The sequence below is a fragment of the Oreochromis aureus genome, linkage group 3 (genome assembly GCF_013358895.1).
Source record: "Oreochromis aureus strain Israel breed Guangdong linkage group 3, ZZ_aureus, whole genome shotgun sequence".
NCBI classification, from domain to species: domain Eukaryota; kingdom Metazoa; phylum Chordata; class Actinopteri; order Cichliformes; family Cichlidae; genus Oreochromis; species Oreochromis aureus.
This window is the reverse complement of record NC_052944.1, coordinates 127,410,694-127,482,782: the sequence shown is the minus strand read 5'-3', so window position 1 is coordinate 127,482,782 and position 72,089 is coordinate 127,410,694. Positions and strand designations below refer to the sequence as shown.

General features: G+C 42.8%; 1 protein-coding gene and 1 long non-coding RNA gene across 2 annotated transcripts; both read left to right on the top strand.

Annotated features, from left to right (window-relative positions):
- The first annotated feature begins 31,041 nt into the window (after positions 1-31,041).
- Positions 31,042-31,661, top strand: LOC120438060. Its single transcript, XR_005611638.1, has 3 exons — positions 31,042-31,084; positions 31,285-31,345; positions 31,522-31,661. It is a non-coding gene; the product is annotated as an uncharacterized LOC120438060 (long non-coding RNA).
- Positions 31,662-42,056: 10,395 nt separating this feature from the next.
- On the top strand, positions 42,057-62,048 carry LOC120435289 (NACHT, LRR and PYD domains-containing protein 5-like). Its single transcript, XM_039604582.1, has 11 exons — positions 42,057-43,044; positions 49,554-49,611; positions 49,696-49,812; positions 50,569-50,670; positions 51,658-51,736; positions 51,893-52,079; positions 53,002-54,799; positions 56,702-56,875; positions 58,468-58,623; positions 60,250-60,296; positions 61,400-62,048. Exons 1-11 carry the CDS (start codon positions 42,057-42,059, stop codon positions 61,954-61,956), a joined length of 4,263 nt encoding a protein of 1,420 aa, XP_039460516.1. The 3' UTR covers positions 61,957-62,048.
- The last annotated feature ends 10,041 nt before the right edge of the window (positions 62,049-72,089 follow it).

Here is a 72,089-nt window from a genome sequence, read left to right as displayed (position 1 = left end):
GAGATTTTCCGTTTTCGTTTTAAAAAATAATCCCGTCCACATGTAAATGCAGAAATGAAGGAAAACGCTGCTAGGAGCATGCCAAAGCAACAGGTGCCGATATATTCCTAAACGTGTAGAAATGTTGGCCAATCAGAAGTCTAGAAGCCTCGGCGGGAAATAGTAAACAAAGATGGAGCATAGAAGCAGAACCGAGTCGTATGTGTGGAGGGACAGTAACTGTGTGTATATGTAAGCATTTAAACACTGCAGAGAGTACAATTAACAGTAACAGTATTGTAGAAATTCGTTTTCTCCGTTTTCCTCATCCACGCGTAAATGCAAAAACAGAGTTTTAGAAAATATCCACCCTGACAGGCATTTTTTAGAAATCTCCGTTTTCAAAAATACCCGGGTACGTGTGGATGTAGCCTGAGTTTTTATGTGTTTTGGAGTTTTTACGTGATTCTGAGTTTTTACGTGTTTTGGAGTATGTACGTGCTTCAGGGTTTGTACGTGTTTTGAAGTTTGTACGTGCTGCTTTGTCTCTAGGGGCCACCGTAAATATACTTTTATTTAGTCACTCCACATAAAATGTAATAAATAAATCATATAATACAAAAACCAACTAGTCACTGTTCAACTTTTAACTATTTAAATTTTCAGCTTTTTCCTTTTAAACAAATTTAAAATGAAACAACACAAAACACTGCAAACCACAGCACAATTAAATAAAAATTAAGATATGAAAAAGAAGATGCATATTCTCTGTCATATGGGCCTGCATGAATAAACTTTCTGAATCCTTTATCATCTTCAACTGAAAATAGTTGTGGATGATTACTGTCCCTGGTTCTCTTTCTCTGTCTCTCCCTCCCGCTCTGTTCCTCTGCTACTGCGACTGTAACTACCGCCCCTCCCCCGTCTGCCTAGCGCAAAGCACAAGGCTCACGTGAGGAGTGAAGCGGAAAAAAAAGTGCGAGAGAGAGAGAGAGAGGGTGAGAGAAAGAAAAAAAAACCCACGGCTCGCGATAAGGAGCCGGCTCGCGTCGTTCACTTCATAGATCCGGCTCTAAGAGCCATTTCGTTCGCGAACGACCCCTCACTAGTGTTATGGAGGAACAAGAAGTTCAGCCTCTAAACTCTCAGCGTGAGGACTGAGTGAAGAGTTTCAGAGCAGAGAGTTTTGGCTCACAACTTTTAGTGTCTACACAAAGAGCTGATGACGCACTCGTTCTGAGAACATCTCCACCTCCTACCAACAAACTCTCCTACTAGCAGCTGTCACAACCACAACAGGCAGAAGACTGGATTTCTTCAGGCTCAGATTTCATGCAGTTTGCAGTAAATTGTGTGTCACAGACTTTGTGGTTCACATTTGTGTGACTCGTTTAAATCTTCTTCTCCTGAAAGTGAAACTCTTACAAACACATCAGGCCACAAAAATCCTCCTGTCCAGTCACTAACTGACTCTGAGCCTTGTCAGTAAATCCAGCAGCTTTTTACAATCTAAAGAAGTCTTTGTGCTGCTGCAGACATTAGTAAAACTGACCCTAAATGTTAATTTTTCTTTAAACTCAAACCTGATGTTTCACTGGCTGTTCTCCTTTAAATGAGCTGCAGAAATCAGCGGGTCAGAACATGTGTGTGTGGCACATGTTCGGTGTGGCAGAGTCTGAGCAGAAACCTGCTCCAGGTTCATTGATTGATCAAACTAAAGTCATATTAAGGAGCTACAGGCACGGATTCAAAGCAGAGCTCAGAAATATAAAATATATTTGAGTTATAAATGGAGTTTAGAGAACAGCTCCTGAAGAAGCTGTTTGCCTTTAATTGTCTAAGCACAGCTAAATGAACACCATTGGACTTTATCAGAAATGAATGAAATATCACTGGGATCAGGTGTAAAGTGACACGTGGAAGACTGGGTTTGTTTGTTAATACTTAAACACGGTTATCAAATGGAAACAACAGAAGCCCAAATGTTGCACTTGAATACAGAGAGAACAGAAATGATAAGGAATAATTTACTTCCCACTCAGAAATATGAACATCAGGTTAATCAGACGATGGACTGAAGATGAATCAGAAACTGTTTCCATATAGAAACACTCTGTTTGTTCTTCTTAATCATTCAGTCAAAGAAGAGAAACTGGATGCGTATTACATTTAGAAGAGTTTGAACAAAACATGTTTCTGAAATGAAGATAATTAAATCATATACGATCTGCATGAAACTTAACTACTTAACATGTCTCAGTTCTTGTTGAGATGATGTGATATAATCTAGTAACAGTGGTTTGCTGCCTTAAAGGCAGATGACTCACATAACACAAGATCAGGTGAGATTTCAGACCAAGGGAAAATCACTGGGGTGATTGTAGGAAGAGGCAGAAAAGCATAGACGTGGTGGATGTTATAGTCATTTTGAAAATGTAAGAATGAATCTGTTTTCATTCATCTACATGGAAATATAGAACCAACAAACAAACCAATAATACAACCAAATCACTCCCAGTTCAAGACTTTGGTTAAACAACATTTGAAACATACAGTGTAGCTCAGTCAAAACACCCCAAGGCCAAGTGAAAGTGCTGAGAGGGAGAAGATAATGATTAATGATTTATTTAAACTCATAACTGGGTGCAGCAGCTGAGCTTTGACCTGTGAGCTGCAGCTTAAGACTCTTTTATGGTTCAGTGTTTAATGTTTAAACTGTTTATGGCTACAGTCAGGCTATCTACTGTTTAATTGTTATATACAGTGTGGCAGCTGACCTCTGACCTGCGTGCTTCAGACTCTTTGCTGGTGTGAAGTGTTTAATGCTCATCTATTGAAGCCTGCAGGCACACCCACATTATCTGATTTGTTCTCGGGGTTGTTCAGTGTGTTGGAGTTGGAGCAGAAACCTGCTGCAGGTTAATTATTGATCAAATTAATATCACATAAGGTGCAGCAGCTGACCTTTGACCTGTGAGCTTCAGACTCTTCGCTGTGAAGTCTTTAATGTGACTTCAGCCTGCAGACACAGAGGACTGTTGACGGAGAAGAAGCAGAGGATTTTCTCAGTTTCTACACAGACCTGGTCCAGACAGCAGAGCTGCAGAGTGAAGAAGTTTATGGGAAGAAGCTGAGTAAGTGCAACTTCCTCTTTGAATCCTGGATCAGGAAGTGAAGCCGGTGAATATTTGGTGTTTAAATAAGGTTTCTGTCTTTGACTCAGTCTGCTGTCACTGTGTTTCAGAGAGAAAAACAGATTCAGCAGAGCAGCTAGCAGAACAACCACCATCTTTGCTGTCTGTCATGTGACCAAGTCGAGTATGTGTAGGCAGTATACTTGTTAGCGTAGCTAGCAGGCTGAAAGAAGTGTGTGAACACTTTGTCAGAGGTGAGCACTAAAGAGAAGGATAAGACACTCCTCCAAATGCTGATTATGTACTTAACCTGATTTTAGTGCTTGTTACATTGTTTTTGACTGAACATCACATAAAATCACTTAAATTGACATCATCATCATCATCATCATCATTATTATTATTATTATTATTGTTGTTGTTGTTGTTGTCATTATTATTATTATTTTTTTATTATTCATAACATGGCTCTATACTGTTTGCACCTTTGGTCTGAGGTTATTGTTTCCCTGTTAACTCAACAATGGGACTCAATACGATTAATCACTGTAGCTCTGACAGTAATGCACACTCATTTGTATTGGTAGTCACGGTGTAAGTGCTTTTAACTCTCATTGATGAGCTTCAGTAGAAACATCTGGGAGAAGTGAGTGAATAAAAGGTCTGACAGCAGGAGCAGAGACGATGCTGTCATGGTTTAATGTGGAGTCTGTCTGCTGTTCACACAGTGAAGAGCAAAGAAAAGAACTGTGATGGTTCTGGGTCCTTTTGATCCAGCACTTTGGGTTTCTTGTGTTTTGGTGATATTTTGTATTATGGTTTATGTTCTGGGGGCAGCATGGTGGCACGGTGGTTAGCACTGTTGCCGCACAGCAAGAAGGTCCTGAGTTCAATTCCACCATCAGGCCGGGGTCTTTCTGTGTGGAGTTTGCATGTTCTCCCCGTGTTTGCGTGGGTTCTCTCCGGGTACTCCGGCTTCCTCCCACCGTCCAAAGACATGCAGCTTGTGGGGATAGGTTAATTGGAAAATCCAAATTGCCCATAGGTGTGAATGTGAGTGCAAATGCTTGTTTGTCCCTGTGTGTTGGCCCTGCGACAGACTGGCGACCTGTCCAGGGTGTACCCTGCCTCTCGCCCTATGACAGCTGGGATAGGCTCCAGCGCCCCCCGCGACCCTGAAAAGGATAAGCGGAAGCGAATGGATGGATGGTTTATGTTCTGGTTCATTTACAGTCTTAGTTATGGAGGCTGAACTCGGCTCTGTGACACTTTTTTGTAGTGAAGTGATGAAAGCTGTGTCTCAGATGGATGTTAGTCCAACACATCAGACACGACCTCTGCAGCTCTCAGCTGATGTGCACATGAATGATTTGTGTTTCCTCTGCAGGTGAAGGTAGAAAGTGTGTGTGAGCTGAATTGAGCAGCATGGATCAGTGTGAGGACAGAGAGGAGGGAGTCCCTCCCTCTAAAAGCACTCTGTGTGGGGAACATGAGAGCCAGACCAAAGCTCAGAGGTGAGATGACCATCTCTAACTGTCCATGACTCTTCTCCATGTCACAGCTCAGCACTCACATCACTGCTCCATCATTATTCACAGGAACCCACCTGGACCTCCACCCAGCTCTGTGTCCTTACAGAGTGACGGGTCTAGAGATGACTACATTGATTTTAAAGTCTCTGCTGCAGAGAGGTGAGCTGTCAGTAACAAGAACTCTCTGATTTAAATGATTTTGATGTTTCCTGGTCTCTAAAATGCATCTCTGTAGGAGAGCAGTGTCTCCAAGGACACACATGCTCAGCTGTCATTTTATCTGGTTTAAGACACATTTGGACAGAATTGGCTGTTTTTAACTATTTATTTTAATCACAGGTGTAAATTTAGACCTCACACATCTGGATCCTAAACTATGATAGAAACAGCTGCTAGCAGTGGGTAGTTTGACTTTAGCCTGGTGGCTAAGCTAACAGAAACAAGCGTGCCAGCTTTGCTCTGTGAGGATGATACGCTGCTCTAGAAAGCAAACAAAGGTTTGTGCAGCTCCTCTTCAGAAAAGTGTTCAGAGAGCAGCTGCTTTATTAGACAAAGGCTCGTCGGTTGAGCTCAGATGTGTGAAACAGCTGGATGAAGGAGAACCATCACAGTCACATCTTCATCCCACCTTTATTAATGAACTTCCTGTTGCTTGTAGATGACAGGAACACAAAGTGTTTGTGCCACGTGATGCCGCAGGATTTGTTAACATCTCCATGATTGTAACATCTCCTCGTCTAACTGCAAACACATGAACGTTCCTAACGGCAGCTATCACAGCCACAGAGGCAGACTGTTTCTCACTGTTGCATTCAGGGACATTTGTTTTCCTGTAAAAAGCTGAACTCTAATCTAAGAGGATGTTACTGACAGGAAACAGCTGCATTATCTGCAGTCTGTGTGATCACAGCTGCTTCAATCATGTTTGTGTCTGCAGAGGTCAGAGGTCACAGTCTGCAGGGTCCAGCTGTCCGTCTGTGAGGAGTGACCGGTCCAAAAATGTACCTCCAGACTTCAGTGGTGAACCTGGACCAACGAGGTCAGAGAGCTGTGATGACTCCTTTACATGTTTGTGTTTCCTGGATAAATCTGACCTGAAACATCCTCAGATTGTTACAAAGATTCATTAAAAAGAAAACAATGAAAGAGAAAAGATCCAAATGTTAGACTTGGTCATTTGCTGTTTGAGGACAGTGATGCTCATATCTGTGGGGAACGTGTGACCTGAGTGGGTTCATGTTTGTCTTTAAAGAGCTGCTCTGATTCTCTTTGTGTCTGATCTGTTAAACAGTCTGAGAGGTCACACAGAGACCCAGCAGCTAAAGCCTGGATCATACTGGCTGCTGTTACTCCATCAGGACAACACTGGACCACAGTGGTGTGGATGTAGTGGATAAATCCCACCATACTGATGCTCAGAGTTAATCACAGGGAACAAAACCAGATGTTACCTTCAGATTGTGACCTTTGGAGTGGACGATGCAGATTTCAATAGAGAATAAATGTTGTTGTTTTTCAGCTGTGAAAAAAGAATCTAATTTTCTGAGCTTAAGAATTTATGATGCTGGAAAAAACATGGAGACTATAACACAACATTTCACTGTATTCATAGAATGAATGTAAAACTGTCAGACATTCATTAAATATGCAAAATGTCCACAGAAACATCAGAGGGTCAGATGTGAAGCACTCAGTGATTTTGATCAAATGACTCATCAGTTATTGATCTGTACTACACTGATCTACCACGTTAGTAAAGCTGGTGTTCTGGTGGTGGAGGGAGACCTCGGATCATGATCTGGTGTTGGAGCAGTGATCTGCTGATGGTTCAGTTTAATGAGCTTCTTCAAAATCATCCCTGACATCACCACTGAAAGGACGTCCATAAAAACAGACTGAAGATTACTGATATGTTCACAATCTGAGAGTTTAAAACTTGACAAACTTGATTCAGATGAAGTTATTTGAGCAGAAACTACTGGATCTTTATCCTGTGCTTGATCTAATTCTTCATGGTTCCTCCACAGAGTGGACCAGCAGAGCTCAGAGGTTCCCAGTGGTCAGTCTGCCCAGCAGCATCAAACACAGCTGGACTCCATCTTTATGGTCTGTACATGTACAACAACTACTGTTACATCTATTCTGTTCACAGTCATCTCCATGCTGCTCTTTGTAGACCAGTGTCAGTGTGTCCAACATGGATCTGATGTTTGGCTCCATGATTTCAGTCTGATTGGCTCATTCATAAATATTCTGTTCCAGCTGCTGGAGGACAACATCATCACTTTTGTGAAGAACGAGCTAAAGAAGATCCAGAAGGTTCTGAGTCCAGATTACCCAGAAAGCTTTGAGAGTCAGAGGAGCAGCAGCAGAGAGGCATTTGTGAAGATCACAGTGGACTTCCTGAGGAGAATGAAGCAGGAGGAGCTGGCTGACCGTCTGCAGAGCAGTAAGAGGATTTATATAAAGATTTAAAATGTTGGTAATAAGTGGAACACTTACTAATCTGTGAAGAAATGTATCAACATGTATTCAAAAAAGGTTTTGTATGGCGTTTATGAAAAATAAAATGATATTCCTTTTTCATTCAGAACTTCCAGCTGCTGTTTGTCATCATAACCTTAAATCCACCCTGAAGAAGAAGTTCCAGTGTGTGTTTGAGGGCATCGCTAAAGCAGGAAACCCAACCCTTCTGAATCAGATCTACACAGAGCTCTACATCACAGAGGGAGGGACTGCAGAGGTCAATGATGAACATGAGGTCAGACAGATTGAAACAGCATCCAGGAAACCAGACAGACCAGAAACAACAATCAGACAAGAAGACATCTTTAAAGCCTCACCTGGAAGAGACGAACCAATCAGAACAGTGCTGACAAAGGGAGTGGCTGGCATTGGGAAAACAGTCCTAACACAGAAATACACCCTGGACTGGGCTGAAGACAAAGCCAACCAGGACATCCAGTTCATATTTCCATTCACTTTCAGAGAGCTGAATGTGCTGAAAGAGGAAAAGTTCAGCTTGGTGGGACTTGTTCATCACTTCTTTACTGAAACCAAAGAAGCAGGAATCTGCAGCTTTGAAGACTTCCAGGTTGTGTTCATCTTTGATGGTCTGGATGAGTGTCGACTTCCTCTGGACTTCCACAAAACTACAATCCTAACTGACCCTAGAAAGTCCACCTCAGTGGATGTGCTGCTGATAAACCTCATCAGGGGAAACTGCTTCCCTCTGCTCGCCTCTGGATAACCACACGACCTGCAGCAGCCAATCAGATCCCTCCTGACTGTGTTGGCATGGTGACAGAGGTCAGAGGGTTCACTGACCCACAGAAGGAGGAGTACTTCAGGAAGGATTCAGAGATGAGGAGCAGGCCAGCAGGATCATCTCCCACATCAAGACATCACGAAGCCTCCACATCATGTGCCACATCCCAGTCTTCTGCTGGATCACTGCTACAGTTCTGGAGGATGTGCTGGAAACCAGAGAGGGAGGACAGCTGCCCAAGACCCTGACTGAGATGTACATCCACTTCCTGGTGGTTCAGGCCAAAGTGAAGAAGGTCAAGTATGATGGAGGAGCTGAGACAGATCCACACTGGAGTCCAGAGAGCAGGAAGATGATTGAGTCTCTGGGAAAACTGGCTTTTGATCAGCTGCAGAAAGGAAACCTGATCTTCTATGAATCAGACCTGACAGAGTGTGGCATCGATATCAGAGCAGCCTCAGTGTACTCAGGAGTGTTCACACAGATCTTTAAAGAGGAGAGAGGACTGTACCAGGACAAGGTGTTCTGCTTCATCCATCTGAGTGTTCAGGAGTTTCTGGCTGCTCTTCATGCCCATCTGACCTTCATCAACTCTGGAAAAAATCTGCTGGAAGAACAACAAACAAGGTCCAAGATTTTTAAATTATTTAAAAAGAAAAATAGTTTAAACTCTCTCCACCAGAGTGCTGTGAACAAGGCCTTACAGAGTCCAAATGGACACCTGGACTTGTTCCTCCGTTTCCTCCTGGGTCTTTCACTGGAGACCAATCAGACTCTCCTACAAGGTCTGCTGACACAGACAGGAAGATGCTCACAGACCAATCAGGAAACAGTCCAGTACATCAAGAAGAAGCTCAGTGAGAATCTGTCTGCAGAGAAAAGCATCAATATGTTCCACTGTTTGAATGAACTGAATGATCGTTCTCTACTGGAGGAGATCCAACAGTCCCTGAGATCAGGAAGTCTCTCCACAGATAAACTGTCTCCTGCTCAGTGGTCAGCTCTGGTCTTTATCTTACTGTCATCAGAAAAAGATCTGGATGTGTTTGACCTGAAGAAATACTCTGCTTCAGAGGAGGCTCTTCTGAGGCTGCTGCCAGTGGTCAAAGCCTCCAACAAAGCTCTGTGAGTAAATGTGTGATCATACCTTTATTTTTAAAATGTTGATTTAAAGTGGTCATAGATTTCTTCCATGACAAATCCATGTCCTAAAACCATCAGCCTACGTAGCTGTATAGAGTCATAGAAAAAAGGAGAATTTTTGACCACATCATTTTAACTTTAATGAACTTTTGACTCAGCCTTTAAACACTTAAGGAGCTTAAAATGTTTTGATCTATCAACCCACATTAAACACTCTAATTACACTCTAAAAACAGAACATTAAAATCTGTATGTCTGCAAATGAATGTGCATTGATGTGTGTATGCGTGGAGATCTGAGGTTGATTGGTAGGATGGACCCCTGTGCAGAATCACATGTCTTTGGATTTTTGAGAATTTGGTTCTTTTGTCGTTTCTCTTGGTATGTAGCCATGGGCTGGTTCACCTGAATCAGGGGTGTCCAGGTGTGTTGATTGTTACTTATTGATATGGCCTGGTAAATGGTAAATGGCCTGTATTTATACAGCACTTTTTTTAGTCCCTAAGGACCTCAAAGCGCTTTACATATCCAGTCATCCACCCATTCACACACACATTCACACACTGGTGATGGCAAGCTACATTGTAGCCACAGCCACCCTGGGGCGCACTGACAGAGGCGAGGCTGCCGGACACTGGCGCCACCGGGCCCTCTGGCCACCACCAGTAGGCAACAGGTGAAGTGTCTTGCCCAAGGACACAACGACCGAGACTGTCCGAGCTGGGGCTCGAACCTGTAACCTTCCGATTACAAGGCGAACTCCCAACTCTTGAGCCACGATCGATATATATTATTTCTGTTCTAGAATTTTTTAAAATATCAATATTCTAGTAATTTGGGGCATTTTTTTGTTTATTATTAACAGGAACACAGACGAAAGTAACTGCATTGTTGGGATTGTCTAAATGATTAGTAGGAACTACTTCTTCCACCTGTCACAGTAATTTGTGAAATACAGTTGTAAAAATGCTTCACAGCTCACGTGTGCTCGCTCACTCAGGAGATATAATCTCTCCAGCGTGTCCTGGGTCTGCCCCGGGGCCTCCTCCCGGTGGGACATGCCCGGAAAACCTCGCCAGGAGGCATCCTTGTCAGATGCCTGAACCACCTTAACTGGCTCCTTTCAATGTGGAGGAGCAGCGGCTCTACTCTGAGCCCCTCCCTGATGGCTGAACTCCTCAACCTATCTCTAAGGGAGAGGCCATCCACCCTTCGGAGGAAGCTAATTTCCGCTGCTTGTATTCGCGATCTCGTTCTTTCGGTCACTACCCACAGCTCGTGACCATAGGTGAGGGTAGGGGCGTAGATCAACCGGTAAATCCAATCCAATCCAATCCACCTATTGTTCTCCCGCCTCCTTCTCCTGTCACTCGTGAACAAGACCCCGAGATACTCCTCCACTTGGGGCAGGAATTCTTCCCTGACCTGGAGTGGGCACTCCACCCTTTTCAGGCTAAGGACTATGGCCTCAGATTTGGAGGTGCTGATCCTCATTCCCGCTGCCTCACACTTGGCTGCAAACCGTTCCATCACCCGATGAAGCCAACAGAACTGCATCATCCTCGAAAAGCAGAGATGAGACTCTGAGACCCCCCAGGTGAAAGCCCTCCGCCACTTGGCTGTGCCTAGAAATCCTGTCCATAAAAATTATGAACAGAATCGGTGACAAAGGGCAGCCCTGGCAGAGCCCATCACCCACCGGGAACAAGTCTGACTTATTGCCGGCTATACGGACCAAGCTCTTGCAATGGTTGTATAAGGATCAAATGGCCCATAGCAATGGGCATAAAATGTTTCTCAGCTTTATTATTTTCAGTCACATCTGTTTTTGATTATTGATTGAATATTTTAAAATTCAGGCTTTTTATGTCATGCAAAACATCATATTTTCTTATGTCTTGTATTGATTCTGAAGGAATAGTTTTCATCAGTATCGCAGATACCAGCCCGAATTTTACTTTGTATTGGATCAGAAAGGAAACCAGTGGCATCACACATCACTTACAGCAACTTCAGTACCACTTCATTTTAATAAACTGGGGGGAGGTGCACCAAGATTCAGTATGAGATAAAGAATTATTTTTAACTGTAAGGTTGGAGAAATCTGTTGTTGGAAATTGGAAGAACAGGTCATCTAAAAGTCACTGCATTGTAGTTTTATTCAGGCCCCTTCAGTCTGTGATCGCTGGTGTTTTTCATTGTAAATGCTACTATTACAAATGTCACAAATATTAGTGTATGTGTGTGTTATTGGGTAATAAACTAAAAGAACAGAATCTACCAGCACCTCACTGATTTCTGCTTAGAATAACAAAAAAGCAATAAAGCTCTGATTCGTTTTGTTGATCTTGTCTCCCTTACGCTTGATTTCAGACTGAGTGGCTGTAAGCTGTCAGACAGAAGCTGTGAAGCTCTGTCCTCAGTCCTGAGCTCCCAATCCTCCCGTCTGACAGAGCTGGATCTGAGTAACAACAACCTGCAGGATTCAGGAGTAAAGCTTCTGTCTGCTGGGATGAAGAGTCAATACTGCAAACTGGAAACGCTGAGGTCAGATCAAGCGGTATCAATTTTTTTCATCAATTAACGTCATTTAATCAATTTCATTTGGAAAAAATTAACGTTGAGCCTGTGTGTATGTATTTTTTTAATGAATCCATCCAAGTCACAGTAAACTGTCACATTTGTCTTTTGTAACATAAGGCAATAAGGATTCCAGCATGTCCTGAAACAGTGTTGAAATATTGTAAATGTAGTAGCTCCTCATGGCACCATGAATATACTTTAACACAAGTGTTTCATGTCTTCTTGTCATCATTATTTCAGACTGAGTGGCTGTGACCTGTCAGACAGAAGCTGTGAAACACTGTCCTTAGTGCTGAGCTCCAAGTCCTCTAGTCTGAGAGAGTTGGACCTGGGTAACAACAACCTGCAGGATTCAGGACTGAAGCTTCTATTTTCTGCAGTGGAAAGTCCAAAGTGTACACTTGGAATTCTCAGGTCAGGATTCTGATTCTTTTCTGATGATGATTTAAAACCTGAGTCACATCGATAAATGGCTCACTCATTTACAACAGACATGATTTGTCAAATCACTTTATATCTAACCCAAAGGTCCTGTATTTTACTACTTTGACACCTCCCAAAATTTATCTAAGAGAACGTATATTTTCAAGTTTCAGCGCAAAAATACTAATCTGATTTTTTTTCCCTGAATCATGTGTGTACGCTCCTGCTTGAAGCTCTAGCAGCCTGTATCAGTGAATGAAATTGCTGCCCCTGTCAGGAAGAGGTCTGAGTGACACACAAAACAGCAAATATGAGCACTGCATGTGTCTGAGACTACACAGATACAGACCTGAATGAGACACTAACTTTATCTGTGAGAGATAACTTTTATTATTAAATATACTTAATTTCTCATCTGTGTAGAGAATGTAGAGTTTGACATGCTAATATTACAAAATGCAAAATCACACTGAGTCACAAAGAAATTGTTCTGGAGTATTTATGGTTCAGCTGATGAACTTGTTCAAATAAACCAGTAATTTACACAGAAACAGCACAAGTGAAACTTTTTCAGGGGACTTACCACTAAGCTACACCTCACTGCAGCATTAAAAACTGTTGATCACAGTGAACACATTGTTAATATTCTCTCACATTAACATTATTCATGTAGTTCCACAGGGTCCACTGCTGGGACCAATCCTTTTGATGTTATAATGTCTGCAGACTACATTTAGATAGTGACATTAAAATGTATTCAGTTGAATGACTGTCCACAGAGTCTGAGTCAGATAGATGGAGACTATAGATTTAGTCTGGATGGATAATCAGTGTAAGTATACTAGGAGTTAAAGGACATCTTTACACAGCACACATCTGGTGTGGTAGACCGCAGCTTCTATGGACAATGTGTTGCTATGATTAGTGCCCGTGCTGTCTTTCAGTTCAGGTTTGTCGAGCCTCTGGTAGGATTTTTGAATGTCAGACACTTTTTAATATGACCTGTGTAAAAACAAATCAGTAAACCCATGAAGCTGAAGTAAGATGCACAATTTGAAAAGTGGGGCATAAAAAATGTTGCTGCTTTCTGGAAAGTGCGTCTAAGAAGACCCAATGGAGAAAGTGAAGAGAAAAATCAAAGATTAAGAAGAAGAAAATGGCAGAGGCAGTTTCTCTTGGACTGCCTGCAGATGGGGCAAGACTGTAGAAGCAGGGATGATTGGAGCAAATGTAAAGAGGCCATATGATAAATCAGGAGATGAATACTCTGGTATTCTGGGGATAGTGGGAGTGAGAGGGAGAGATGCCAGTAAGTGATTTCAAGGATAAATTTCAGAGAATCAAAAGTAAGTGGGGAAGTAAAAACATGTGGGCAGACCCATAATTAGGCCAAAGACACATTAAAGGAATTATTACAGGTTTAGAAACAGGGATGGATATGAAGGAGCTCAGCATGAATTTCCATTGAGGAAAAAATAGCAACGAGCATCAGAGGTGAGGAAGCAGTTAGGAAAACTAAAAGGATGCACGGGCAGGAATACTGCAGTACTTTAGGAAGAACTACACCAATTCAGAATGTGTGGAGCACAGTTAAGAACATGAATGCAGACAGGAAACAACAGCAGCTCTCATAAAGTAAATTCAGACTCCTCCATTAAATGCAGCTGGTTGAGTTGAAAACAATGGAGAATGATTCTGTTAAGTTGTTTATTCTCTATAGAAATGGAGCAGAAGGAGCACGTGCAGAGCTGGACGTGGGCTGTATATACATGCGTGTATCTGTGCTGTCTGTGAGCAGAGAAAACAAAGCGCTTTTGATTCTCCCACAGTGAGTGAAATATAAATGTAGTTTACATAATACCTATTAAACAGTTACAATAATAATGATACTGTTAGCTTCAACAACAACTCCTCTCGACACACATTAACAGGCCGTGCAATAAACTAATAACCATGAAGGTCCTGACAGGTAATAAACCTGTTATTACTGACAGTGGCTTCATAAACGCACTGATGGAAATGTCCAGTGCATCATAAGCCAGCCAGTCCTGTTACTGCTGTTAACTTCTTCACCAGAAAGTGTCACCATCAGGCTTCAACAGCAGTTCACAGTATTAATAGTATTAATGAGCTACAGGTAGTGTGGATGGGAAAATGTAGAGATGCTGGGCAAACAATTTGATCAAATCCACAGTGGGAATAATTGAAGTGATGACGTCAGAGAGAACAAAAGTGAATCATATTGAAATGTTAAATCAGGAAAATCCTGGAGAGGAGGATGGTTCTAATGTTCAGTTTGTAATGTTTGAATTCAAAGCAGCTCTTAAATGCATAAAAATGACTCCACCTGGGAAGGATCAGGTGTGTTACATCATGATGAAGCAGTTAGAGGATGCTCTGCTGCTCTTCTATAATAGAATATATCAGGAAGCTGGAAAGAACTGTGAAAGCAGGGAAAGACCCACTAAGACCACAGGTTATAGGCCTACAGCTCTAACATCTCATCCAGGGAAAGTCATGGAAAGAAGGACAGTGGACAGACTGATGTATGTGACTGAAAGAAGGCAGCTGTTTGCACCTTCTCAGCAGGGGGAGGAACACCATGGACCCAGCAGTCAGTTAGAGTCAGAGATGAGGAAAGCTCAGTGCATCAGGAGATGAGGTGTGGTTTGTATCAGCCAACTTAAATGATGGAAATGAATGAGCTGTTCCTGGTTAATATTCTGTGTTTGCTCACAGTATCACAGACCCAGGCCTAATCTGTCATCTGTTAACACGTCCAACATCTCCTCATTTATTGGTGGATAATCCACTAACATGTTTTAATGCACAAGTTCATGTGATTTCTGTGTGCTGATAACATCCAGTCTGTTCTGTGTGGAAATAAAATAAATGAAACCAGACGAGGTCATTTCTGGAGAAGTTGTGGTGGGATTGTTGCTCCTGCAGGACTCTGTCTGTGGCTCGCTGCTGCTGATACAAAGTTGGAGGTAAACAGGTCGCTAAAAAAGCTGAAGGGAGACGGCTAATAAACAAGTGACTCGCCACTTTATTAGGTCATAGGTGTACTGTACCTGAGACAGTGGCCACTGTGTACCTAATAAAGTGTCAGCCATGGTAAATGTGTTTCCAAGAGGAGAAAAGCAGCTGGCAGCAAAGGCAGGGAGGTGTCCTTTCCACCTAAACAGGAGAGGAATATAAAGATAATGAAGGTCACAGTTTGAATCAGTCATGTTTCATTCAACACAGTGATGTACTGATCTAGGATCAGTCCAATCATCAGCAGTTTGATCCACGGATGGATTGAAGTGTATCTGTGAAAATGTTGGACTGTTCCTTTCTCAGTGTGTAACAGTGTGTGTATGAGAGCCATGTAATGTCCATGTGTGCATGCTGACTGTGCTGCTCTGACCCCTCCTCCTTTCAGGGTGGAGCCTGCTGGAGTCCGATGGTTGAGACCAGGTCTGAGGAAGTGTAAGTGTGTTTTTAATGGGATTCATGAAAACAAAGCAGCACACATTCAACCATCTTCATCATGTCAGGAGTCATCATCAAAGTGTCAATCAATGAACAGATGATGGATCAATAACTGCAGCTGGATTGTGTTTGTTCTCTCCATCAGATTCCTGTCAACTCACAATCGACACAAACACAGTGAACACAAAGCTCCAACTGTCTGACAACAACAGGAAGGTGACACATGTGTGGGAGGTTCAGTCATATCCTGATCATCCAGACAGATTTGATGTTCATCAGCTGCTGTGTAGAAATGGTCTGACTGGTTGCTGTTACTGGGAGGTCGAGTGGAGAGGAGACGTTTATATATCAGTGAGTTACAGAAGAATCAGAAGGAAAGGACGCAGTAAAGACTGTGTGTTTGGGCGCAATGATCAGTCCTGGAGACTGTACTGCTCTGATGATGGTCCAAATTCTGTCTGTCACAATAAGACCTACACATCCATCTCCTCCTCCTCCTCCTCCTCCTCCTCCTCTGTCTCTAACAGAGCAGCAGTGTATGTGGACTGTCCTGCTGGCACTCTGTCCTTCTACAGAGTCTCCTCTGACACTCTGATCCACCTCCACACCTTCAACACCACATTCACTCAAACTCTTTATCCTGCGTTTACAGTCGGTCGTGGTGCCTCAGTGTCCCTGTGCTGAGTGTAAAGAGTGTCTCCTGTTAGAGAAACACTCTGACTGTTGAACAGATAGTTCAGTCTGTACATGTCTGTCTCTTTCACTCAGAAACACGTTTTCACATTCATGGATTCAATCAGTTGATGTTTGAAACTCTTCTAAATGATTCCTTGTAAACTTCTTCCTCTTCAGTCACAAACAAACAGGAAGTGATGTCACATGTGTTCCTGTCCACACAGCAGAATGAGTCTATTGCTGACAGTGATGTACAAACAGAGTGAGCATTTCTGAGGCCCAAAATAAACTGAGTAGTTCACTGAATGAACACTGTGAGCTCAGTTCCTTCATCATTAGTATGGATTATATATGTATATGTATTATATTAGTATCATATATATCAGGTGCTGCTGGTTTCAGTCATTGTGCAAATGTGCTGTTTGTAAGGTTGTAAAGCTGCAGTCAGCTGAGACTGAAGAAGTCACCTGATCAGTGAGCAAACGTTTCTGAAAACGTCCAGATGAACAGAATCAACCTTTTGGGATCAGCCAGCAATGCAGCATCATTGTTGTTCAGGTTCAGAGGTTTGCAGGAATGAACTGATGACCAGAAACAGCTGCAAAGTCCAATCAAATACCAGCTGTGATGTGAGCGTGCCTGGCTCTGAGGCACTTGGGTCAGCCTCTGTTGTTTAGAAGTGTTACAGACTGTGAATGACACAGACCTGTCAGTTTCATGTTTGTCTGTAACACAGCTCAGGGGCTCCATGCTGAACGCATCCATCCAGTGTTATTGATCCAGGACTAATACCAGCATTGGGATCAATACTACACAATCACATGTGTCCACGTGATGGATTTGACCAGCTTTATTCATTAATGATCAATCAACTTATTTACTGCATCTGAGTCCAGCTTCATTTAAGTGATCCAACCATGAAAATGACATCAGTCCTACAGAAGCACTTAATGCTAACAGGAAGTCATTTATTAAGGTGGAATAACACAGAGAGACACAACCACTCACAGTTAACCTGACCCCACTAACTGCATGTGTTTGGACTGTGGGAGGAAGCCGGAGTACCGGAGAGGACGCACACAAACATATAATTTCATCATTCCAGTTTATAAAATTATGAATTATCTTGATTTTCTTTAATCGTTTCAATTATTATCAGCAAAATAGTTCCATGTTTAATCATCTAGTAATGTAACCCCGCCTCCTCCGCTGCATACTTGGTGTTACCCAACCAGCTTTCTCTACCAAACCTTCACTGTTTGCTGTATGTTTGTTAGCGCAGTCGCTGGTGCCAGAGGCTGCCAGTGACTTCAGTCTGAGGGTTTGAAGTTTCCATGTCTGTGTGATGTGTGGTGTGAAGGCTGCTGGTTAAACTGGGACTCACTGTTTAAAGCACTGAGTGCTCATAGAGAGATGCTCCATGAGTCCCAGTACAGACTACAAACATGGTGGAAACTTAGCTTTGATATCCACACACTCTGCACGTCTGTGAGTAACTGTGATGAAGATGTGCAGAGATCTGTGTACAAACAGGAGGAAGACTGTAAAGACTCTGTGCTTCTAACAGCCTCTGTTAACATATGTGAGGCTGTTTGTTGTTGTTGCCATGGAGCTTTTCACTGTTTGGGTCAGCAGGTCATGTGATCAGGTTTGTTCTGTGAAAGCTGGACGATGGTTCAGTGTCAGGGTTTGTTTGCATTCATCAATAAATATCTAAATATATCAAAGACTCCATGTTTGTTCTTTCATCATGTGACCTCTGCTCATCCATCTCTGTGTGTATCAGGATACATTTAGTTCATAATACACAGAAAAATCAGAGTTATTACCTGTAATAAATGTGAAAGTAAAGATTCCTGCAGTGATAACAGAGAGGTGAAACATGAGGTTGGAGTCCTCGTCAGCATTCAGAAGAGCTGCTGTGAAACCCTGAGTACTCATGACAGACTCTGATGGCACAAACACATCATGATTCAAACAGAAAGACAAACATGGAGCTCCTGATCCTCCTGCATGAGAACAAGCTGACATGAGCGCTGTGTCTGAGAGTGTCTCCCTGTCACAGTGACAAGAACACAGCTGCTGCTCACAGTCATTAAACTGACCTGAGGTCAGCTGCTAGGACGTCTCTGTGCTCCTTACATATGAACCATGTGACCTCACATCAGTGCTGTGGATGACTGTAGTCATAGAAGAGTAGAGCTGTAGCAGTTGGTGTGAGGAGGAGGAGGAGGTGGTGTATTCTAGTTAACGCAGTACTGAAACACTCCAGCAGAGGGCGCTGTTAAGTCCTTATTGTAACACAGTTACTGTGTGCAGTTATACTTCATACATAATCTGCACTTATTTCCATCAGACATGCTGTCAGTAAATGATTGGTTTCTATTGATTCTACTTCCTGTTGACTAGTTTGATGACAGTGAAACAATCACAGCTGATTGTGTGATGATGTAAACTGTCACTGTTACATTCAGTGTGTGTGACATCATGTTAGTGCAGGCTGATAACAGCCTGGTTATGATGCTGTTAGAAACACATGAACGTGTCCATAGATCAGTGTGTGTTTAACATGAGAGCTTCAGCCCTGCTGATGTGTTCAATAAAGACATGCAGGAAAACTGATGAGACTCTGAAATAACTCTTTATATTTATAATGTAACTCTGCATCAAAAGAACAACAAAGGATCCCAGACAGGTTTATGTCAACAAAGACGATTCTGATGTTTCTGTGTTTCTAACAGTTTGACATTATTAGTAAACAGACTGCAGTGAACAGGATTTATAAAGAGCTTATATATAAAGATATGACAGCTGTTTGTTGATCACTCTGTGTTTGGACCTGATCAGTCCAGCTGTTTACTTGAAATATGTTCATTTACCTGTGACGTTATATTTATGTTCTTGTCTCTGTTGAAAAACACATTTTAATGTCCCTCAGATTTTTCTCCCAGATGAATAAATATAAAATGACACAAACTGACTGCAGCTACTTTTTGTCCTTTCTGTCAGAAACCTTCATGTGACTCATGAGAGACACGTTTCAGCTGTTTGTGACAGATCAGAGGCCAACAAGTCATTTATAACACTTTCCATCATTGTTTAGCACAAACACATGTTGACACAGCAGCGGGGCCGCAGTGAGAGTCAGAGCCAGGAGATACAAACTCCTGTTTGACCACAGCCTCAGTTTGTTCCTGCACTTCAAACACTTCCTGTTGTTGACTGGGTGGAGTCAGGAAGCCAGCGAGGCCCTGCAGGACTGAGACTGCAGACTGGGACGTGCTCTGTGATGGAGATCAACAGCATCACTGACTGTTTCTGTGAGGACACCATCATCCCAGCAGGGCTGTTTCCCAACAACAAGCCCTGGACCATCAGAGACCTGAAGCTGCTGCTGAATGAAAGAAGAGGATCTTCAGGTCTGGAACAAGGACGAGCTGAGAGTGTTAATAACGTTACTAATGTTCAGCTACACTTTACTAGGTCACATCTGTGACACACGTCACTTAAATAAAGAAGGAAATATTGGCTCTGTTTTATCTGCTGGGCCCAAAAGTGACTCCCGTATTTAAACTGCTATGAATAACTTGTTGGTCTATAATATGTGAAACATGTGTCAAATGTCTCCATCATGAAAGATATCAGGTCATCTTGAGCCACAAAAACATTCCTATCATGAGGTAGAAGCTGGAATCAGTTTGTTGCAGAGGGACGTTTATATATCCCATATTTATCCAGTTAAAGTCACATTGAAATTCAAAAATGTCTTTTCAAGAGTCGTCTGTCCAAGAGGAGCAGAAACAAATATAACAACAGTTATTTAAGCTGTTTTAAAGGCCACAAAGGAGCAGATTGGTTATAATGCAGCTGCTTCACAGGAATAAAGATGAAACACTGTTTTTATTTCATGTGTAACACCTTTCAATCATGTGTTGACTAAAGTCTATTGACCAGTATAAGTAAAGACATCACACACACACACATGGAAACACTGAAACCTGTTTTTGGTGCAGCAGCGGTCCCAGCTGCTCGCCTTTATCTAGACTGGGTCGGCTGCTTATCTCAATATAATCAATGTTTAAAGTTCTCAGTGTTTCTGTGTTGCTTCAGATAGGATCTCCCAGCATCATCACTGTGCTGTCCAATCATTGTGTGCTAGGTTACCCTTATAGTGCGATGTGTGTTTGCACAAAGAGAAGCATGTGTGTCAAATATAAATAAGCACAGAACAGAAAAAGCTGCCAGTTTCTTCTATTTAGAGTCAAGTTAGTGTTTTGTGTCTTTGTTTGAGGCCTAATGTCAAGCAGAGGTGTGTGTAACTGGACTGGTCTGTTATATGTGTGTCAGGATTTGTGTCGTGGATGAGAGAAGGAGGACCCAAACGCTGGACTCACAGGTAGGTGAAGATTGGTGTTTTATTGTCGACGGAGTGAACAAACAGAACAGAAGTAGGAAACGGCTGGCTGGACGACTGACTGAATGAATGAAAGACTGACTGGCTGACCTGACGGAACTGAACAGAGGACAACCTAACAGCGACGAGAACAACATCACAATAACATCAATGACACGACACTGGACTGGTTGAACTGAGGAACATAAATACACAGGCTGAGTGATGAGTGATTAGAAACTGGTGAGTACACAGCTGAACATAATGAACTAATGATAAATGGGAAGAGGACTGAACATAATGCACATGGACCAAGGTTAACACAATAAAACAGGAAGTGAAACAGGCAGAAGATAAACAGTGAACATGAACTGAAAATACTGGGTCAACGACCCAGAAACCCTGACAGTACCCCCCCCTTCAAAGGCCGGCACCCGACGGACGAAAGAAAAAAACCGAGACAGGGCGGGCGGAGGGGGCCTAGGACGGAGGGACGGAGTCCAAAACAAAGACAGTTCTGGTGGGCGGCCACGCGGCCGGTGGCCGAGACGAGACGGTTCAGGTGGGCGGCCACGCGGCCGAGACGGTTCAGGTGGGCGGCCACGTGGCCGAGACGGTTCAGGTGGGCGGCCACGCGGCCGAGACGGTTCAGGTGGGCGGCCACGCGGCCGAGACGGTTCAGGTGGGCGGCCACGTGGCCGGTGGCCGAGACGAGACAGTTCAGGTGGGCGGCCACGCGGCCGAGACGGTTCAGGTGGGCGGCCACGTGGCCGGTGGCCGAGACGAGACGAGACGGTTCAGGTGGGCGGCCACGCGGCCGAGACGGTTCAGGTGGGCGGCCACGCGGCCGAGACGGTTCAGGTGGGCGGCCACGTGGCCGGTGGCCGAGACGAGACAGTTCAGGTGGGCGGCCACGCGGCCGGCGGCGACGCTGGAGGTGATCTGGTGGGCGGCGAGGAAGACGGCGGCGGCCACTGAGGAGGTCTGGTGGGCGGCCGCGAGGAAGACGGCGGGCGGCCACTGAGGAGGTCCGGTGGGCGGCCGCGAGTAAGACGGCGGCGGCCGCGAGTAAGACGGCGGCGGCCGCTGAGCTGGTCCGGTGGTCGACCACGCTGGCGATGACGTCCAGCTGTTGGCCTGGAAAGTGGCCAGCGATTCCGAGGTGCAGGCTCGGGCGGCGGCGTGGCAGCCGCAGGACCAGGTGAAGCTGAGTCTGGACCAGGCGGAGCAGAAGCCGAGGCCGGGCCAGGCGACTGCATGGGAGCCGGCGGTGACGGAGCAACAGCTGCAGAGTCAATAGGCGCGGGAGCCTCTGGCTGGAGACAGGCAGGGCCAGCGGGCGCGGGAGCCCCTGGCTGGAGACAGGCAGGGCCAGCGGGCGCGGGAGCCCCTGGCTGGAGACAGGCAGGGCCAGCGGGCGCGGGAGCCCCTGGCTGAGGAGCGGCCGGGCCAGCGGGCGCGGAGACCCCTGGCTGAGGAGCGGCCGGGCCAGCGGGCGCGGAGACCCCTGGCTGAGGAGCGGCCAGGCCAGCGGGCGCGGAGACCCCTGGCTGCGGAGCGGGAGAGCTCACAGCTGGCTCTGGATGCTGTGGCTGCAGGTCCGGGAACAGAACAGGTTGGTGGATGGGTGACTGGGCGACAGAAGGCTGGGCGACAGACTGAACAGGCTGGAGGATGGGCGACTGGGGAACAGGAAAAGACCGGAGAGGACGAGACTGGAGGACAGGAGACTGAGCTATAGGGGACTGGAGGACAGGAGGAGACTGAACTACAGGGGACTGAACTACAGGGGACTGGAGGACATGAGCAGACTGAACTACAGGGGACTGGAGGACATGAGCAGACTGGACTACAGACTAGAGAGGAGCAGACTGGACTACAGACTGGAGAGCAGGAGAGTGAACTGACTGGAGTGGAAGCTGAACAGCAGGAGAGTGAACTGACTGGAGTGGCGGCTGAACAGCAGACGAGGGAACTGACTGGAGTGGCGGCTGAACAGCAGACGAGGGAACTGACTGGAGTGGCGGCTGAACAGCAGACGAGGGAACTGACTGGAGTGGCGGCTGAACAGCAGACGAGGGAACTGACTGGAGTGGCGGCTGAACAGCAGACGAGGGAACTGACTGGAGTGGCGGCTGAACAGCAGACGAGGGGACTGACTGGAGTGGGGATGCTAAGGGATGAACAGAGGTAGGCGAAGCTGACGACGGAGCTGAGGTTGGTGTGGCTGATGGCTGAGCTATAGACTGAGCTAGTGAGGGAGATAAAGCTACAGCCTGGGCTAGTAAAGCTGGTGCCTGAGCAGGGGACACCTCAGCTAGCCTAACCAGGGATAGAGCTAGTGCGTGAAAGGCTGGATCAGGCGGTGGATGAAGTGGTGGACTGATTGGTAAGCAGGCTAGCTCTTCCGAGCCTCCAGAGCATGAGGGCACTGGCTGGAGAGCCTCGGCTGGGCCTCTGGGATGGTCAGGTTGGATTCGGGCTGCCCTCAGCCTAGGTGCTGGGACAGGCACGGGAGGTGGCTGGACACCAGTCACCCCCACCCGAGAAACAGGAGCGGGTGTGGAGGTAGACTGGGTCACAGCTGCCCTCGTCCTGGGAGCTGGCACAGGTGTGGGTGTAGGCTGACTGATGGGAGTGGAAATAATGACTGGGTGAGTGATACTGACTGGTCTATCGGGTTTTATTCTGGTCCTTCTGCCACCACTATTTACAGTCTTTGGGGGAGCAGAGCAGAAAAAATCTTCCCAGTCCACTTCATCCTCTAGGAGGGAAGTTCCCCATGAATCAGTAATGAGTCCGTTATGCATTTTGAGTGAACAATTGGATGAAGGGTGTGGAAAACAGTCACTGGAACTCACCACCGGGGGTTGCTGAAAATAGTCCGTTTTATGTCGGCGTGAGCGCCGCTTTCTCCGGCAAGAGGAAGCGGGTGGGGTAAACAGCTGAGCCTCTGGGGCTGTAGCCTCCGTTGAGCCGAAGTGGGAGGTGTAGCCGCTGTGCCGTGGCGAGGCGGAGAGGCTGGAGAGTGAAGCGGCCGGCGGGCGAGCGAGGAGCTGAGTGGCGAGGGGGCGAGCGGCCGAAGCTTGGCCAGGGCCGCCCACTCTCCGCGGCGAATGCTCCGATGCAGTAGAGGCAGCAGGCGGAAGAACGCGGCATCCTCGAGGCCCGCCCAGAGCCAGGCGAGTCCCTACGAAGACGTGCTCTCTCTCAGTGAAGAGCCGCTGTTTCCCCCCGAGCTCCTCTGTCCAGCGAAGGAGCGCTGCCTCCTGCTGCTCAAAAGGTTCCGAGTCCGCTGGGTCCACAACGCGGGGTCGTGTCATTCTGTCAGGATTTGTGTCGTGGATGAGAGAAGGAGGACCCAAACGCTGGACTCACAGGTAGGTGAAGATTAGTGTTTTATTGTCGACGGAGTGAACAAACAGAACAGAAGTAGGAAACGGCTGGCTGGACGACTGACTGAATGAATGAAAGACTGACTGGCTGACCTGACGGAACTGAACAGAGGACAACCTAACAGCGACGAGAACAACATCACAATAACATCAATGACACGACACTGGACTGGTTGAACTGAGGAACATAAATACACAGGCTGAGTGAGGAGTGATTAGAAACTGGTGAGTACACAGCTGAACATAATGAACTAATGATAAATGGGAAGAGGACTGAACATAATGCACATGGACCAAGGTTAACACAATAAAACAGGAAGTGAAACAGGCAGAAGATAAACAGTGAACATGAACTGAAAATACTGGGTCAACGACCCAGAAACCCTGACAATGTGTGAAATGTGTGCTTCTCTTCAGCATCATCTTCGTCACTGCTGATTCCTTTGTGTCATCATGTGTTGAGAAGAGAGAACAGTTATAACGGAGGAGCAACAGGAAGCCCTGAAATCTGCATCCAACAAGGAAGTGTTGGCTCACCAGTGATCCCAGCAGAGCCACTGGTTTGGCTCCAGTTGTTATAGATTCAGTGATGTTGTTGCTACAGATACATGTTAGCATCTTTATTGTAGTAAAGTCTTGTAATGTGAAGCTAGAAACAAGGCAGGAAACAGCTCCATGATCTGATCTTAATGATGTTGTTTTTATTTCTGTCTTTCAGAACTGGATTGAAACTATCAAAGGTCTAAAACAGCCTCAACCCTCCCAAAGACAAACTTTACACACGTCATCTTTCAGCTACAATCTTTGTTGCAGGGATCTTCTGCCAAACAAGGCTGAGAGAAGATTTCTTACAGCTGTCATGTTGATGCTGTTTCAATCTTTGGGCAAACACACTCATATATTAGGGCTGATATCAGGGCTGCACAAGTTCTTTGTGATCATGAATAATAGAAGTGTGCCTGTTGAAGATCATGTTTCTACATGATTATATGTCCTGTTATTGTTCTGTATTATATTCAGCTTTCAGCATCCTTTCCCAGCCCCTGTTACACCATCCATACAAAGCCAATCTGACTGTGAGCCAATGTGTTTGATAGTTTGTGTTGGATCAATAGATTTGACAGACTTGGTTCTCATCCAGAGGGAAACAGTCCAAATTCAGATCTAATGAAATGATGGAGGCTGTTTCCTACCACGGTGCTAATGTGTGACTAACAAGGCTCATGGTCTCCAGCAGACAAGCGCCTGGAATGAGGTGAGCTGAGTGTTGCTTTGGTGGGTCTGTGCCCACGTCATGCATCAGGATTCATATTGGCAATAGTTCATATCTCTGTTCTTTAGCCTTCATCACAAAGCTGTGAAGGAAAACAAACATCTAACAGGATTTGATGGATGCAAAGTCCACTGAGCTCTTTGTCATTTACAAACTTGTCCAACCAACAAGAGCACAGATGAAAAACACAGTGACACTTAAAGGATTTTGCCATATATGAGCATAGATTACTTTCATATAGATTTTCAATGCAGGCTTTTGGTGAGCCGCTGGGTTCTGTCTAATAATCATCTCAGCATTTTACAATAGAATAGCTCTTTATTAGCTCTTCATTTATTGTTATTGGACATGAAACAAGGAAGCTGTGTTTCTCATTGGATGTTAGTTTCATGTTCATCAGGATCATTTTCTAAAGAGCTGATATTTAGACCATTTACTGCACTGGCTGCACATTCTGTCTGCAGAAATGGAAATTTCATTTCATTTCGTTTCTTTATTTATTATTATTATTATTATTATTATTATTATTATTGTTGTTATTATTATTATTATTATTATTATTATTATCATTGTTTGTACAACTCTTGAGATTATCTTCAAGAGAATTCCATATTCTTATACCTTTAACTGTCTGACACAAGTAACGCGTTACTGCCCATCTCTGATCACAAGCGATGGAGGCACCACTTGTAGAACTTTGGCTCATCTGAGCCTTTTGTGTGACCTCACAAATTATCACAAACACAACATTCGTGAAAAGAGTTGGATGGACATCACTGCTCAGTTGCAGCTGCCTGGTAAGTCCATGTTCCTCATTAGCAGTTTAGCAAAGTTGATGGTGGTTGTGTGTGAGTGAGAGACAGAGAGAGAGATTCTGTGTTATAAGCTTCATGTTATGGACGCACAGTGTGAGCACTCAGGTCGCAGCAGAGCATCGGACCGTAGAGTGTGAGACCTGCATCGTGACCTATGACCTTCTAACCCCTGAGATTTGGTTGTTTGAGCACGAGCTGAATAACGCAACTGAAACACTCCCACAGCGTGTGCCCAGCTTTACAGAGAGTTCATACTCTAACTGCTAGCAGCATTTAGTTACTCAGCATATATTTAATCCTTATTATCTGCTCCTCTCACCTCTGTTTACCTCTGACAACAAGAAAATTTAGCCAACAGTTTATTAGCTTTGGTGAAATTATGAACAGGCATCAGTGCGGTCACCTATACTGTCCTTTCAAGATTCTTTACTTGTCACGTGCACAGTTATACAAGTACAACATGCAGTGAAATGTATCCTGACGCGCTCCTCGACTGTGCACACAGAGACAGAACATTATATACATAAAGTGAATATATACAGGAGGACATTATGTGCAGTTAGTAGCATTTAGCTTTAGTGCTGAAGCAGCAGGACCAGTTCATCTGGAAAAAACAGGCGTTCATTGGCTCGTAAAACAATGCTTCAGATTCCTGGGCATCAACATCAGCAGGATCTGAGCTGCTCACCATGTTGGTGTGAAAAGCAGCAAGACAGCAGCTCTTCCTGCAGCACCTGAGAAGATTCAGCATGAACCCAGAATACTAACAAATCCTGCACCATTGAGAGTATTCTGACTGCTGTATCACCACCTGGTACGGCAGCTGTAACGCTCTGGACTGCAAAGCTCTGCAGAGGGTGGTGAGATCAGCACAGCATCAGCAGGACTGAACTGGCAGCCATGCAGGATCTACAGACAGCGCTGCATGAGGAAGACACAGCGGATCCTCTCTGATCCCGGCCACAGACTTTTCACGCTCCTGCCGTCCAGCAGGCGCTTCAGGAGCATCCAGACCCGCACTACCAGACACAGGGACAGTTTTTACCCACAAGCCATCAGGCTTTTGACCTGCTGACATTCTGCAATCACCACTACACACTCACTACAACTACAGGACTCTGCACACTGTCACTTCAACTAATGCCACTTGCACAAGTTTAGCACGAACTGTAAATACCAACTTGTCTTAAATTCCCGAAATATTTAATACTTTGTCTTTTTTTCGTTATTATCATTATTATTATTATTATTATTCTCTGTTATTTTCTCCATGATATAACTGCACACTCTCTACATGCTGATGTAAAGCTGAGGACCAAAGAGTTTCATTCTAGATAAATGTGGCTGCTCTGTTTATCTGTACATCACAATAAAAGCTGAAACTTGAAGCTTTGCCGAGCACCAAAGTCTTTTGGACTGTCACTGATATCAGTGCTGTTATTCAACTTATTTACTGTTTTACAGGAAAATGTATTGAACATGTTAAAGAGCTAAATCCTGACGTCACAGATGAAGCAAACAATCAGTCCAGACTGAGTTCTTCATCGTTGGTACCATTGCTTTGTTTTTAGGCAGCAGCAGTGAAACCTGAAGAAGACAAAGTGTAAATGTTGATGAAGGTTAAACTTTGCCAGCACGTCTCCTCTGCTGCCAACGATGCAGAGAGATGTTAGTGAAGTTTAGACCTTTGACCCACAGGAAGGTTTTTAAAGACACAATGATCAGGTTAGTGAAGCATGATAAACTGAGCTGATCAGTCATTGTTCAGGTTTTTGTCAAACATGTAATCAGACTGATTTGTGTTTGTGTTGGATTGAAACATTTGTGAGTCCTCAGAGGTCACAGTGTGACACACTTGCATCCACTTCCTGTTTGTGTTCAACACGTCACACAGACCTGCAGCTGCCTTACAAATAAGCTTTACTGTGTTCAGGATGATGTCAGCAGGTTACAGGAGAATCCGTCAGTCTGTAACTGTTGGAGGATCAACATCAGAGTCTGAGATTAATGACATGAAAGTGCTGACAGGTGATCTGCCAGCAGGTGTGAACAGGTGAACCTGTGAGCTTCACATTTCTGTGTTTTCATCACTCGAGTCTGTTTAAAAAGCTGAAACTCTGATTCATTGCTGCAGTAAAACTCTGAGTATTAAAGTAAAGACGAGCTGCTTGAAGAACAGCTTGAGCTCATATTAATATGATACTGTGTACACAGTCTAATATTAATATGAGCTGTGCTTCTTATTAACATGGAGCACAGCTCATATTAATGAGAGTGCAGCCTCTACATGTACAAATATGTGATCCAGTCTTATTTGTTCAGTGTGAACGAGCACAGATACTGAATGTTTTCTTTCCTCCATCCTGCTCACTGAGCAGTGATGATGCATATTTGGAATAAGTGCACATCTAAAGTTCACAAACAGTGAAGCTGTGAACTCTGCAGTCACTCCATCATCTAAAGACACTGTGGATGTGACACAGAGAGGAAACTCAGCTTTTCTTCCTGCTCTTTCTTTCGCTTCACTTTCCTGTTAAACTTTGGAAGCACAAATCAAAGACAGTCAGAGGAACTCAGCCAGACCAGCTGCTGCTCCATCTACAGGTGGAGAGCACCACCCACGTGTCTTTAGGAGAACCAGAGTCACACAGTAACAGAGTGAAGAGCAGCAGATGAAGCACAGAGGACACAAAAAGGAAGGAAAGAAGGAAACAAAGTCCATCTGTGTCCTTTCAAACAAGCATCAAGGTTTCATATCTAATGAATATAAAGCTCGAACCAGCTGGAAACACACAGTTCATACAGAAGTGATTTGATCACAATATATATCAGGAAATCATTCAGTCTTCATGGATCCACATTGATGACATGGCACAGTTACATCCTGGTGTCACTGGTGTGTCGGGTTCCTGGTGTTCACCCAGTGTTTGCACTTGTTTCATGTTTATTCACCTGTTCACATTTCCTGTTTCCATGTTTGCTTCCTGTGTGTTATTAGTTCAGTTCTGTTCAGCTGTGTGTCCCTAATCATCATCATCAGCCAGAGTATTTAAACCCTCAGTGTCTCTCTGCTCAGCGTCATTGTTGATGTTAATGTGCTCGACTTTGTACGTGTGTTCGCTTCAGTCGTTTCAGCTCAGCCAGTCATCCTGTGTTCGTGATGATAAACACCAGCCTTCACCTACCTGTGAGTCCTTTCCTCACCCACACAGCAACCACTGACATGATGGGGACCACATGCTGTGGGAACTGTTCCCAGTTGGGCTTGCAAAGCGGCAGCTCTGCTTGGAAGTGTTTCCAGAAGCTGGAGGCCAACAGGAGCTGATTCAAAGTTGCACAGAGCCCATTTACATGCAGCCTAAGTTATGTTTGTTTGGTTATAACTGCCACATGTCCCCACATCACATGCAGCCAATCATAAAGTTACTCAGAATAGAGCTCAAGGATTTTACATTTGCACCATTTCATTCTTGTGATAGTTAAACTGAGTTATTAGGATAAAATCCTTTTCAAAACAGCCAAATTAACCTGCCATAAAAACAGGCATGTGTCTGACTGTGTCAGCTAAGTTATTAGTTACAACTCACCCAGATTTTTCATTGGCTGTCCTCTTACATGTGACCTTGGATACATTTTTGCTGAGTCAGAGTTTTCTATCAGATTGATCCACCCTGAGGTCAGAGGTCAGCTCTGTCTCACACAGTACAAACCACCAGCATCACTCAGTCTGCAAGTGTCACATTAGTCGACTGGTAGTGACGGTTGTGCCGATGCAGTGGATTTACCACATGTGAACTTACTGCAGTATTTAGACACAGATGTGCATTCAGATCCAACTGAGCCTGTCTTGGATCAGCACCACGAGCAGCCCTCTAACATCACACCTCAGCCTGTGCAATATTCACCTGTTAGTACTGAGCTGGAGATAAACTGAGCCTGTCAGCCACAGATCACTAAACTGTTGTCCTACAGACAACTCTGCAAACACATCTTTACATCCTGTCACACATCATTTGCACCTTTGGATGAACTTTAGCAAAGGTCACGTATTAAAAAACAAAAACAGCTGATTGTAAAGCCTGGCTGAGTGATAACAGACAGGTTTCAATATGTACACAAGGATCTCCACACAGAGCTACATGAATTCATATGGACTGAAATAAAAACAGTTTTACTGCAATAAGAGCTCCATAAGGTAACTCCCACTCCCAGCAACACACCCACTGTGTTTAAGGTGGACTGGATGAAGAGTTGTCAATAAGAACAAACAGATGAAGGTGAACGAATGCTCCAACATGTGAGATAAAGGCTCTGTACTTGTGCTGGTAGATGTCTGGGTCTGGGCTGATGTGGTTCTGATGTCCAGGTCATCCATAGACAGCCGTGCAGCACCGCGTACCTCATCACTCCAATCCTGTTTTAATCTACAAGGAAACCAAGAAGGCTCGCTGCTCTGTGCAAGCAAATATGTTTTTGAAAGGATTTCCTCAAACTACCAGTCTTTACATCTTGTACAAGCACATCAAACATTATCAGGAAATAATGCTTTTTTTCTTCTTTGAAAGCTGTGATGGTGCTTGGAGACGTAATTACAAAAGTAACGAGTTCAGCAGCAGCAGCTCAGAGCTGGAAGTACAAGTGTGGCAACATGTGGCCAGAGTGGTGACAGAGTTGAACACTAACCTCTGTTATGGTGGACAAATAATCCAGCTGCATTATTAAGGCTCCTCATGGATGTACAATACCTGCATCAGCAAAGGACAAGAATCCCAACTAGGAGTAGAGCCGAACCCGAATACAGTATTCAGAAAAGCATGAATAACGTGTTTTTATGAATACTTATTTCAAACAAATACTTTAAAAAATATTTGTATTCGGGAACAAGAACAACGTTATGTCAAAAAGTTGAGTTTCCTTAGTTACTCTGCTTTAATAACCTTTATTTAATCAGGACTGGGCAGCAGAACTATTACGGAGGCTTCTCCTCCACTCAGGTACGACACCACTCGAACAGCATGAAGCTCATCTTTGAGTTCATCTACAGTCTTGGACCAAATCAGAAGAAATAATCCTGAAGCTTTCATGTTGCTGCTTTTCTCTCAGATATGCAGACTTGTTTTAGCAGGCAGGATGTTTTTATTCTTTATTTACAAGATGAAATTGACTTTGGTCTAAAAATGTGTTGTTTTAACAGAACAGCCTTCTGTGCACCAACTACACGTAACAGCCTGTAAATAACAGCTCAGCTGCAGTCTGTAAGTTTCTACCTGTGATTTCTCTACTTTGTTTCTCTGAGATCATCTCTGTTAAACATATTTAACCTGTTTAACCTTCATTTAACCAGGAAGTGAAGGTTAGAAACTCTTTGTGAGAGTGTGTTGAAGTGACACAGGCAGTTTGAACTTCATGTCAAAATGAATCCATCCTGTAGGACACAGTGGAGGCTCTTCAGGCTCTCTGCTCCACCCTGGTGTTCAGTCCTGAAGGTTGGAGCACAGGGACAGTTCAGGCTCCAGCAGTCAGCTGACATTTGATCAGGGCAACAAACTGCTCCACCAGGAGGAGGCGCTGCAGGACGTGTCAGGAAAATCCAGGCTGGAGGTGAAGCTGCTTCAGTGCAGCTCAGTGACAGCATCATGTGACCAGATCCTGGTTGGTGTCAAACAGGCTTTCTTTGTTTCTTTGTACTTATAAAACATAAAGAAGCATTTTCACATGTAATAAATGTGTTTTCATAGACAACATTAGAGCTGACAGTAAGAACTGCACACAGTACAATTCTGTTTACACTAAATTAAAAATCAATAAAGTCACTTTGTGTCTACATGAGAATCAGAGAAACTTTCTTCATCCCAGAGGGAAACTGAGCTGTCGGAGCAGCAAACACACAACAAACATCAAGCACTGATAGGAAATGAGAAACACAGATATTGATGATAAATGTTAAGATAAATAGATAAATATAGAGATATAAATATAAAAGTGTCACGGTGTAGAAAAGTGACAGCAGGCTGCACTGAGCTGTGATTGGTTCTGTTTGTCTCCCAGATTTGTGCACCTACAACATCCCAACACCTGCTGATGTCCCCACTCTCAGTGTGAAAGTCCACACAGAGGTGGAGCCCACAGGTGGATCTGCCAGAGCCAGACTGACTGTGGAAATACATCCCTGTAAGTATGTGACAGGTTAGAGGAGAGTCTGTACCAGCGTGGAGTCACTGTGGGTGATGAAGAGCATGTGTGCACACACTGTTCAAACACAGCTACAGTGGGAAGGAGAAAACTACAAACATGGTGGTCCTGGATGTTCCCCACAGTGTGAGTCATTAGACTCTACCAACACGTCATGTGATCACTGTGATGATGTCATCTCCTCACAGCTCAAATGTGGCCTCCTGGTGAGTCGTGTTGAACCAAAGGAAGATCCTGTTCTGGTGTCCTTAGAGGAGGTCAGAGACGTCCACAGTGGGGACACCAGATGATGATCTTTGGTACAAACTGTGTCTGCGATTGTTTCTGTCTCGTCCAGTTATCAAAGGACACACCATCAACCACAGAGATCATCCAGGAGCTCCCAGTGGACGACCTGAAGCCAGCCGTGGTCCAGATCTATGACGACTACCAACCAGGTCCAAGTCTAACTAAGCTTTACTCCAACAGCTCACTGACACACTTCAGAGGATCCATCAGACTGAACAGTTCATACAAGCTGATGTTTCCATCAGTGGGACTCAGAGAAATGACACTTTCATAAATTTGGTTTTAGTCACTTTGAGTGGAAACAGGAAACAAACTGCATCCATTTGTGCTTCTTGCACCAGGATCCTCCTCGTCTCTCCCACAGCAGGAAGTTCAGCTCTGCTCTCATGAAGCAGCAGGAAGATGTGAGGCTCAGAGTGAGGACTGAGTACAGACTGATGGCACACACTCAGCCTTTTGCCACTGCATGCACAGCTGTGAGTCATGTGACACTCGTGCACTCGTGTTGATCACACCTCTCATTGCAGATAAGTGAACTCTCCCAGGGGCGACGATCACACACAGTGGTGTGAAAAAGTCTTTTCACTCAGTCATTTCTGACTGTTTTTATCACACAAATGTTCATGTTAGAGAAAGATAACACAAGTAAATAAATGATGATGTCATTGATTAAGGCACAAAGGTGATCCCAACCTACCTGAGCTGTGTGCAAAAGTAACTGTCCCTCTGCTTCAATCATGAATGAACTGTGATGAAGCACATTTGTTTCTAAAGCTGAGTTCAGTTTGACAAACACACTCAGCCTGATTACTAGAAGACCTGTTGGATCAACAGACTCATCAACTTCTACAGAACCCGTGTGAGAAAGTGAACAGGCTGAAAGATGTCAAACAGCAACACATAATGCCTCCATCTACACAATCAGCTGACAGAGTCACAGCTGTCAGTCTGCACAGGGTTCAAAGTCATTTCTAAGGCTTTGGGACTGTGTTGAACCACGGTGAGAGCCATTAGACACAAATGCTGAAAGTGGGGAACAGTGGGAACCTTCCCAGGAGCCAGTGGCACCAACATGACTCCAAGAGCACATCGACATCCAGGAGCTCACAAAGAGCCCAGAACAACATGAAAGACCTGCAGGCCTCAGTTAAGCTCATCATTGAACAATAAGAAAGAGAATCCATGGAGGAGTCCAAGGAGAAAACCACTGCAGACCAAGAAGAACACAAAGGATCGTCTCACATTGTCCAACAACATGTTGATGATCCCATTTGGGAAAGACTCTGTGGACTGATGAGACAAAAGCTTTCTGACAGCTTTGAGTCCTGTTACATCTGAAACTAACACAGCATCAATGAAAAGGAGCCTCATAGCAACAGTCACATATGGTGGTGGTAGTGTGATGGTCCCATGTGATGCATCATGGCAGCAACAATACAACAACAAATACACACATGTGACAAATGTACAATAACAGATCATTAAGTGTCACGGCGCCGTGCACATTAGTATATTTGACTTAAGCTTAATAATCAGAATAATGCTCTGATCTCTTCAAATAAATGAAATCATACCTTTCTACTAAAACTGCTTCTGTTGGTCTCCACCTTTTCCTGAACCAGACCCTGCAGGATCCACCTGAGTGTCCCAGTCCTGGACCCTGTTTGTAACCAGGAGGATCCCAGGCCTGATTATTGTTGATGTGTTATAAATATTCTAGTTTCATTCTCATTAAATAAATATGTGTATAAATATGTGGGTTCATGTTTCAGTCCTGGACGTTGATGCTTGTTTGTTTGAAAGGACACAGATGGACCTTGTTTCCTTCTTTCCTTCCTTTTTGTGTCCTCTGTGCTTCATCTGCTGCTCTTCACTCTGTTACTTTGGACTGATTTCACTCACACTTTGTTTCCATGGTTTCTGTGCGTCACGCTGACAGCACGTGAACAACACGACATGTTTGATCTCAAAGAAGGAGCAGCATCCTCTCTCCAACCTGTTTCTCCATCTTCTACAACACCTGATTTATTCCAGTTTCTCTGCTTTCACTTTGATTCATGTCAACATGAAGCCTGAGCGTCTGTGATGAACACACTACCAGCATCACTGACATGTTTCATCATTTACAAACACTTCCTGTCACTGTGGTGGTTACAGTGACATCATGCAGTTTGTGTTTTGACCTCCAGAGGGCGACAAATCAGCACAGACAGAGAGCTCCATTCAAACTTTGCTGCCATCAGTAATAATTCTTCAAATATAATCATCAGTGTTTGAGCAGTTATGATATCAGGGACAATCAAGACATGTGTGACAATACTGAACATGTCACATGACACACCCTAAACATCATGTGATCCACTCTCAGTCTGCACTTTCATTCATGACTTCAACAGGTTGAAATGAGCTTTGAAGAAACATTCAGTGAAATAAATCTTTCATCACAGGATTCATGTGAGCACCAGATGAACTTTACAAAGAATCAGTGGATTTATCGTCTGTTTTAGATCAACTTTGATCACTTAGAGCCATCTTAAGTCCGTTTGTTCTAACTTCTCACTAACATCTCATTTGATGTCAGATCCCTGCTGTTCCCCACCTGCCCTGTAGGTGGCCTAGGTGTGCCTCCAACCATTTACAGGTGGTTACGTGTCGTTCACAGTTCATATTTAAATAGAAGACGTGAGACGTTGAAGCAGTTTAAACTTGTCCATCCATGAACATGTAAGAAATCAAAGGTTTGCTTCATCTTTGAAATATGTAGAAAATATTCTGGCTGTAACAGTTTGGGTCAAATTGCAGATGTTCCAGATGTTCTGCAGTCTGTCTGTGTCTCATGTTAACGTGTAGATTTTGGACCAAAGTGAAGCTTTTTGATGTGACTGCAGGAATGTGAAGTGTAACTCTGAGCTTCAGGAAATGAAACTAAATGGACTTTTTCTCCTTTATTTATAGGAAAGTGTAGGAGAGCAACAGATGAACAAGTGTTACTGTAACAGGAAACACAAACACGTCATCAGAGGATCTTTATGTTCATCATTATCACTGTTTCCTTGTTCTGTCACAAACACACAACACTTCCTGCTCTCTCTCTGATGGATCTGATTGGCTGTTTCATTCACAGGAGGTCAGGGCGTCACACAAACACCTTTAACTGCACAACGACACACTTTAAATCATCTACAGACAAACCTGTGTGTTTGATTTATGAAGAAATAATAAAGACGTGTCTACAGCTGTCCATAAAGCAGCTTCTCACACAAACTCTGACACTTCAGTCACTTTAATTCCTGCAAAGCTGCGTAATAAAGAGCTGTGACTGCTATGAACTGCTGATGATGACTGCATGAAGCTCTCAGCTGAAGCTTCATTTATTTATTTTAATCTTAATGTCACCTTTTTAAGTCTGTGTGAAGATTTTAATGACACACATTAAAGGAGCTTCTTTGATTAGAACCAAATTTATGTTGATTTTCAGCCTGAAATGATAAAAACTTCAATAGTTCTGTTTATAATCATCAACCTAGAGACTAATGAAAAGTATAATAGTAATAAAAAGCCTTTATTATTTGAGTAATGCCTGAATCTGCTCAGAGACAGAGACAACACAGAGCTGTTGATCACAGTTTGACATTAACTGAATTAAAAACAAAGTGCTCTTATTGTGAAAATCTGCCTCCTGCCTGCTTCAAATCCTTTTTTATGTATTTTTTAATCTGAAAGTGAAACATTGAGGCATTAATCTGACACAGTTTCATCAGCAGCTGTTTTCACAGACATTTCACTTTGATTTGTTCAGACTGAGCAGAGAGGAGTAGCTCTCTGTGTGCGCACTGCTGAGAAACAGAAGCTCATTTCTGCTCTGTTTCATGAAAACAGTGTTATGGAGGAACAAGCAGTTCAGCCTCTAAACTCTCAGCGTGAGGACTGAGTGAAGAGTTTCATAGTTTTGCCTCACAGCTTTTAGCATCGACACAAAGAGCCGATTACACACTCCTTCTGAGAACATCTCCACCTCCTAAAAACAAACTTTCCTACGAGCAGCTGTCACAACCACAACAGGCAGAAGACTGAATGTCTTCAGGTCAGATCTCATGCAGTTTGTAGTAAATTGTGTGTCACAGACTTTGTAGTTCACATTTGTGTGACTCATTTAAATCTTCTCCTCCTGAAAGTGAAACTCTTACAAACACATAAGGACACAAAAATCCTCCTGTCCACAGGTTTCAGTCACAAACAGAAGCTTTTTACTAACTAAAGAAGTCTTTGTGCTGCTGCAGACGTCAGTAAATCTGACCCAAAATGTTCCTTTTTAAAAAAAAAAACCCAAACCTGATTTCTCACAGGCTGTTCTCATTTAAATGACCTGCAGAAATCAGCAGGGTCAGAACATGTGGTGAATTAAGACACACATGTTGTAGTCCATCTTCTGCACATTGTAGTTTCAACATGGAGGACATTCTGCATCACATCGGTAGGTGAGACTAGGATGAGGCTGTTTGGATTCTCAGTCCAACACTTTTCTGTTTTACAATGTCTTCTTATCACTTCTCCTGCCCACCTTTACTCGACCTCCATGGTGTTTTCATCAAGGAAAGGACGTTAGGAAAAGGAGATAGAATAGGAGGCACTTTTGGAACACACCCTGAGAGCTGCTGCTGAGGTCACATGACTCCTTGGGACTGGCTGCTACTCTGACTGAATCTAGTAGACTGTAACCAGAGACACAGACTGAGAAACATTTGCTGCAGGTTAATGATTGATCTAAAGGCAGCTGACCTTTAACCTTTGAGCAGAAACTTATGAGTATTTTATGGTTTTTAATGTTCACAGTGCTGAAGCCTGCAGAGACACCCATGTGGAAGACCGGGTTTGTTTTTTAATACTTAAACACGGTTATCAAATGGAAACAGCAGAATCCCAAATGTTGCACTTGAATACAGAGAGAACAGAAATGATGTAGAAATCATTTAGTTCCACTCAGAAATATGAACGTCAGGTTAATCAGACGATGGACTGAAGATAAATCAGAAACTATTTCCATATAGAAACACTCCGTTTGTTCCTCTTAATCATTCACTCAAAACAGAGAAATTGGATGCTTATTACATTTACAAAAGTTTGAACAACAATTGTTTCTAACATGAACATAATTAAATCATATACAATCTGCATGAAATTTAACAACTTAACACTTCTCAGTTCATGTTGAGATGATGTGATACAATCTAGCAACCGTGGCTTAAAGGCAGATGTCACACAATATCACAAGATCAGGCGAGATTTCAGACCAGGGTAAAATCATTGGGAAGAGGCAGAAAAGCATAGACGTGGTGGACCTCACAGTCATTTTGAAAATGTAAGAATGAATCTGTCTTCATTCATCTACATGGAAATATATAACCAACAAACAAACCAATAATACAACCAAATCACTCCCAGTTCAAGACTTTGGTTATTTACAACATTTGAAACATACAGTGGAACTCAGTCAAAACAGCCCAAGGCCAAGTGAAAGTGCTGAGAGAGAAAAGATAATGATTAATGATTTATTTAAACTCATAACTAGAGCAGCTGAGCTTTGACCTGAGCTGCAGCTTAAGACTTTTTTATGGTTTTATGTTTAATGTTTAAACTGTTTAAGCCTCCCGAGTGGATAACTTCTCTTAAAAGGTGAATTGTTATCTACAGTGTGGGTGTTATATCAAAGCATTGCATCTGATCTTTGACCTGTGAGCCACATCATGAGACTGATTTCTGTTGTGAAGTGTTTAATGTGACGCAGCCTGCAGACACAGAGGACTGATAGCGGAGAATAAGCAGAGGATTTTCTCTGTTTCTACACAGACCTGGTCCAGACAGCAGAAAGCTGCAGAGTGAAGACGTTGATGGGAAGAAGCTGAGTAAGTGCAACTTTGATTCATTCCAGTCTCTGAGGTTTCCTCTTCATCACAGTGCAGCTGCTCTTTGTTTGTTAGCGTGTTTCTGTGGAGAACACGCGAATACTGGTTTCATCTCTGACGCCTGGTGTTGGATAAAAACTCCAAAGCAACAACAGTCTCCAACATCCAGCTCAGAGCCTTTCAAACAGTGTGCAGGTAGAGATTTCTTCTACTCGCATCACATCAGACTAACAGTGTATGTGGGCATCTTCATCAGACTGTGCTGCAGGTTGGTACCAACATCATGAAACGTTCCTCACACATCTGCCACTGTTTGATCATTTTTAACAGAGGAAGTGTGACTGTGCTGTGATGTTTAGTTACACTCATGTTCATGTGGACTCTGAAGAGGCTCACAGTCAAACTAGAAGAACTGGATTCATGATATGAGAACCTGCTTCAGACGCTGGACTCCAGTTTGACTCTCAAGTTGTTTTATGAAGGATCGGAGTTCATGTTTGTCTTTTAAATATTCTCCAGAATTCATGGAAAGTATGTAACAGGACTCAGTGAGCGCCCCCTGCTGATTGCCTGTGAGTGCTGCTTTCAGTCTCCAACGATCCTGTAGATGGATTTATGGAGATTTTGAGGGATTCACTGCAATCCCGCTGTAGTTAGTCCCTCACAGCTACACACCTATACTTGCAGTTTTAATTTCCAGCTCAGTGTCGTCTGTGCGGCAACATTTCTTCATCAGATCTGTTTGATCTTCTAGTTTCAGATGGATTCAAATGGAAGCCGTCAGCAGTAAGCTTTGAAATCACAGCACTGAAACTGACAGCTCACACATGAAGTCACAGTTCAAGATTTGTTTCCAAATCTGCACAGAGACATAAAAACTGAGCCACGCTGAGCACAGTAGATTGTTTAATTGAATAATTAATGTGTCATATGAGACATATGATGTAACTTCTGGTTCCCACCCTTAAAAGGCCCTGGGACCATTTTGTGGCTTTTGCATTTTTCAGTTCCAAGCCGTTTGCACTGTGTTGAATGGAATATAGCCAAATTTTCCAAAAAAAAAGTTTGTTATAATTTTATTTTAAAATTTCAGTCTGACTTCCTTAAATTAGCTTCAGTGGCTAAGCTACAAATACACATCCTCTAAAGGCCCTAGTGGTCGATTTGTGCCCCATTGAAACCCATTATAAACGCTATTTTTCATTGCACTATCATTACAACTAATTTAAGTGGCATCGTCCAACCTTCGGTGAGATTTTGCAGTCCGGGCCTTAAAATTGTAATTTTTTTATTTGTCCATCAGGTGGGGCCTTTTTTTCATTTTTGAGCATGGAACAAATTGAAGCAAAAAAACTCAGGTTTTGAGCGCCTCTTTCTGCTTTAAAAAGTGGAAAAAAAGAGTGGTGCTGTGTGTCACTATCGATGACCTTTATATTTTTAAAAAAATATAAAGGTCTTTATGCCTAAAAAAAAATAAATATACAAACACACTTTTTTTCTTCAAATGTATTTATGCAATACAAACAAATTAAATATAAAATCATGGACCAAAAGCAAATTAGATTTTATTTTACCCTTCAAAATCATTTTTTAAATGCGGCTGCGGTTGAATGACCTCTGACCTGGAAATAGTCGTTGATAGAAAGCTAAGCTAAACTGCTTTGGAAATAGACGCGCATTGAGCAGAAAATGGACATTGAGCAGAAAATGGAGCTTCTGTCATCTCACACTGTCAATCGATCATGTAGAGACACCAATTATCTGCAAATTGTGAGCGAAGGAGAGATCGATAGGAACAGCCATTGGATGATTTCGACAAATTGACGGACAATAGCTTTGCTCCTGAAGCCGCGTACAGGGATGGACTCGGCGTGCCTCAGCTGCGCACAGTGAACGCTCCGCTCAGGCTTTGGGAGGTACGAAAAGTGCTGATGTTGTCGTTTGAAAAAGTGAAAAATAAGCATCGTTACATTACCATTGAGTTTGAGGGTTACAACAAAAATGTATATTTTTAAATCTTAAAGCGGGACATTGACGTCACGACTTCCTTCCGGTCTATGCGTCATCTTGTTGTACGTTGTTGTTTACCTCAATTTTAATCCTCAAATGCTCTAGTTTTATAGTCAACGACAGCAGATCACTTCTAAACGTCGGTGATAAGGTTGCACATGTAGTCTTGGACACTTTTAAACCTGACCAGCCTGTCCGCCTGCCCGTGTATTGTTGTTACACACAGACATGGTGCTAATGGCGGCGCTAAGAACAGAAGCAGGTAGGCTGGATTCCCAGAACACCGAGTGAAACGCTGGCGTTCGGCTCTGTTTTGATAGATTTCAGTGCATGTTGTACTTGTACAACTATGCATGTGACAAAAAATAATAATAATCTTGAATCTTATTGTTCACACGTGCTATCATGCTGTGTGACCTGCCGTGCCAAATTAGATCCACTAGATTTTGATTATGCGCAAGCAAAGTAGTATCTTTGTGTCACGAATAACCAGTGTTGGGCAAGTTACTTTGAAATAGTAATTCAATTATAGTTACTAGTTACTTCTTCAAAAAAGTAACTGAGTTAGTAACTGAGTTACAATATTCTAAAAGTAATTAATTACTTGGAAAAGTAACTATTGCGTTACTTAAAAAAAAAACAAAGAACGTTTAACCCTCTGGTGTCCAGGGTATAATTGGCCATTTTTTTACTACTCTTGATTTTCTCTTCACATTTTACCTTTAAAAACTATTTACTTTGCCTTGTTTGGTATCATCCTTTTTAGCGCAACCTCACATGCCTGAATTTACAGTCATGTTCTCATTTTGTCATACTGTATAACCAGAATTGATCTAAAATCAGACAAAAAACATAAAATCACAGTAGAAAAAGTTATATTTTTATTATAACAACCATAAAAATGTTTAATGAATCATATTTCATAACTTCAAATGCAAATATTAATTGTCAATTTTAAAATCCTATGCACAAGTTTTGCAAACAACAAAGTTATTTGCATCCATTTACCTTTTACCCTTTTTTTAAATAACCATTTCAAACTATTTACAGAACAATCAGCCGTTCTTCAATAAGATGCCACACAAATTATTTGTGCCACTCCAAAAAAATAATTTCTGTCCACTATAAAGGAGAACATCACAGCCTGATACCTGCAGGTCTGACAGCAGCAGGTGTATCACTCCTGTTTCTACCTGGAGACAGCAGTCGGCTCATTGTTCTGACACACAACACAAAACTATCCACAACACTACACACTAACTACACAAGACAACACATTAACTACACACTCCAAACACGCTAAACGTCACAAATCTCACATCTCAAAACTCGCTGTCTCTCTTTTCCTGCTCTCTCTCTCTCTCTCTCTCTATCTCTCTCTCTCTCTGAGTGAATGGCGGAGTGCATGGAGCTGGGGACGGGAGTGTCGGAGTGAGTGGATTTCTGTTTTCGAGTTCCTCTTTTCTATTTTCACTGTCAGGTGTGTTTGTTTTTTTTCGACACACGGTTGTTGGTGTGTTTTGTTTGTTGCCGGCTGGTTTGGTAGCTTTTGCTACCCGCTTGGCTTGGCACAATGCCTGCTGTTGAGGGTGGTGCAGAGTTTGAGAAGCTGACACGCCGTCATGCTGTCAAACTTATACCGACTGTGAATTGTTCGGTGGAGGAAGCTGTTTTGGCTGTAGGAGAGGTGGTGGGCTGTGACAGCGTGAAATCTGCCTCCCGTATGAACGGTGCGATTGTTATTTTTCTTGATAAGGTACCTAAAGTTAATGAGTTGGTGGAAAGCGGCGTTGTCATTCACGACACCTTTACGCCCGTTCTCCCGTTGGTTAGCCCTGCTAAAAAGGTTACCATCTCAAATGCGCCTCCTTTTATTAAAAATGAAACTTTAGCCAAGGAGCTGTCACGCTATGGCCAACTAGTTTCGCCCATAAGGATGGTCTCTTTGGGGTGCAAATCTGTGCTCCTCAAACATGTTGTGTGTCACAGAAGGCAGGTTTTTATGATCCTCAAAGACCCCGCTGGCAAGCTGAACCTGTCTTTCAGTTTCAAAATAGAGGGTTTCAACTACATGGTGTTTGCTTCATCTGAGAGCATGAAATGTTTTGGTTGTGGTGGAGAAGGGCATTTAATTCGCTCCTGTCCGGAGAGGCTAAGAAACGCACAGCCAGCAGATGATGCCGTTGGAGAGCAGGTCCCAGCCAGGGCTCCTGGTAGGGAAACGGCGATCGCTCATGCGAAACCCGCTGAGACCGTGGGCGGCTCCGCTGAGACCGCTGGCGGCTCCGCTGTAGCTGAGGCGGACCCCGCTGCCGAGGCGCCGGTGGAAAACCGGCTTTTTCTGAGCAGTAACGGGTCTGATGAAACTGGCATTTTGAAAAGTGTTGATGGTGTAGAAACGGATCTGACTAATGACCAGTCTGCTGGTTTTTCTGACACCAGTCAGACAGCTGACACGACTCTTGAGTCTGTGTGTGATGATCTTTGTGAGGATGACAACATGCTTGATGAGGATTTGCTGAAGTTGTCTCAAAAGAGGAAGAGCTCTGAACCTGCCCACTGTAGTACAAAAACGTCAAAAGCTAAGAGAGGAAATAGAACAGGAGAGAGCAGTATGGAGTCTGAAAGTCTTTTTTCGAGCTTATGGACTTAAAGAAATTAGATATTATGTTGGTTCAAGAAACTCATAGTACTGGTGACAATGAGAGTGACTGGAGGAAGGGCTGTGGGGGAAATGTTTTTTTAGTCATAAGTCCAGTTGTAGTGGAGGTGTGGGGATTGTGTTCTCTAAGAATTTTTTACCTGTTTCTCGGGAAGCAGAGGAAATAATCAAGGGGTGTTTGCTGAAAGTTAAAGTCAAATATGAACATGTGACTTTTGTTTTTCTCAATGTATATGCACCAACTAAAGGAGTGGACAGAATGGGTTTTTTAGATGTCCTGTGTGATACTGTTAAGGTTTCCAGTGATGATGAGTATTTGTTTTTGTGTGGAGATTTCAATTGTACTGAAAACCCACCTTTGGATAGGAACCACATCGAACCTCATCCTGCGTCTTCTCGCAGGCTTAGGCAGCTGGCTGCAGCTGCAGACCTGTCAGATGTGTGGAGGTTTTTCAACAGACATCGGCGACAGTACACATGGAGTCACTCTAAGGACAATCATTTATCTTTGGCAAGACTGGATCGCATATACTCATTTAAACATGATTTGAGTATTTTTAAGGACTGTCAGATAACCCCTGTTGGTTTCTCTGATCATTGTCTGGTTCATTGTTCTGCTTTCATTAAAAATGTTCGTGTAAGGAGTGCCTACTGGCATTTCAATACGGCCCTGTTACATGACAAGACTTTTAGGACAGCTTTTGAATGTTTTTTGGCTCACTCACCGGAAATCTAAATCTGACTTTGCATGTATCCAGCAGTGGTGGGATTTTGGGAAGTGTCAGATCAAACAATTGTGTCAACAGTTCACTCGTAATGTTACTAGGGACATAACCAGATCTATGAGACACCTAGAGACTCAGGTGGTAGAACTGCAGAGTTTAGCGGCGTCTACAGGAAACCGGGGGCTTTTAGATTCCCTCAAATCCAAAAAGGCTTTTTTAGCCGACCTGTTGGGCACGACAGCCAAAGGGGCTTTGGTCAGGTCACGTTTCCTCAGTGTTACAGAGATGGATGCCCCATCTCACTTTTTCTTTGGACTGGAAAAGAAGAATGGGCAAAGAAAAGTTATTCACTCTCTGTCTGACGGTGGCTCAATAATCTCGGATCCTTATGAGATCAGAAAGTTTGCTGTCAGCTTTTATGAGGACCTTTTTAAGAGTGATTTTTCAGAAAATCCTAGTTTGTGCAGTAGATTCTTCAAGGAATTCCCTCAGGTGGCGGCTGAAACCAATCGAAAACTGGAGGTTCGGCCAACTTTGCATGAACTTCATGCTGCTCTGATGAGTTTTCAGAATGGTAGAGCTCCTGGCATGGATGGCCTTCCTGTTGAGTTCTACAAAGACTTTTGGTCTGTGATGGGTGAGGATTTGCTGGAGGTTGTCACGGATAGTCTGCAGAGAGGCTTGCTGCCTCTGAGCTGTAGACGGGCGGTCATCACTCTGCTGCCAAAGAAGGGAGATCTACGCAGTTTGAAGAACTGGAGACCAGTATCGTTGCTCTGTACAGACTATAAGATTTTCTCCAAAGTCCTGGCCACCAGGCTTCGTGACGTGATGGCTTCTGTTGTTCATGGGGACCAAACGTATTGCGTGCCCGGCAGACTGATAAGTGATAATGTCACTTTGATTAGGGATGTTTTGGACCTCTCTAGGTCTTTGGGCATAGATGTTGGTCTCATTTCTCTAGACCAAGAAAAAGCTTTTGACTGGGTTGAACACCAATATTTGTGGCGCACTTTAGCTGCTTTTGGCTTCAGCCCAGGTTTTGTAGCCATGATTCAGGTTTTGTACTGTGACATTACGAGTGTCCTGAAAATAAATGGGGTCTTGAGTGGTCCTTTCAGTGTTCTAAGGGGGGTGAGGCAGGGCTGTTCTTTGTCAGGGATGCTGTATTCCCTGGCAATTGAACCTTTGCTTCACAAGTTAAGACAGGACTTGTGTGGTGTTTATATCCCTGGGTGCAATGTAGCTTTGAAGTTGTCAGCTTATGCCGATGATTTAATTGTCCTGATCAACTCACAGACAGATATCAAGGTTTTAGAGAACACAGTTTCTCTTTTTGGTTGTATTTCTTCTGCCAAAATAAACTGGGAAAAGAGTGAGGCTGTAACTGTGATAGGTCAGCTGGGGGATCAGCTCAGTCTGCCTGGAGGTTTGACCTGGAGAAAGGGTGGTCTTAAGTATTTAGGGGTGTTTTTAGGCAATGACACTTTTTTGCAGAAGAATTGGGAAAATGTGGTGGATAGGGTCAACGGTCGGCTTTCCAAATGGAGGTGGCTTTTACCTCACATGTCGTACAGAGGTCAGGTTCTTGTTATCAATAATCTGGTTTCTTCTGCTTTGTGGCACCGGTTGACCTGTGTTGATCCCCCAGTTACCCTCTTGTCTAACATTCAAAGAATCCTGGTGGACTTTTTTTTGGGATAAATTGCACTGGATTCCTCACAGTGTCCTTTTTCTCCCTAGAGAGGAAGGCGGACAAGGTCTGGTCCATTTGGCCAGTAGAGGAGCTGCTTTTCGCTTTCAGTTTTTTCAGAGGCTGCTTACAGGACCCCAAGATCTAGTATGGAGGAGTGTATCGTGCTGTATTCTTCAGCAGCTTGGTCATATGGGTTTGGATTTATCTGTTTCTGATGGACACAAGCAAGCTGAACTCTTCACTTCTTCCACCTTTTTACAAGAGTGTTTTTTCTGTATGGGCTCTGCTGAGGAAAGAGAGGCGGCAGCAGGCTGATTCTCTGTACTGGTTGCTGGAAGAACCTGTACTGTTTGGCAGCTTGCTGGATTGCCCTGTCTGGGGGAGGACTACTTTATCCAGACGGCTCCACGCTGCACAAGTCTGTTCTCTGAAGAGGGTGGTGGAGCTGGCTGGACCTCAGCTAGATGCTCCGGAGGGACTTGCTGCACAGCTTGGGATGCGGTCTACTCGAGTTGTTGGTCAGCTTTTGGATCACTGGAAACGCAAGTTAGGTGGAGTTGGGTGTTCACTTTTGGGAAGTTATTGTGACGGCACTCTGTTTCCAAATCATTTAGATCCTTATCCTTCCATCAGATTGTTTCCTGGTTTTAAGAACTGCTTTGGTCCTTTACTGAATAATGTGGATGTTGCGGGGGTGTCCCTGGAAGGGGCCTCTGGAAAAACTTTGTATAGGCTGCTGGTAAAAACTCTCAATCAAGACAAGCTGAATGGACGCAATGACACGGTGTGGAGGACCCATCTCTCCTTGGCACCTGACATCAAACCAGCATGGAGATCCCTTTACAAACCTCCCCTCACGAAAAAACATGCAGACTTGCAGTGGAGAATTCTTCATGGCATTGTTGCTGTAAACTCTTTTGTTTCTGTTATTAACGCTGCTGTGGAAGACAAATGTCCGTTCTGTGAGCAGAAGGAGACCGTTTCATTGTTTTTCTGAATGTGTTCACCTCTCGGCTCTGTTTGTGCTTCTAAAAGCTATCTTTAGTAGATGTGGGGAAGGTTTTACACTGACTATTTTTATTTGTGGTTTTAAATTTACTCGTCTTGGAAAGAACAAATGCCAGCTGCTTAATTTTTTGTTAGGACAGGCGAAAATGGCAGTGTATATGAGCAGGAAGAGACAGGTGACAGAAGGGCTGAATGTTGGGGTAGTCCCTGTGTTTGTCAGCATGGTGAAGTCTAGGCTGTTGCTAGAATTTAATTTCTATAAAACAGCCTCAGACCTACATACTTTTTCTCAGGTCTGGGGTTACAGGGGGGCAATCTGTAGTGTGGTGGAGGGGCAATTAGTTTTTGGGCAGGTGTTGATGTAACTTTTTATCGATTTTGTGTTACACTTCAATGTGACAGGTGTGGTAATATGTCAATTATTTCATGAGCAATAAACGTATTTTTTAAAAATCTAAATCTAAATCTCTCTTTCTCTCTCTCTCTCTCACCGTCACTCCTAAAACTTTTTTTTGTTTTGTTTTTTTGCTCATAAGCAGAGAGTGCTTGCTAGTGCTAACGTGGCGAAACTATTGAGGAAAAAACGCTGTGTATATATTGTTTATCATGACTCTGGTTTTACGTGGCCTATCAACACAATTTAAAAACTGGTATATGTCACCTTGTTGCTTCGTCTTTAAGTGGTCATGTGACTGACTTACCACGACTACTTTATTCTTCCTCAGTCAAACAGCAGCACTCATGTGATTGTTTTGCCCCCTTAGCTCCAGGTGTTGTGCTAGACAGTGATCGTGATTACCGTCCGCGGGAGCGCGCAGCTGCTTAAAGCTGCAGCGCCCAGATTACTTAGAGCTACTTCCGTGAAGCTGATATAAGATGCAGTAAGCTGAACACAGCGTCAACCGTCTGTTTGTTGAAAAATAGTAACGGACCGCGTTTTCTTGTTAGTAACTGTAACGCCGTTGTAACGATAGGAATAGTAATTAGTTAGATTACTCGTTACTGAAAAATGTAACGCCGTTAGTAACGCCGTTACTTGTAACGCCGTTATTCCCATCACTGCGAATAACAAAAAGAGTGAAAAATTAGTAACGGTACATTCAGTGTGAAGGCTACAACAGAAAATTATATATTTGTTTTCACGTGGTATCGGACGTGTCGTGCTGGTGACACGGCGACCCAACCACTATGCCACGGGGGGTGGAGCAGCTTGCCCGCGGCTGCTCGAGTCACAGAGCCGCCGGCAGACGCACAACTTTCCCGATTACCAGCAACATAAATGTTCATGTTCATCCTTGTAAAATAAATGTTTTTCTGGTTCAAAGTGATCTTGTATTGTTATTTAGACATTTTTTTTATTTTATTTTAGAACAAAATGAGGTAATAAGCATTTAGTGTAAGCAAAACATGATAAACCTGATATGGCACTATATGACATTTAGTGCGCTTCTGCCAAAAATAGTAATGTATTAAACTGAATGTCAGTGGTAATCCTTGGACCATCCAAAGGCCTAATTATAATAACAAACGAATATTACTTCAAATGTTTTTTATGGAAAATATTTAGTTTTTTTGTTTTGTGGGGCTAAAAAACAGTGCGCTCATGTAATGAACCTGGGATTTAAAGGGTTAAAACAACGAAAATATAATTAAAACTTTATATGAATATTTCAGGGAGAAGTAGTTTTAAAAGACTGACCAATTTAAAGTGGAAAAAAATATGAATATATGATATTTTTATTGCACTTTTTGGGGCGGGACCGTTTTGTGGCCTTAGGGCCTTTAAAGGGTGCATTTTTTTAGGGCCTAAGCCCTGTCACTGTGTTCTGACTGTGTGCCGTAATAGTGGGAATAACACCAATGGAAAGTTGTCATTGATGTCTTGTGCTCATAAAAAAGTCGCAGACAGCTCGAAGCTCATTGGCTAAAACCAAAGTCCTTCTAGAAGAAAGTTGAGCAGCTTGGCAGCCATCTTAAAACCCCTCTGGGTGCGTATTTGGGTGGCTTTCTGAAGCAAGACCTAAATTAACATTAATTTTAATGGTAATAAAAACTACCTGTATGGAAACACTCATTTAAAACATGTTGTCAATAGTCTGCTGGCTGCCACACAGTAAGTTTTGAATTTTTCTGAGAGTTCTCCTTTTACAGCCATCTTTACTTTCAGGGAAATCTCCCACAGATTTCAGTTCTGGATAGTGCTGTCTCTCTGTGATAAAATCTCAGTAACATCTTCAGCTGCAGCCTGAGCCTTCCAGTCGGAGCCTTTTTCATGATTGGGAATCTGACTGTTTGAGAAGGCCCAACTTCAAGGTCTTGTGTGCAACTTTGAGAAAATACTGTATATGTTTAAGGAAGATGTTAAAATATGATGATATCAATGAAAGAAGTTATTTAAAAACAAAAGGTTTGTCAGAGTGTATATACTTTTCATTAACAGGTAAAAATAGTTCTTGCTGAACAATAGTGCTGGATTTTGAATCTAAATTCTAGTTAAACATGACATTATGAGAGTTTCTTTCAACCATCAAATTACTCCTTATTACCCAGACACTTTTAATCCAGCTGCTGAAAGATGATATATGATGTACTGGAGGTTTTCAAAGTATTGTTTCATGGTTAAAAAAAAAAAAAAAAAAAAAAAAAAAAAAAATATATATATATATATATATATATATATATATATATATATATATCAGTGAATGCATCGTGTGAGCTTCACGGCTCCATCTAGTGGACTGATAGTAGAGCAGCTGATGGCAGCTTCCTCTGCCTCACGCTGCTGTCTGACTGCATTCAGCTGACACTGAGATGAAGCAGGAAAGAAGCAGCTGATATTTGGACAGCACACATGATGGAAAGGAGGATTTCAGCTGATGTGCACATGAATGATTTGTGTTTCCTCTGCAGGTGAAGGTAGAAAGTGTGTGTGAGCTGAATTGAGCAGCATGGATGAGTGTGAGGACAGAGAGGAGGGAGTCCCTCCCTCTAAAAGCACTCTGTGTGGGGAACATGAGAGCCAGACCAAAGCTCAGAGGTGAGATGACCATCTCTAACTGTCCATGACTCTTCTCCATGTCACAGCTCAGCACTCACATCACTGCTCCATCATTATTCACAGGAACCAGCCTGGACCTGAACCTGATTCAGACTCTGATTCAGATTCCAGCTCTGTGTCCTTCAAGAGTTGCCGGTCTAGAACTTCCCCCATTGATTTTAAAGTCTCTGCTGCAGAGAGGTGAGCTGTTAGTAACATGAACCGATGTCAGTTTGGTGTTTGATTTAAAATGCATCTCTGCAGGAGAGCAGTGTGTCAAAGGACACACAGGCTCAGCTGTAACTTTCATTTTATCTGTTTTAAGACACATTTGGACAAAATTGGCTGTTTTTAACTATTTATTTTAATCACAGGTGTAAATCTATGATAGAAACCATGATAGAAACAGCTGCTAGCAGTGGGTAGTTTGACTTTAGCCTGGTGGCTAAGCTAACAGAAACAAGCGTGTCAGCTGTGCTCTGTGAGGATGATACGCTGCTCTAGAAAGCAAACAAAGGTTTGTGCAGCTCCTCTTCAGAAAAGTGTTCAGAGAGCAGCTGCTTTATTAGACAAAGGCTCGTCGTGTGAGCCCAGATGTGTGTAACAGCTGGATGAAGGAGAACCATCACAGTCACGTCGCCATCCTGCCTTTATTAATGAACTTCCTGTTGCTCGCAGATGACAGGAACACAAAGTGTTTGTGTCACGTGATGCTGCAGGATTTGTTAACATGTCCATGATGGTATCATCTCCTCGTCTAACTGCAAACACATGAACGCTCCTAACGGCAGCTATCACAGCCACACAGGCAGACTGTTTCTCACTGTTGCATTCAGGAACATTTGTTTTCCTGTAAAAAGCTGAACTCTAATCTAAGAGGATGTTACTGACAGGAAACAGCTGCATTATCTGCAGTCTGTGTGATCACAGCTGCTTCAATCATGTTTGTGTCTGCAGAGGTCAGAGGTCACAGTCTGCAGGGTCCAGCTGTCCGTCTGTGAGGAGTGACCGGTCCAAACCTGAACCTCCATTCTTCAGTGTTGAACCTGGACCAGCGAGGTCAGAGAGCTGTGATGACTCCTTTACATGTTTGTGTTTCCTGGATAAATCTGACCTGAAACATCCTCAGATTGTTACAAAGATTCATTAAAAAGAAAACAATGAAAGAGAAAAGATCCAAATGTTAGACTTGGTCATTTGCTGTTTGAGGACAGTGATGCTCATATCTGTGGGGAACGTGTGACCTGAGTGGGTTCATGTTTGTCTTTAAAGAGCTGCTCTGATTCTCTTTGTGTCTGATCTGTTAAACAGTCTGAGAGGTCACACAGAGACCCAGCAGCTAAAGCCTGGATCATACTGGCTGCTGTTACTCCATCAGGACAACACTGAACCACAGTGGTGTGGATGTAGTGGATAAATCCCACCATACTGATGCTCAGATTTAATCACAGGGAACAAACCAGATGTTACCTTCAGATTGTGACCTTTGGAGTGGACGATGCAGATTTCAATAGAGAATAAATGTTGTTGTTTTTCAGCTGTGAAAAAAGAATCTAATTTTCTGAACTTAAGAATTTATGATGCTGGAAAAAACATGGAGACAATAACACAACATTTCCACTGTATTCATAGAATGAATGTAAAACTGTCAGACATTCATTAAATATGCAAAATGTCTACAGAAACATCAGAGGGTCAGATGTGAAGCACTCAGTGATTTTGATCAAATGACTCATCAGTTATTGATCTGTACTACACTGATCTACCACGTTAGTAAAGCTGGTGTTCTGGTGGTGGAGGGAGACCTCGGATCATGATCTGGTGTTGGAGCAGTGATCTGCTGATGGTTCAGTTTAATGAGCTTCTTCAAAATCCTCCCTGACATCACCACTGAAAGGACGTCCATGAAAACAGACTGAAAATTACTGATATGTTCACAATCTGAGAGTTTAAAACTTGACAAACTTGATTCAGATGAAGTTATTTGAGCAGAAACTCCTGGATCTTTATCCTGTGTTGATCTAATCCTTCATGGTTCCTCCACAGAGTGGACCAGCAGAGCTCAGAGGTTCCCAGTGGTCAGTCTGCCCAGCAGCATCAAACACAGCTGGACTCCATATTTATGGTCTGTACATGTACAACAACTACTGTTACATCTATTCTGTTCACAGTCATCTCCATGCTGCTCTTTGTAGACCAGTGTCAGTGTGTCCAACATGGATCTGATGTTTGGCTCCATGATTTCAGTCTGATTGGATCATTCATAAATATTCTGTTCCAGCTGCTGGAGGACAACATCATCACTTTTGTGAAGAACGAGCTGAAGAAGATCCAGAAGGTTCTGAGTCCAGATTACCCAGAATGCTTAGAGAGTCAGAGGAGCAGCAGCAGAGAGGCATTTGTGAAGATCACAGTGGACTTCCTGAGGAGAATGAAGCAGGAGGAGCTGGCTGACCGTCTGCAGAGCAGTAAGAGGATTGTTCTGAATTCAACAATATTGAGGAGGAAAACAAAGCAACAATGGTCCAGAAGAGTTTGGTCAAACAATGATTTTATTGAACACACGCGCGGGGAGATGAATACTGCAACACAATCAGCATAGATCTCCACCCAAAAATACACAAGCAATTCTCTTTATAATGTCAGGGTTTGACGCCCCTTCACGCGTTAGAAGAACATTATTTGCATCTTAAGAACATTATTTGCATCTTTTACAGACAATTATCAGTTTTAAGAGCTAAATGCATCCCCTTTCTAGCGTCTTCTTCTAAATATGGCGATGATTTCAGGCCCTTGAGGTCCCCATGGACTTGTCCTCCTCTTTGGCCCATCTTCTGTCACCTGTTACTAAGCAAACTCAAACGCAACAGGTTGCTGAATATATTCAGGCCTTTGCTCAGGCCTGTTTCTAGATTATATGTACTATATGTGTTCTGTAAGCGTGTATGCCGTTTTAACCTTCTATAGCTCCAAGTCACTTACACAATAGATCGTCCGGACATTGCGCCAAACGAGGCTTATGACCTTTAATTAATTGATTGAGCTTCAACTCTTTAATAAGCACAAAATGCAATGTGTATACAATGATTATGGCTGCACCTGTAATAAAAGGTTAATGTGAGGCCAGCAGGTTTATTAACCATCTTAATGTAATATCAATGCTGTAGATTATATTGTTAATGCAATGTTAATGCTGCAGGATATATTGTAGCTATAAAATAATTTCTTTAATTCCATAGGATTTATCTAAAGATTTAAGCTGCTGGATAAATGAAACATTTACTGATGTCTGAAGAGATGGAGCATGAATGTTTTAAAGATTCATTCTTTTTGGAATTAACGGTTTATTTCCACTTTCAAATGATATTCCACATATTTCTTCTCTTTCAGAGCACCTTGATGCCATTTGTCAGCATAACCTTAAGTCTGCTCTGAAGAAGAAGTTCGAGTGTGTGTTTGAGGGCATCGCTAAAGCAGGAAACCCAACCCTTCTGAATCAGATCTACACAGAGCTCTACATCACAGAGGGAGGGACTGCAGAGGTCAATAATGAACATGAGGTCAGACAGATTGAAACAGCATCCAGGAAACCAGACAGACCAGAAACAACAATCAGACAAGAAGACATCTTTAAAGCCTCACCTGGAAGAGATGAACCAATCAGAACAGTGCTGACAAAGGGAGTGGCTGGCATTGGGAAAACAGTCCTAACACAGAAATACAGCCTGGACTGGGCTGAAGACAAAGCCAACCAGGACATCCAGTTCATATTTCCATTCACTTTCAGAGAGCTGAATGTGCTGAAAGAGGAAAAGTTCAGCTTGGTGGAACTTGTTCATCACTTCTTTACTGAAACCAAAGAAGCAGGAATCTGCAGCTTTGAAGACTTCCAGGTTGTGTTCATCTTTGATGGTCTGGATGAGTGTCGACCTCCTCTGGACTTCCACAAAACTACAATCCTAACTGACCCTAGAAAGTCCACCTCAGTGGATGTGCTGCTGATAAACCTCATCAGGGGGAAACTGTTTCCCTCTGCTCGCCTCTGGATAACCACACGACCTGCAGCAGCCAATCAGATCCCTCCTGACTGTGTTGACATGGTGACAGAGGTCAGAGGGTTCACTGACCCACAGAAGGAGGAGTACTTCAGGAAGAGATTCATGGATGAGGAGCAGGCCAGCAGCATCATCTCTCACATCAAGACATCACGAAGCCTCCACATCATGTGTCACATCCCAGTCTTCTGCTGGATCACTGCTACAGTTCTGGAGGATGTGCTGGAAACCAGAGAGGGAGGACAGCTGCCCACGACCCTGACTGAGATGTACATCCACTTCCTGGTGGTTCAGGCCAAAGTGAAGAAGGTCAAGTATGATGGAGGAGCTGAGACAGATCCACACTGGAGTCCAGAGAGCAGGAAAATGATTGAGTCTCTGGGAAAACTGGCTTTTGATCAGCTGCAGAAAGGAAACCTGATCTTCTATGAATCAGACCTGACAGAGTGTGGCATCGATATCAGAGCAGCCTCAGTGTACTCAGGAGTGTTCACACAGATCTTTAAAGAGGAGAGAGGACTGTACCAGGACAAGGTGTTCTGCTTCATCCATCTGAGTGTTCAGGAGTTTCTGGCAGCTCTTCATGTCCATCTGACCTTCATCAACTCTGGACTCAATCTGCTGGAAGAACAAAAAACAACCTTCCAGAAGTCAGAAACAAGAGAATCTGGAGAAACACACTACTACCAGAGTGCTGTGGACAAGGCCTTACAGAGTCCAAATGGACACCTGGACTTGTTCCTCCGCTTCCTCCTGGGTCTTTCACTGCAGACCAATCGGAATCTCCTACAAGGCCTGCTGACACAGACAGGAAGTAGCTCACAGACCAATCAGGAAACAGTCCAGTACATCAAGGAGAAGCTCAGTGAGAATCTGTCTGCAGAGAAAAGCATCAGTCTGTTCCACTGTCTGAATGAACTGAATGATCGTTCTCTAGTGGAGGAGATCCAACAGTCCCTGAGATCAGGAAGTCTCTCCACAGATAAACTGTCTCCTGCTCAGTGGTCAGCTCTGGTCTTCATCTTACTGTCATCAGAAAAAGATCTGGATGTGTTTGACCTGAAGAAATACTCTGCTTCAGAAGAGGCTCTTCTGAGGCTGCTGCCAGTGGTCAAAGCCTCCAACAAAGCTCTGTAAGTTGTATGTCACAGTAGCATTCATATTAATTGCGGTTAATAGCCTTGTTAAATGATGAACTAATGTGTCTGATCATGCGTGTTTTGTTTATTTTAATTTTTTATGTTTTGTTCCTGTCCTGTTTGTCCATGTAGCTATTGAAATTGTTCTCTGAAGCCATCAATAGTCCACTTTTCCCCAAGTGGACCCTTTTGGCTTTTGCTGTAATTTGACTTGATAGTTATGTTTTATTAGAAGATTATTATTTTTTTCAACTTACTATCACAACGGTCAAGGAGAATGGACAAGAAAATAAGAAAAAGTAGTTTTTACAACACTTAAGATTAGCCTAAAAGCTTTCCTTTTTGCCAGAAAATATAGTTAATGATGAATTAGATGATGCTGAATCCACCCTTAGTTATGCTGAAATAGGAGCAGAAGAACTGGTGTTATTGTAGGGTCTACCTTATTATATAAACCACCTTGAGGCAGCTGTTGTTGTGATTTGGTGTTGTATAAATAAAGTTGAATTGAACTGCATTTACTCTGGGGTACAGATAAGAAGGTTGCACCAGTGCTTGCAGCAGCAGCCACCAACCCAGACCCCCAACTGGACGGCCAGCTCCTGCTTCTAGCCTCCAGCCCCCGATAGTGTACAGAGAACGGAGGTGTGAACAGACCCCATGCCTCATTCCGCCTACTCATGTCTGGTTGTCATGAGTGTAAAGTGCATTTAAAATGGGGGAACATAGCACCAATGACCCTCTGTGTTATGGAGTGGGAGGAAGGAAGCAATTAGGGATCAGGAGGAAAGTATGGGGGGGACTAACTACCACCTACCTGTTGCCTACTCACCTACTGACCGCCATAGGCACCTGGTTCCCCTGTGGTAATAACATGTTAAGCCCTTTGGGTTTTTTAGGTTACAGCTTAAAGTTGACATGGCCAAATCAAATTGACATTTTTTTTCTGCAATTACAATCTCTGTGTAAACCATCTTGGTATCAAAATGAAGCTAACATTGTGACAGCTCATCAGAAGTGCAAACATCAGAGCAGATGCAACTGTATCAAATAACTGACCATAGGAAAAAAAAATATGAAGTTTTTCTTTGCTTTAGTAGATAAAAAAAAAAATGAAGAAAACAATGAATCAACAAATGGACATTACCTGTGCAAAAGTCAATACTGCTGAAGCGAAACAGAACTTTACAGACTGTTGATTTGAGACAGCAAATTATTTTGCAATTTGTCATAATCTATCAAAGATGAAATTTCTTTAGTATTCAATGACAGAAATTGAGTTGTTTTTTTTTTTTTTTGTAGACAGTAATTTTTGAAAAAAAAAATTAACAGAACCACAGGATTTTTGTTTTTAGATCTTTATTCAAAATCAGTTTACCTGCTCTTTAGTCATTTGTTCTTTTAATAGTTTGTTGTTTAGATTTTCTTTAAGAATCTGAACTTCAAAACTGAAATTGTGACGTTTCTGTGGATATCACCAACCTATATTTATTTAAATAATATACATGGTAGTACATCCTGTTAAATCAGATGTTCTCCCTCCCGCCTCTGCTACTGGAGGGCTGAATAAGCCCAGTTATTTCTTGATGCTTTGCACTTTGTGTTTTGTCAGTTGACCAGCATGCCACAGCAAAGTGTGTGATGCAAACTTGTGTTTCTTATGTTTATTTGGTTTTCACTGTGTAGCCTGGTGTGGCTTACTATACTTGCTATACACATAAATAAGAGATTGATGAAGAATGATTTAGCTACCCCCCACCTCCCCCCCACCCCCCTCCAACATGAGCTCTATAAATGAACTGTCTGATATTTCTCTGAAAAATAAATAACAATGTATCTAAATTATATATTAAATAATACAAATAATTTTCTTGGTTGCTCTTATTGTCTTATCAGACTGAGTGGCTGTAACCTCTCAGAGAGAAGCCTTGAAACCCTGTCCTCAGTTGTTAGCTCTCAGTCCTCTAGTCTGAAAGAGCTGGACCTGAGTAACAATAACCTACAGGGTTCAGGAGTGAAGCTTCTGTGCGTTGGGATAGGAAGTCAACACTGCAAACTAGAAACTCTAAGGTCAGTTCAAGTGATTTTTACATTTTTGTTGTTAAAGATGGTGCAAAAAAATACAAAGAAACTGATGTTCATCTTTCTGTTGTTTTATTGTTGTGTTCTTAGTAAAAATGTGAAATTTCTTACTTGGCTAATTTAGTTTAACACTCATGTCAGAATTCATGAAGGAACACAGGAAAAAAAAAAACCATTACATATTGCCAAATCTAGTTACTACTTGCTGTACCATAAATACACTTTAATAACTGGGTTATTTGTCTTTGTGTTCAAAATTTTTCAGACTAACTGACTGTAGCCTGAGAGAGAAAAGCTGTGAACATCTGTCATCTGTTATGAACTCTCCGTCCTCCAGTCTGAGAGAGCTGGACTTGAGTAATAACGACCTACAGGATTCAGGAGCGAAACTTCTGTGTGTTGGAGTAGAAAGTCAACACTGCAAACTAGAAACTCTAAGGTTAGTTCAAGATATATTTAAACTTTTTGTCAATGATTGAGAAAAATACAAGTTACTAAGAAGCAGATCTTTATGTGTGTATTGTTGTATCTTTGTGTTATTAGTAAAAATTTGACATTTCTAATGTGGCTAACATGGTTAAATATTCCAGCCAGAATTCACACAAGAACGGGATAACATTACATATTGCCAAATCTAGCACCTCCTCACTGTATCATGAATACACTTTAATAAATGTATTGCCTTTGTTTTCAATATTTTTCAGACTAACTGGCTGTAGCCTAACAGAGACTAGCTGTGAAGATCTGTCAACAGTTGTGAGCTCCCAGTCCTCTAGTCTGAGAGAGCTGGACATGAGTAACAATGACCTACAGGATTCAGGAGTGAAGCTTTTGTGTGCTGGAATAGCAAGTCAGCACTGTAAACTGGAGAAACTAAGGTCTGATCAAGTGATGTTTATATTTCTTTTGCAGTGTTTGAGAAAAAATTACCAACAAGCTGAAATGTATCCATTTGCTGTTGTATCTTTGTGTCATTAGTAAATATGAGACATTTCTAATGTGGCTAACATAGTTAAATATTCAACTCAAAATTCCTGTAAAAACCGGATAACAATACATATTGCCAAATACAATAACTCCCCACTGTACCATGAATACACTTTAATAAATGTGTTTTTTGTCTTTCTGTTCATTATTTTTCAGACTAACTGACTGTAGCCTGACAGAGACAAGCTGTGAAGATCTGTCATCAGTTATGAGCTCCCAGTCCTCTAATCTGAGAGAGCTGGACCTGAGTAACAATGACCTACAGGATGCAGGAGTGAAGCTTCTGTGTGCTGGAATAGCAAGTCAGCACTGTAAACTAGAGAAACTAAGGTCTGATCAAGTTATATTTAAGTTTTTTGTCAGTGATTGAGAAAAAAATCACTAAGAAGCTGAACTTTATCCATGTACTGTTGTATCTTTGTGTTATTAGTAAAAACTTTAAATTTCTAACATGGCTCACTTGGTTAATCAATCAAGTCACATTCATGCAAGAACAGGAACAACATTGCATTGCCAAAAGTAATAACTCCTCCACGAGTGATGAATACACTTTAAGACCAATGTTATTTTTCTTTCTGTTTATAATTTTATAGGCTAAGTGGCTGTAACCTCTCAGAGACAAGTTGTGAAGCTCTGTCCTTAGTCCTCAGTTCCCAATCATCTAGTCTGAGAGAACTTGACCTGAGTAACAACAACCTGCGGGATTCAGGGTTGAAGATGCTCAACACTCCAAACTCGACAATTATCAGGTCAGATCAAGATTATTTTTCTTTTAAAAATGACCAGCAAGAATTAGAGGTAATGAGGAGATTGTTTGCACGCTATTAGGACATTGAGCTGTGCCCATGAGCAGAGTTTTGATTTATTAAATGCATCTGTTTTTGATTTACTTGTTTTGAAAATATGTTGTTTAACATATATTTTTACAATAATAATAATAATACATATTTTTTTCACAATAATTAATTTAGTATTTCTCATTCTTTTCATGCACATCATAGTTATCACTGAAAATATCTACTACTCAAGTATGGCTGAATTTACTATCACACTGATATAACTCCAACTATGCACAGTGACCCTTGTGGTGTCCTTGGGATTCCCATATGCTTGTTTGCCATTCACCTAGGGACCATTTTTGATCCCAGGACACCACTTAACAGTGTTCTGGAATACCACTGTCTCCAGGAATAAAAATTAACCATTAAACACAGCATTTGGCTGATTATCAAGGGTTACCTATCAAACAAAAATTTAGGCACTATTGAGGATCCGGATTGATATATTATTATGTTAATACATTATTGTTTAGGTTCAGCTTTACAATGGATATTGTTAATGGATATTTTACATAATCTTGGTCTTTTGCTCAAATTTATAATTTGGGGCCATCTTATATCTTAAAATTGCATTGTAGGTGTCAGAGAGTTGGTATCGTAACCACCACCTCCGTTCAAAAATGGTCATTCACAGTGGACATAGATGGGTTCTTTCACTCCATTTTCAAACCAAAATGCAAACCGAAAGACTGACGTTTGTCTTTTAGATGGAGATGTATATCTGAGTCTTTCCTGTTGAGTTGGCTCTTCGATGTTGTGCCATGTGTTTATGGAGTGCATGTTTCGTTTCTCCTATGTAGAGATCTAATACCTCCTCACTGCACTGCACAGCATACACTACATTGTTTAGTTTGTGTTTGGGAGTTTTATCCTTGGGATGAACCAGTTTTTGTTTGAATGTATGATTAGGACCGAAGTGTGCTGGGATGTGGTCTTTGGAGAAGACTCTCCTGAGCAGATAAACCTGCTACATTTTACATTTTTTGCCAATTTGATGAAAGCCCAAGTGGGATAACTACATTTTTTAAGTCCATGAAGGTTCTCAGTCACCCAGATCAGTTCTTTCCAAGCTCCTTAGACCACATGTTTTGAGAGCTTTCTTTACGTGTGTGGCCCTTTCTTTTCCTTTTTGCCTTAGAGGGAACTTTTTCTTCACAGTGTTGCAGGGTCCTGATCACCCCAAGATTGTATTGAAGAGAATGGTGGGAGTCAAAGTGTAGGAGCTGATCTGGGCTTCTGGTAAACTTTAATGTTTAGTTTGCCATTTTCCTCCGTGTGCACAACATACCAGTGCAGAAACACATCTACTCTTTGACTCGTACCATACTGTGAATCAGTTATTTTTCATTCAATGCAGTGGTGTACTGACAGATCCAGGATCAGTCCAAATCAACAGCAGTTTGATTGAAGTGTATTTGGGAAAATGTTGGACTGTACGTTTATCAGTGTCTAACAGTCTGTGTATGAGAGCCATGTAATGTCCATGTGTGCATGCTGAAAGAGACTGTGCTGGTCTGACCCCCCTACTCTTTTCAGGGTGGAGCCTGCTGGAGTCCGATGGTTGAGACCAGGTTTGAGGAAGTGTAAGTGTGTTTTTAATGTGATTCATGAAATCAAAGCAGCACACATTCAACCATCTTCAAACTGTCACATCACTCATTCACATCTCTGATGTCAGGAGTCATCATCAAAGTGTCAGTCAATGAACAGGTGGATCAATAACTGCAGCTGATTCAATAAAAGGACTAGATGTTACAATCCCTGATAATACGTTGCTTCAAATGGAGAAAGTCTTGAGGGATGGCTGCCTTGAGGAAAGGCAGCCCAGAAACTTTACCAGAAGGACACACCGTTGTGTGCCTCAACTTCCAGGGTGTTCCCATCTTTCATCAAAGGCTATTTTTATTAGTTTTTCTTTTTTTTTTACCTTCCTTGGTTAGGTTTAGGGATTAGAGATCTGATGTAACCTTTCCAGCGTTGATCAGGCCTCGGAGTGTGTCACTGGTTTATGTTAAATTGTTATTTCTCTTCTACTTTTTTCTGTTTAGTTGTATTCCAATTCATTTCCTCCTGTCAATTCACTACAAGACGCCATGAAATACTTACCTCTTTATTACTTAAAGAACCTCAGTTCTTTAAAGGGATAGAAAAGATGATAGCGAGAAGTAAGACAAAAGAGACAAGATAGGAGAGAGGAGGGCTGGAAGGGGAGCACCCAATCTGGCATCCCACCTCTCTCCACCGGATCGGGCTGTACGCTCTACATCCCCGCTGCATTCCAGAAAAGGGAAAAAGAGCAAAGGGGAGAAGAGTCCAGTACAGATTTTAAAGCTGGCAGGGCATGATTGCGGATACCATGTAGGTGTAGGTGTGTCCGCCTTCCTCGTAGCGGCAACACAGACCACGTCACGCCACACAGCTGTATCAGTCAACCAGGGTTTATCACAGTAAAATTTCTACTGTTGGGTTTTCTATCCTTTTGACGCCCTCTGCTGATCAATCCTGGCTGTGTGTCTCGCGGTTAGCTGACTGCCTTAGCTGCCCAAGTGATGTGAGCCCTCTTTAGCCACAACCAGTTACTGGTCCTCTCAGCCGTATTAGTAAATTCTCGTTTAGCCTGCCATTGCACCTGTCCTCTGACTCCAATCTCTCTAAGCAGTGTTTGTGTGTTTGTTCTCTCCATCAGATTCCTGTCAACTCACAATCGACACAAACACAGTACACAGAAACCTCAAACTATCCGACAACAACAGGAAGGTGACATATGTGAAGGAGGTTCAGTCATATCCTGATCATCCAGAGACATTTGATGTTTATCCTCAGCTGCTGTGTAGAAATGGTCTGACTGGTCGCTGTTACTGGGAGGTCGAGTGGAGAGGAAGAGTTGAGATATCAGTGAGTTACAGAAGAATCAGAAGGAAAGAACGCACTAATGACTGTTTGTTTGGACGGAATGATCATTCCTGGAGTCTGAACTGCTCTGATGGATTAGGTTACTCTGTCTGGCACAATAATAGACAAACATCTATCTCCTCCTCCTCCTCCTCCTCCTCCTCCTCCTCCTCCTCCTCCTCTGTCTCTAACAGAGTAGCAGTGTATGTGGACTGTCCTGCTGGCTCTCTGTCCTTCTACAGAGTCTCCTCTGACACTCTGATCCACCTCCACACCTTCAACACCACATTCACTCAAACTCTTTATCCTGGATTTAATATTTGGCCTGGTTCGTCAGTGTCCCTGTGCTGAGTGGAGTGTAAAGAGTGTCTCCTGTTAGAGAAACACTCTGACCGTTGAACAGATAGTTCAGTTTGTACATGTCTGTCTCTTTCATTCAGAAACACTTTTTCAGATTCATGGATTCATTCAGTTGATGTTTGAAACTCTTCTAAATGATTCCTTGTAAACTTCTTCCTCTTCAGTCCTTTAAAGATGGAAGCTCCCATTATTCCAGGATCCACATGTTGTTTTTCTGTTTTTTTTCCACTCAAAGCTTCACAGTGAATATCAGTATGTTGTGTTTCTCTGAAGCTCAGTTCACAACCAGCTCCTCTGCGTTTTCAACAAGTCTGAGCTCATTAAAATGAATCCAAATGTTTGATTTCTCTTTCTTAATGGGATGTTTCCATCATGTCTGAATAAGTGGAGATCCAATAGTACTCAGTGTCTGTGAAGGTTCTCAGTCATCCAGGTCATCGTAGACTAAGGAGCTTGGAAAGAAAAGCGTCTGGACTTCTTGAGTTGCTTGAAGACGTTTCACCTCTCATCCGAGAAACTTCTTCAGTTCAGAACTGAAGAAGTGTCTGTGAAGGTTCTCAGTCATCCAGGTCATCGTAGACTAGAAGTTTAGAAGATTCTAAAGATGAATGCATGGACTAGTTTTTCCAGGTCCTGTTGAGACATCAGATCTTTTATCCTTGAAATATTCTTGAGGTGATAGTAAGCTGATTTTGTTATTGTCTTAAAAGTGTTTTTCTAAGTTTAGGTCTGAAGTTTCATCTTTAGAAGGCTTGATTACTGAAACAGCATCTTTACAGGTCTACCTAAAAAATCAGTCAGACAACTACAGCTCATTCAGAACTCTGCTGCTCGAGTCCTCACTAAGACCAAAAAAGTGGACCACATCAGTCCAGCTCTGAGGTCTTTACACTGGCTGCCTGTCCATCAGAGGATAGACTTTAAAGTTCTGATGCTGGTCTATAAGGTTCTGAATGGTTTAGGACCAAAATACATCAGTGACCTCCTGACCCAGTATGAACCTTCCAGATCCCTCAGGTCATCTGGATCCGGTTTTTTATCAGTTCCCAGAGTCAGAACCAGACACGGAGAAGCCGCATTCAGCTTTTATGCTCCTTATATCTGGAACAAACTCCCAGAAAGCCTCAGATCAGCTGAAACACTCAGTTTATTTAAATCCAGGTTGAAGACTCACCTATTCTCAGCTGCATTTGAATAAAGCACCAAATCCACACTTTTAAGCTTAAATTTCAAAACTTACATTTTAACTACTGATTTTATCTACTGTTCTGATTTTATCTACTGGTTTTTTTGTAATCAATTTTAAATCATGCTTTTTATTTGTTTTTGTTTTTAATGTCTCTGTAAAGCACTTTGAATCACCTTGTTGTTGAATTGTGCTATATAAATAAACTTGCCTTGCCTTGCCTTGCCTTACATTTTCCAGAAAGACCAAGCAGTTAAAACCTGTAAAAATACTGAATTAAGAAAAAAGTGTCACACTATGTTTCACCAAGTTAAAAACAAATCCAGCAAAGCTGCTTCTAACACAAACATTTATCTTTCAGATCAGTGTCTAAAAAGCACCATTAAAAAATGATCCTGCATTTACAAAAGTAACTCCTGTTTGTACAAATTCACACTGAAAACCAAAATGCACACAGCGGCTGATAAACAAGATTAAAACAATGTATTGCACAACTATGTTTTAAAGATGGCATCAAAAGTCAATGCATATTTTCTCGAAAAAATTTGAAATTTAGACGGTCAAATACACAAACTAACGTCAAGGGTGTCAGGCTCAAGGAACAACAACAACAACAAACTTTATTTATATAGCACATTTAAAAACCAGTGGTGTACCAAAGTGCTTAACATGCAAGAGAGTAGGATGAAGTAACAGGGAGGGACGAGGGCTATGGCAAGGTACCAAAACTTGCTAGCCGGTTGAATGGCATTAAAACACAAAAGCAAAAGAATTGCATATAAAAGCGTGTAAAGTGTAAAACATAAAAAAAAATTAAAATGATTAAAATTAATTAAGAATAAGCTGAAGATAAGAATAAGCAAACGGGTGGTCACCTTCAGCCGGGATCTCGGGAGTACCAAGAGTGACTTGGAAGATGATCTTAGTGCTCTAGTAGGGGTGGGTAATCTAAGTAGCTCAACGAGGTAGCTTGGCACTATATTGTTAATAATTCGGAAGGTAAGCAGCAGGATTTTGAATTGAATGCGATACTTAACGGGAAGCCAATGCAGGTCAGCAAGGATAGGGGTAATAGAGACATGGCGCCCGCTACCAGTAAGGAGACGAGCAGCTGCATTCTGAACAATTTGAAGTCTATGGAGGAGAGTAGAGTTAAGACCGAAGTAAAGTGAGTTGCAATAATCCAACCTAGATGTCACAAAGGCGTGGATAAGCTTTCCAAGGTCACTATGTGGAACATAATGTCTGGCCTTGCTAATAAGACGCAATTGATGGAAGCAAGATTTAACAACAGAAGACACTTGTTTGTCGAACTTAAAAGAGCTATCCAAGAATACACCCAGGTCACTAACAGTGTCGGTGAGGAAACTGTTAAAGGAACCGAGGGCATCACGGAGTTGGCCACGGGGGACTCTACTGTCAAACACTTTGTGATTCTGTCTACAAAGGTGCTACATAAATACAATTTATTTATTATTTATTTATTTGTTTGTTGTTTTTGTTGCACACATTAAAACATGTCTTTGCACATAGTAGTAAATGATGCCCAAGGAGTCTTCTCATATCTGCCACAAGTTTTTATGACTCCACTTACATTAGAAAAATAATGTGATGGATAAAAGGGAAACAAGAGAAGAAGACAGGCATATAAATAAATAGGTAAATACATGTGTTTTCCAAAAGTGTGGTTAAAATATGGTGTTCATTACAGCCTCTTTGCTCTTTATTGAACTCCATATCCAAAGATCTTAAATATAACCAAGATCGTAGGACATGTGGAAGTGAGATTAAAATATTGTTTCATCTGAACTCTATTCAGTGTTATAAGTAAGCTTTTCCACAGTCATGCATTTTACTGGTTCAGTTTTACAACTGTCCAAAATGGCTTTCAGTAACTCACAAAGCTCTATTCAGATTCTTTTCATGACCTTGTTAAGCCTCCTCCAGAATAAATAGATGTAGAGCTTCAGGTAATAGACCAGACTGACAGCCTACACTCCAGATGGATCAACCAGTCAGACGTTTTTGTCCTCCTGCAGCCACCATAGCTGGGATAATGCACTTTGGAGGGGCAAGACGACAGAACTCAGCTGACTGCAGTCTGTAGTCCAGGCACGTGCAGAGGGGTGGGCTAGAGGGGCTTGAGCACCCGCCCCTTTCCTGATGAGTGCCCTTTTGTTGAGGCAACTTAAAAAAAATTAATTAATTTTTTTTTTTTTTTATGTGTGTGTGTGTGTGGAGTCCTGTCAGTGCCCCTCAACAATAATATATACTATTAATCACAGTTTTGCTAAATAAAAGGATCTGGCTTGCATCAGTCACATGATCACATTTAACCAATGATCGCCCTTGACGGCAGAACGCGCTGGTTACGAGCCGGGAACGAGCTCACAAAGAGCACGCGCATTTTTTGCAGTCCGGAGCTGTAGGAGAAACACAAATTAACTCAGAGACACAGACTGATGCAACAAAACCAGTAAGTAGGTGTACAACGTACACTGTAGTGCTCAAGCCCCTCTAGCCCCCTCTCTCTGCATGTGCCTGGTCTTGTTGCAACTGTCGAACTGAAACAAATGAGCGTGCTGTGTGTGTAACAGCGCTACAAACATTACCTGTCATTTGATTAACTGCACAAGTAGTGCTGGTCATAGCTGCTGGCTAACTGGGTAAGGCTGTCATGGGTCTGTAGCTCTGTCACTGTTTTAGGGAACATATTTAGTTTTAAAGTAAGTTACAGGGCTTTTCCTGCCTTTTTGGAGGGCTTATATTTCACTTAAAACGATCTAATATGCATGTCCACATAATAATGCATTCTTATAATTATAATATATTAAAAAACACACGCTGTATTTTAAAGAACATACATTAAGAAGCAGATTATATTAGATTTATATTTTAAATAAGACAAAATTTGGATTTTACAGCAGCAAAATTATTGTATCTCTACAGTTTAAACATGTAATAAGCTTTCTGCCTGCACAGAGTGGATAGTGAAACAAATGGAATCATCATAAATACATTATTTCATATTTATCACTTCCCCCTCCTCATTGCTTTATTATTGTAGCTCTAGTAATAAATAATAATGTAAGGATTCTGGATCAGCACCATGATGGAAACTTGTGCCCACAGTATATACAGTATTCTGAAGAAGGTCTAAAATGTCACTGTGTGTGCATGCATGTGTGTGTTTTATGTATATGGATTTTTGAATTATTACTCATAATATAACATTGTCCAGACATGGCTGGTAAGGACATGAGGAGGAAACAGTAGGAGCTGTGTGAGGATACTAAAGGCAGTGGATCCCTCAGCAGCTGGATTACAAAGAGCACAGGTAACATTAACACATGTACCAGTTGTTGGAGAGGTATTCCAGTATAAAAATAATAATAAGCACAACTGAAATGTTTTGCTTCTATAACATTTTTCTGTCATCATTTTATTATAGATTAAGTGTAAGAGTTGTTAAGTGTGGATAATTAAATAATAGTTTATTGCAATAGCAAGTTGTGCCTTGTTCTCAGATGGACAGCAAATGGAGAGTGATAGATGAGATGAGGGGATGGAAGGAGGAAGAGAGGCAAAGAGTGATTCACAGGCAGGGTCTAGTTTATTTCTCAGTTTTTTGTTGCCTTATGGTTCCAAACGCTGTCACCAATCTTTGCATTTTGTTATTATCTCATGACACTTGTTTAATCATCGTTGCGTGTTGACACTTGGAGTTATAGTTGAATTATAGGAATGCCCAGACCTCTACATTGGAGAGACCAAACAGCCACTTCACAAGCGTATGGCACAACATAGAAGAGCCACCTCCACAGGACAAGACTCAGCAGTCCATCTGCATCTTAAGGATAAAGGTCACTCTTTCGAGGATGCCAATGTTCACATTTTGGACAGAGAGGACAGATGGTTTGAAAGAGGAGTGAAAGAGGCCATCTATGTCCAATGTGAGCGACCATCTTTGAACAGAGGCGGTGGTTTACGACACCAACTGTCTGCCATCTATAATCCAGTTTTGAGTTCCCTCCCCAGACGCCTTAACGCCCACTCACATCCTGGGCCATCTGACCTCAGGAATTCACATGACAAGGTGGGGCCAGGTTTCACAATGGGCGCACCCGAAACCCTGGCTGATTAGGTCCCACACCCGCTTTCACACCTTGGCGCATGTGATTAGAGGATCACCAGGGGGTCCTTTGTCCCTCCTTGGGGGGATACTCCCACTGGGTTTAAATCTGGGACTCTCGGCCATTTGACCTTAGAACTGAAGAAGCTTCTCGGATGAGAGGTGAAACGTCTTCAAGCAACTTAAAGAAGTCCAGACGCTTTTCTTTGCAAACTCCTTTGACTACGATGACCTGGATGACTGAGAACCTTCACAGACATAGTTGAATCATGTTACTCTGCTGAAAGCAATGATCTTAAAATTCACTTATCAACTAAACTGAAAACACATCAGAATAATCGAGATTTTGTTCATGATGCAGTCGTGATCAGCTGATCAGGTCTGTGGTAAAAACACTGTTTCCTTTTTTTTTTCTTTCCCTCTTAAGAAATATCTGGGTATCAGCAAAAACTGCTGAGCAGTCAGTGTAAGTGTCACATGAACACTAGCCACAGTGAACCAGACTACTTCAAACGTCTACGTCTGTCACGATTCTGGGTCATTTTGACCCAGCTTTTTTGGTTTCTTGTATTTTGGTGTTTTCTAGATTATGTGCATTATATTTATTTTATCTGATTCTTTAGCTATCCTGTGAGTATTATTATCATTCTGGTTTAGGTTTTGTTCTCTTGCCCTCATGTTTAGTAGTTCGTAGGTTTAGTTCTGTGCTTAGTCTTCTCTGCCCATGTGTCCCTCTGTGTAAAGTCCATGTTTCTCAGTCCGCGTCTTTCTGAATTGTTTCTCATTTCTTGTTTTACTTTGAAAGTTCATGTCTCATGTCAGTGTGTTCAGTTTTACTTCTCCCCTGTCTCATTAGCCTAATTTCTCCCAGCTGTGTCTCCCTCCTGTTGCCCATTCCCTGATTACTGCCCTGTATATATAAGCCTTGTGTTTTCCTGTGCTCTCTGTTGTGTCGTACCCGCAACTTGTTGTGTGTTTCTTATGTCCAGTCCTCCAGCACCTCTGTTTAGAGTCTTGTAGTGATGGGTAGATGAGGCCTCGTGAAGCGTTTCAGCACATTCCCCAAACTGTATCGATACTGTGTTGACACAGTGTTGCTGTTTTGCTCCATACTGACACCTGCTGGACCTTAAATATCATTGCAGGCAACTTACTTGAGACTCACAACAGACACTGATTCAATGACCTAGTCATACTTGTACACTGTAAGGTATTGTACTTTCCATGGAATCATTTTATATCTTTTACATTTCAAATATTGTAGACATCTATAAAATATATTGTGAATGACACTAAGTGAAAATTAAAATGAAAGTATTGTGAATGTAATATTACCCATTTGACTCAGAGTTTATTATAAAATTCTATTCAGAAAAAAAAGTTTATCCAATGTGTTTGCATTCAGTCTATTGCATTTTTTTGACACCATTTCCCCAGCTTTGGAAAACTCACAGGCACAGATGAAGCTGGGGCACACTAACTGTAAAGCCAGGTGGAAAAAGTTCTGATAAGATGTCTTCCTATTCCCCCAGAACGTTAAAGGATCCTCTGATCTTGGAATGTTTCTCTCCGACACTCTCCACAATACTAAGGGGTTGGCAGTCCTTTATAATAAAATTCAGGACTGCCTGGTCCAGAACAGTCTTCCTAGATGCTTGATTTCAAAATAATAAAACACATATTAATAAAAAAAAAAAAAATGATGATAAAGCTGTTCAGTGTCAATATAGGCCTACCTGTGTTCATTCTCGGTGTGTTTGTCTCCTCATTTTCATGTTTGGCTCTGTAATGCCTAAACACTGAGGAGGTGCTTTTGTTTGTGTAAGAAAGCGCCGCAGAACAGATGCGACATTTAACCTGCATAAAATGAAATAAATAATTTACACTTCAACTCACATTGCTGTTTTTCCTATTCTGATAGATTACACTGAAACAAAGACAGTCAAACTATTACCTTATTTGCAGTTAAAAGATCAAAATGATCCCACACAGCAGAAACATTTCTTGTTCTTTCGGGCTCCATTTTGTTATGGAGAGATGTGTATTTTTTTTTTTTAATCTTTGCGACAGTAATTTTGTGTTTTTTTGGTGGCGACTCATTCCGTTGACAGATGCGGATGCGGTACTTTTTAAACACAGTTTGGCGCGTTGGCAATGAGCGATACAGCAGCTGTATCGATCACGTGACTTTTTCTTAAAGCGACGCACGCACCGATACAGGCTTCGCTAGGTGAGCTTGATACATGCGTCGGTGCGTCAGTGTTGCAGGACCCATCACTAGAGTCTTGTTTTGTTTTTGCTTTTCTGAGTTTTATTTTCTGAATAGTTTTGTCCAGCAATAAAGCTGCATTTTCGGTTTAAATCCCGTCTCCGAGAGTCCTGCATTTTGGGTCCACCATTTCTGCCTGCCTGCCTGCCACACAGCCAACCATGACAGAACGACACGACCAGTACATGGACCCAGCGGACTCTTCCCGGGAGCACGACCTGGCCTGCATCCAGGGACTGATGAAGCTGATATCCCACACCTCGGACAAGAAGGCAAGGGTGGTTGGGATAAATGCCGTTGAGGCAATTCTGGAGGGAAACCCTCATTTTTGTCAGCTCCCGGAGGTAACGAGCCTGCTTAAAGAGCTGCATCGAGTCCGGGACACACTACAAGCTCAGGAGCTAGCAGATTTTATCTGCTCCCGGCGATCCACATCAAAGCAGCAGCAGCCACAGCAGACTCAGCTCGCCACGATGCAGCAGCAACAGCAACATTTGGGGAAGTGTTTCTGTCACCCCCTCCACACTTCAACTGGATCACCATTCACCTGCCTCTTTGCTGGCCACGATGTGGTCGTCGGAGGAGGAGCAGGTATTCACCTCTACACCATCTCCCACTTCTTCCATCGCCTGCATTCCCTCTCCTGGAAGGAAACGGCGTCCACGTCACCGGCACTCCTCTCCGCAGCCAGATGCTGGTACTCCTGAACAGCCGGTTGCAGTGAGTGAAAAAGACACTTTTTCAGTTTCTTCAGACCATGGGACTAGTTAGCCATCACTGTCGCCTACAGCTCCATCATCTACTGTTTCCGCACCGCCGTCTAGTGCATCACCCTCGTCATCGTCATCATCCTCGCCTGGTCCTGCAGTTGCTACAGCACCATCTGATCCAGCTCGGCCTGGATCACCTCACCTCTGCCAGCCACTTTCCAGGCCTCTGGCGGGACGTCATCGCCGTCGAGGGTGGCCCCCTGAACGAGGTCGCCACTGCCACTGCCTTCCATGCGGCCGGCCTCCGGACCTGCTCGGGTGCCGCCACTGCCGTCAGCACGGTCGGTCACCTGAACTGCCTCGTCGTCGCCGCAGCCTTCCCCGCGGTCGGCCTCCCAACCTCCTCGGGCGCTGCCACTGCCGTCAGCACGGTCGGTCACCTGAACTGCTTCGTCGCCGCCGCAGCCTTCCCCGCGGTCGGCCTCCGGACCTGTTTCCTCGCCGCCGCTGCCTCTCACGCCGTCGGCCTCCGGACCCGTTTCCTCGCCGCCGCTGCCTTCCCCGCAGTCGGCCTACAGACCCGTGTTGTCTTTGTCACTGGCCTCCGGGTCGGCCACCTGAACTGCTCGGACTCCTGTGTTGTCGGCCCCCCAGTCGGCCTCCTGAATGGTCTCAGTGGACTCTAGTCTGGTTAAGCCCTGTGTTTTCCTGTGCTCTCTGTCATGTCATACCCTCAACTTGCTGTGTCTGTGAAGGTTCTCAGTCATCCAGGTCATCGTAGAAGAAGCTTCTTCAGTTCTAACTGAAGAAGCTTCTCGGATGAGAGGTGAAACGTCTTCAAGCAACTTAAAGAAGTCCAGACGCTTTTCTTTGCAAACTCCTTTGACCTCAACTTGCTGTGTTTGTTATGTCCAGTCCTCCAGCACCTCTGTTTAGAGTTTTGGGTCCACCACTTCTGCCTGCCTGCCACACAGCTAACCATGACAACGTCACTCAGGTTTTACTAACAGACAATTTGGTCAGCAATGCTCAGACAACATGATGTACAAACACTCAAAGAGGCAAACATGCTGCTGTTGTTGGTAGATTTCCTCGGGGTAAAGTTCAACTTCTGTAGTTCACAAAACCACTAGCTTTGAAATAATGCACAACAATAAAAATATGAAAACAGGGTAAAGTTTGTTGGACTGACAGATTTGAAACATTTTTCCTGACGTCAGCTGGTTGTTGTTAGTACAGTGTTATTTGTTGCTCTTATGGACCTCCTAAAATATTACCATCACCTGCCACTGGCTTTTTGACAACCATTATTAGTTTATTATTATTAAAGCTTTATTAAGCTTTAATAACATCTAAATACGTCAGTGAGCGCAAAACTTTTTTTTTTTTTCAACCTATGAACATCTTTTTTTCTATTTAACATTTTAACATTTAAGGAGGTCTTATTTTTTTTTTTATGACGCACGAAAATGAACTTGAATGACATACTGTTCTTAATCCATCTTAATGTGATGTCTGCCCCACCTTTGCAGCTGTAACAGCTTCACCTCCTCTAGAAAGGATTTCCACAAGATTTGGAGTGTTTATGGAATTTTTTTTTAACACTCTTCCAGAAGAGCAAGTGTGAGATCAAACACTGATGTTGGATGAAGAGTCCTGGCTCAAAGTCTCCACTCTAATTCATCCCAGAGGTGTTCTTCCACACCAAACTCTTTCATCCTTGTCTCTATGGACTTTCTTCACTGGTGCACAGTCATGTTGGAACAGGAAGAGGCTATTTGGCTCAGTTTGAGCTTTGCCCTCATGCTCTTTCAATATCTGTGTGGG

Coding starts and splice junctions, on each gene's coding strand:
- LOC120435289 (XM_039604582.1), top strand. CDS start 42,057: ATGCCTGCTGTTGAGGGTGGTGCAGAGTTTGAGAAGCTGACACGCCGT. Junction 51,737..51,892: donor AGCTGGACTCCATATTTATG/GTCTGTACATGT, acceptor ATTCTGTTCCAG/CTGCTGGAGGACAACATCAT. Junction 54,800..56,701: donor AAAGCCTCCAACAAAGCTCT/GTAAGTTGTATG, acceptor TTGTCTTATCAG/ACTGAGTGGCTGTAACCTCT.